At 47.4% G+C, this 72,089-nt stretch overlaps 1 protein-coding gene across 1 annotated transcript; it reads right to left on the bottom strand.

The window, feature by feature from the left end:
- Window positions 1-42,025: 42,025 nt before the first annotated feature.
- Window positions 42,026-48,008, bottom strand: SPATA19 (spermatogenesis associated 19). The gene is made up of 7 exons (XM_065882945.1): window positions 47,853-48,008; window positions 47,628-47,684; window positions 47,046-47,138; window positions 46,777-46,868; window positions 43,721-43,798; window positions 43,368-43,443; window positions 42,026-42,191 (listed from the first exon to the last, which is right to left on the bottom strand). Exons 1-6 carry the CDS (start codon window positions 47,928-47,930, stop codon window positions 43,377-43,379), a joined length of 465 nt encoding a protein of 154 aa, XP_065739017.1. The 5' UTR covers window positions 47,931-48,008; the 3' UTR covers window positions 42,026-42,191; window positions 43,368-43,376.
- Window positions 48,009-72,089: the final 24,081 nt, after the last annotated feature.

Below are 72,089 nucleotides of genomic sequence, written 5' to 3'. Positions count from 1 at the left end.
TCTATGACATAACTCACAGCAAGATCGTTTTTGACCCACCTCCTAGAGAATAGAAATAAAAACAAAAATAAACAAATGGGACCTAATGAAACTTCAAAAACTTTTGCACAGGAAAAGAAATGATAAACAAGATGAAAAGACAACCCTCAGAATGGGAGAAAATATTTGCCAATGAAGCAACTGACAAAGGATTAATCTCAAAAATTTACAAGCAGCTCATGCAGCTCAATATCAAAAAAACAAACAACCTAATCCAAAAATGGGCAGAAGACCTAAACAGACATTTCTCCAAAGAAGATATACAGATTGCCAACAAACACATGAAAGGATGCTCAATACCACTAATCATTAGAGAAATGCAAATCAAAACTACAATGAGGTATCATCTCACACCAGTCAATATGGCCATTATCAAAAAATCTACAAACAACAAATGCTGGAGAGGGTGTGGAGAAAAGGGAACCCTCTTGCACTGTTGGTGGGAATGTAAATTGATACAGCCACTATGGAGAACAGTACGGAGGTTCCTTAAAAAACTAAAAATAGAACTACCATATGACCCAGCAATCCCACTCCTGGGCATATACCCTGAGAAAACCATAATTCAAAAAGAGTCGTGGACCACAGTGTTCACTGCAGCTCTGTTTACAAGAGCCAGGACGTGGAAGCAACTTAAGTGTCCATCGACAGATGAATGGATAAAGAAGATGTGGCCCATATATACAATGGAATATTACTCAGCCATAAAAAGAAACGAAATTGAGTTATTTATAGTGAGGTGGATGGACCCGGAGTCTGTCATACAGAGTGAAGTAAGTCAGGAAGAGAAAAACAAATACCATATGCTAACACATATATATGGAATCTAAAAAAAAAAAAAAAAGGTTCTGACGACCCTAGGGGCAGGACAGGAATAAAGACGCAGACTTAAAGAATGGACTTGAGGACACAGGGAGGGGGAAGGGTAAACTGTGACAAAGTGAGAGAGTGGCATGGACGTATATACAGTACCAAATATAAAATAGATAGCTAGTGGGAAGCAGCCGCATAGCACAGGGAGATCAGCTTGGTGCTTTGTAACCACCTAGAGGGGTAGGATAGGGAGGGTGGGAGGGAGACGCAAGAGGGAGGGATATGGGGATATATGTATACATATAGCTGATTCACTTTGTTATACAGCAGCAACTAACACAACAATGTAAAGCAATTATACTCCAAAAAAGATGTTAAAAAAAGAAAAAGATGAAAAATTGACCAAAAACTTTTAAGAAGAGCAAAGTGGGCATAATCATTATATCAGATATTAATATAAAGCTAAAGTTAAAATAATGTGACACTGGTGCAGAAATGAAGAAAACAAAACAGAAGGCCCAGGACAGAACCTTGAATATAATGAAAGTTGGTATATAGGACAGAGTGATGAGTACTGGGTAAAGTACAGGGTAATAAATAAATGATGCCAAGACCACAAGGTACTCATTTGGAGAAAACCAAAATTATGTTTCGCACTTCAGACCAAAAATATATTCCACGTGGATCTAAAAACTAAATACAATATCAATCTTTAAAAACCTTCAGAAGAAAATTAAAGAATATCTTTATGACTTCAGGTACAAAAGGATTTCTTAAGACACAAAAAGCACCAGCCATAAAGAAGGCTTATAAATTTCACATTAAAACTTAAAACCTATGAAAAGTTACCATATACAAATTGGAAAGACAAACCACAAATAAGGAAAAGATTTATGCAAGACATATAGCCAACAAGGATTTATATCCAGAACATATAGAAACTAAATAAGCAAAAGCAAACAATCCTATGGAGGAAAATTGGCAACTGGAATAAACAGGCAAATCTTAGGGGAAAAAAAAGCTGAAATGGCCAACATTAGAAAGTATAGCCAACTCACTAGTAATCATAGAAATGTAAATTACAACAGTGATATATCTTTTCACACCCATCTACTGGCAAAGATTTAAAAGTCTAATGATACCAAATGTTGGTGAGAATACAGAGCAGGCAGAATTAGTAAACCACTTTAGAAAACAAGTTGGCTAAGTCTAGTTATGTTGAAGATGTGCACGGCCTTAAGATGTAGCACCTACAACTCTAAGTATCTTCCCTAGGAAAACCCTGTGTGTCTTCATTAGGAGGCTTGCGTGAGAATATTCATTGTAACGTGTTTGTAATTGGAAAAATAGAGGAAAACAATTTGAAAGATCATCAATAGAAGAATGGATAAATTGGAATATAGTCGTGCAACCCAGTAATCTACAGCAATGCAAATGAAAAAACTAGACCTGCAGCGAGTAACACGGACAAACCTAAAATATGTAACATTAAGTGAAAAAATTAGACCTGCAGTGAGTAACATGGACAAACCTAAAATACGTAACATTAAGTGAAAAAATTAGACCTGCAGTGAGTAACACGGACAAACCTAAAATACGTAACATTAAGTGAAAAAATTAGACCTGCAGTGAGTAACACGGACAAACCTAAACTACATAACATTGAGTGAAAAGAACAGTACAAAATTGTTTACAGAATAAAACCAATTATATAAAGTTTAATACCAAGCAAAACATCCCAATACTTTATAATGTCAATGAGTATATTGAATATGGAAAAATTATCTGATAAACAACAAATATAGAGCAGTGGGTACCTCTGAGGGAGAAAGGAGTAGGATGGAACAGGGGAGAAGTGTGGGGATGTCAACGAAATATAGCAAAGGAGAAAATGCTAAGATCTGGCCTATCTAGTTGGTGAGTACACAAACATTTGCTATTACTCTCTTTGACTGTACTTCCTAAATATTTCAGGTAAACAAGTAGGAACAAGTAGTAGAGACTTCATCCCCAGCTTGCTCCTGCAAGGAGAAAAGGCAAAATTCCCATTCTCTATGGGCTGCATTTGACATAGGAGAAAGGACGTAAGGTCCCTTCAATTCCACTGAAATAAGAACTGGAAATCGGTCTCTTCTCCCCCTCCCTCCAACTGGCCTTTCATCGCCACTTGTGTATCTATGTCCTTCTCTGTCTCTTCACTTCATTATATTCTCCTGGTCCCTCAGAGTACCCCAGTGCCAAGCCTACAGACATTTCTGCTCAAATACCTCCACTGACCAGATCCCTGAGAGAATCTGATTGACCACTGCTCGGGTAAGCTGGCCTTGGACCAAGTGTCTACTTCTAACTCAGCCAGCTTGGGCTGAGAGAAAAGAAGTAATACAATCAATAGGGATGTCTTTTCAGGGCTTGTGGGCTAGACAGGATCTCAAGGATGGTTTGGTAAAGCACACCAACTTCCCCGTCCAGCCTGTCAACCTGGTTTAAGTGGGGAGGGAAGTCCACGGAGTCAGAACAGAGCTGCCCAGAAGTGAAGACAGTGCACTGTGCTGAAGCATTCGTCCTGTCTTCCCCACACGACTTCTCAAGTGACCATGTGAAGAGCCGACAACAGAGAATTCCTCACTTCATACTATTTGCATGGACAACAGACTCGTGCACCACGAGAGCCCAATGGAAAAGCATCCATGTGCAGAGAACAGGGAGACAGGAAGTGGTCCATCTACAGGTAACGAGCAAGAGGCCAGACGTGCCACTGCGTGGGCCTCTGCAACTGGGCGTGTTATCTCCACCCCAGGCCACTCATTAAGCTCCTCTTCGAGAACTCACGTCAGTAAAGGCACCCTATCCATGCAGCTGCTCCAGCCAGAAACCTGGGCAGCCCGTCCCCCCTCTCTCCCAGCTAACCCACCACAACATCCTGGGTGCTTCTCACTGTCTGCCCACTTCTTTCTATCTGTCAATACCACCTCCCACCTGTTTCAACCTGCCCTTATCTCACCTGGTCTTCTGTAAGAGTTGCCCACAACGCGGGCAAAGGAATCCCTAAACACTCCCACCGGGCCGCATGTATTCAGGCAGTCATCATCTATGACATTTCCACAATGTGCCGGCCGCTGTAACGAGCACTGGATACAGACTGGTTAGAAAAGTCGTGACGACCCTTGCATTTTTAGTGGTACAGCGAGCATGACAGCCATTAAAAAACAAACATGAAAATCATTTTAATTATAAGTTGCATAAGAGCTCTGAAGGAAAAGATCTGTCCTTTGAGACTGTGTAACCAGGGAAGCCTCCTGTACTTTCAGGCACTCGGGAAAGGCTTCCCTTTTGACCTGAGGCTGACAGGGTCACAGTCTCCTTCTTTAGGATAAAGATAACATGTGGCAGAGCCAGACATAATTCAGCTCCTGCCTCCCTTCCTGTCTAACTTCATCTCCACTTCCTCCCAGCAGCCTGGACCCCTCCCAGCCCTGAAGATGTCACCTTCTCCCTCATGGCAGGACCTGCATGCACGCCACGCCCTCATCTGTCCCCCTTCCCTCGCCCTGTCATCCAGCCAATCACTGTCAGGTATCACTTAGTCACCCCTTTCTCTGAGAAGCCACGCCTGCCACCCCGAGGAGAGGGCCTGCCTAGGTCTGTGTGTCATACAAATCGTCCCTTCAACGTCTGTTAGACACCAGGCTCCATACGTGCAGGGGCGCTTCTGTCTTCCTTCTCACTGGACCCCAGGACGTGGGTTATCAAACGTGCTTCATACATAACTGCTGAAGAATCAAGTGAATGAATAATGTGTCTGACTTGGCTCCGTAGAAACTCAGCCCTCAAACTGAAAAGGACCTCAGAAGCCACCTAGTCTTCCTCCCACCACATATGTCACATATGTCACAGCCTCTTCCAAACGTTGCACCTGTCCCCCAGCTCAGCAGGGAGCTCCTCGAGGACCAGGGCAACGGCTCATTCATCCCAGTACGTCCTTCCACTATGTGATCACTGACCAGAGAGCTCCAAGAGAACCACTGTCTCCATCCACAGCCTAAAACCTATGTGGTACAGAGCAGCCAGTGACTTGCATAAAGGGATTCCACCAGAACCAGCTGCAAACAAGCTTGTCCTGGCTCCTCCTGTTTCACTGAGGGTCACTCCACACTCATCGTCAACCCTGCCCTGCACATCTCTCCAGAGTATCCAAGGCTCACGCTGCCACGTTCCATTTTCTCCCAGGAACCCCCTCTCCCCCTCACACGGTGTCACCGTGTGCTCGTCACTGGCCAGATGCCTAGCCAAGCCCTGGTCTTCTCCTCGGCACTGTGATCTCTACTACAGGGAGTTAGCAGGGAGCCAAGGACCGTCACGCTCACACACGCACACGCACGCACACACACAGCACAAGCTCCAGAAGCGGAGTTTGCCTCATTTCCCATCTTTAGGGCAGCCTCCAGCTTTAAGTCCTCCACTCTTGGCAGCAGCCTTTGCCTCTGGGAGAAAGACAAGCAACTTTAGAGTGATATGGAAATCACCCCCAAACATTAGCAAGCCCTGCGGGACTTGGAGCTGGTCCCAAACCAAATTCAATCAGCCCTTTTTTCCCCCCTACACGGCTGCCTCCAGCTGAGACCCATCTCATACAGTGGGGCCCAGTGAATGAGGTGCACCTGATAAGCCCCACGAGGGCCCAGCCCCACAGAAAGGCCCACGAGAAAGGAGGAGGGGGAGGGAAGGGAATGGAGCCAGGCCTGGGACAGCTGCCATGCTCAGCCTGCTTTTGACAGAGGCCTCTGCCTAAACTGAGAAGGACCTTCGGCCAAAACACAAATTTACATGGCAAGGAAGTGATCCTGCTGGACTGCTGGACCCAGATCCCGAGCTTTTAGAGACTGAAAATGTTCAGCCTCTCAGTGTCTGGCTCAGAAAGCCCTAAATCCCCCAGCTTGTCAGATTAATAATTAATATTTGCAAGTGGATGTTGTAATACTAGTACCTCTCACCGTCTCTTATCCATAGAAACCTAATTGTAAAGGATTCACTGGATTCGATCCTCTGATAAGACAATGAAATTTCAAAGGATCCATAAGGAAAGGCTGGGGACAGCCTTCAGCACACAGTCCTATGTGCTCTGAAAACAGAACAGTGCGTCTGTATAACTATCTCCCCAGCAACAGTGGAGTTTGGGGACCTGTGAACAGAGAGAGAATCAGAAGGACAGAAAAATGACCAAATGAGTGTCAAGGTAAATGCTGAACAGCAATTCCATGGAACAAAATATGAAATGTTTGCCCTAATCCTTCTCAAGATTGACAGTATTTTCTCCACCTGTCACACGTTACAAACTGACAGCCATCGACACATGCTACCCCAGGGTTTCCCTAGCAAAGCCCCCACCAAATCCCGATATATCAAAATAAGTATCAAATATCTGGAGGATCTGGATACCCTACGTGATGTCTCCCTCCTTGAAATGTCACAGTCTAACAGCCTAACAAGAGTAAATCCAAGGGGAACTGGAAAACTGAAGGATGTAAATGCCTCCCTCTGTGCAGGGGGGAGAGCTGTCTCCTGTCCTCCAAGCAACAGGGTCTTACGTTGGGTTGGGTTCGGTTGTGTTGTGTTGGGTGTACTGTCGCATTGGGTTGGGTTGTGAATTGGGTGGTGTTGTGTTGGGTCAGGTTGGGATGGGTTGGATTGCATTGGGTGGTATTGGCTTGGGTTGACTTGGTTTGAGTTAGGTTGTGTTGGGTCCAGTCATGTTGGGTTGGGTTGTATTGTGTTGCACTGCATTGGGTTGGGTTAGGTTGGGTGGGGTTGGGTTGGGTTGTTGTGCGTTTTGGTTCCATCACTGCCATGTTTAGAGAAATAAGACATGAGCCTTGGAGCCAGATGGCCTTGAGTTTTACTGCAGCCCCACAGTGCTGTGACCTTAGCTCAAACACGCAACTTCTCAGAGCCTTGGTTCCTGGGGTAGGAACAGGAGTAGAAATGGGAATAATATTGACTTCCCTGGTTTGTTTGGAAGCCAAGAATTTCTGTTATCAATGACATCTGTACCCTGTGAGTGCTGCCACGCTCATCACAAAGTCCCTGCAGTGGTACAAATGTGCCTGTCAGGTGAGGCCGTGCATGCCTAGGACCTGCAAAGTTACAAGAAGGTGAAAGTTATAGCTGCTGATCCTCCCTGGTAAATGATGCAAAATCCTCAAGAATCGTACAAGATGCCTCATGTGTAAACACAGATATCATTTAAAGCAGCAAAGTTATTTCTGAACTGTGCTTCAGCACTTTGAACTATGGATTCCTACGTACCTTCGACTTCTGATTTCCTAATAAATCCCCCTGTCTCCCAAAAAGAGGACTGAAAACACATCTCTGCCTCCCCTCAAGGACAATCGTGTCTGAGAGTGGATATCCCTGTGCCTGGAGTACTGGTCAGCTGTGCTGGCCCCCAGGGTCAATGCCCCCTCTCAGGGATGCCTGTTCTAATGACAGAGACACTTCCCAAATCCAGGGCAGATTTGGGAATCCCGCACACAGACTGCGGGTCAAACTCATTTCTTGCCTGCAGTCTGTTTCACTCCTTCCAGGTCCCTTCTCCCACATAACCCAAGGATGCAGCTGTGTTTGGGCTAACATTCCTGCAGGGGAAAGAGAACACTGTTTCAAGGCAATAAGAGGGTGATAATTAAACTAAACAATAAAATGAAAATGTCATCAGCATTTTCAAAACATGAGTTTCAACCAACAGCATTGTACATGGAGCTGGGGCAATTCCATTTTGGCAAACATCCCCAATCTTGGAAGCAGGGAGACCACCGTGTCCTTCCAGGAGAGAGTCTGGCTGGGTCCCCTGGGAGCTCCAGGAGAGGCCTGCGTTCTCTAGGCCTAGGTCTTCCCCGCACTGTTTGCTGCCTTTGCAGTGTGATTGCTAGAGTTCTGTAATACCAAGCCTCTGAGGGGCAAGCAGGAAGGAGAGGGGACGTGGGTGGGGCTGGAGTAGGACGATAATGTCTGCTCTGGGAAATGAGACAGATCAAGCCAACTGGCTCCTAGGAAGCAGATGTGGCCAGGCCAGATGGACAAGACTGGAGCAAAAGCGAAAGAATTCAACAGGCACCAAAGGGTAAAAGCCAGCCTTCAAGTCTGGCCAGCAAGCCTTCAGAAGAGCCAGTCAGGGGCTGAGAGTAGAACATCCAGGGTCCAGAGCTGGTGGTACAAAATTTAACTACCAAAAGCACAAGAACATTTAAAAATTACCTACACTGCCCCTTCTCCCAGAGATAACCACTGTTTATATGTTGCTGTACGTTCTACATTTCTTATACATGTATATACAATGACCAGCACAAGTTCCAGGTCATAACATACATACAATCTACTGTGTGCCCTGCTCCCTCCACCTGGAATTCCATGAACGCTCTTCCATGTTGCTTCTGTCTTAGTCAACGCTGGTTTATGACAAATGAAACCCACTAAAAGTAGACGCAAAGGGAGTTGATTATATAAACCAGGAATCTGTCCTAGAACCCAGGAAAGGACAGCTGGGACGGGAAGGCCCAGCACCAGTTCCTCACTCTCCACGGCACATGGCACCTGACTGTGCTCTCTCTGCACCGTCCTCTCCCGCTGCCCAGTCCCCTGTTTCTGTGCCCAGCAGCAACCAACGGCTGCCTTCCTGGGCCCCTCTCATCCACAACACACAACAGCAGCCCACTAAACTCCCAACCCAAATGCCCCAGCCTGGTGAGGTGGCCGACTCGGTTTAGGTCATCTGTACGCCCTCGAAGCAGTCAGCCATGGCTGGCGGGACCGGGGGAGGCAGGGAATTGACGTGCCGGTGCATTAAACAAATGGACTTACCTGCAAATGTCATTCACTGTCTCTTCAGAGGGTATGTCAGGAAAACAGTCTGCACTAGTCAGGGCAGACTAACTGCTATTTACAAAACCCCGAAGGCTTATTTCTTGCTCACATCCCGGTCGACTGTGGGTGGCAGGGATGTTGGGGGTGAGGCCAGGAGGGGCACTGCTGCTGGATCACTCGGAGTCTGCCCCGGCCCTTCTGAGCCCAGCTGGCAGGACAAAGGGAAGGTCAGAGGGGAACTGGAAGTGGGCATGTCTCGCCTGGCCATTTTGCCAGCCAGGCTCTCTGTTCTCCCGAGCCTGACACCCAGCCCACCGTGCGCGAGGGCCTCGCTCCCCTCCCTCTAAGCACGGGCGGCCTTAGTGACTTGGTGACAGTGCCAACAGGAGGAGGACGGGACGCTCATGCCTGGCGGCTGGCTTGTCTAGGCTGTAAGGATGCGCTCACTGCCTCATGCAGAGGCCCCCAGCCAGTCCCACGCCTCTGAGTGAGTGAGCATCCCAAGATCCCAGTTCCCCGCCCTCCAGCCTCCCAACTGAGACCCAAACACTGTGGAGCAGACATGAGACGCCCCTGCGATGTCCTGCCTGAATTCCAGAAGCCCAGAATCTCTGGGAGGAAAAGAAATCTTCGTGCTTCAGATGAACCGAGGGCTATGTGCTATATTTTGGAGTGATTTCTTACACAGCAGTAACAGCTAGAACACGTTTGATGTCCCGAATTTCCACATTTTCTCCACTCCCTTTTATTTTTCTTCAAAGTTAGTTAATTCTTTCCCAACACCCCTCCTGGATCTGACCCCTCAGGAGGCACAAGATCTCCTCCCTTCCAAGTCATCGCCGTGAAGCCCTACCAAGCGCTTTATCCCCACTCACAGGCTCTCCCACCTCCGAGCCCTCACCACCTGCCACCTGACTAGTAAGTCAACGTCCCATGGTTTAGACTTTTTGTTCTGGAAGCACCACTCCTGGGATCGCTTTCTGTGTCACTCAGGGTGACCTAACCCTATAACAGAGAGTCCAAAATTCAGCAGCTTAACTCTTCAAAGTCTGCTTTTCGGGACTTCCCTGGTGACCCAGTGGATAAGACTCCACACCCCCAATGCGGGGGGCCCGGGTTCGAGCCCTGGTCAGGGAACTAGATCCTACATGCATGCCACAACTAAGAGTCTGCATGCCGCAACTAAAAAAAAAATCCCGCATGCCACAACTAAGACCCGGCACAGATAGACAGATAGACAGATAGATTTTTTTATTTTTTTAAAGTCTGCTTTGCACTCACATCACAGCCTGATGCGTGTGGGCGGGGGAGGGGCCCCTGCTCCAACTCAGGCTCCTGCTGGGCCAGTAGACTCCCCTCCGGCAGTGCCCGGCAGCCCTCCTCCCAGGTCGTCTGCATCCCGCCGGCATGGAGAGCATGCACCAGGCCTGGGCACTGCCAGCTTCACTCCTCCCCACAGACCACTGTCCCCACATAACTATGAGGAAAGCGTAGCCTGGCTCGGCTATGCCCCCGGGAAGAAGAAACGAGCATCCCGCCAGTCCCCTCCCGTCTGCCCAGAGTCAGAGAGAAAGGTCAGCACTGGGCCCCGACGGACCCCTCCCCAGAGTCTCTGCTCTGAGGACCAGATCCTCCCAGCAGCTTGTCCTTAGGCACCTGCTTGAGGTTTGTCTAAGTACTGCCAGGTGGCGGCAGGATAATGGTCCGAAGATGTTTGTGTCCCATCCCCCTACTCAGTGAGTGTGTGACCTTACATGGCAACCGGGACTGTGTCCAGGTCAGTAAAGTTAAGGACCTTCATGAGGATCATCCAGCCGAATGCAACCTAATGACCCGAGTCCTTAAAAGCAGAGAAACCTTCCCCTGCCTTGGTCACAAGGGGTGGGGGTGGGGGGACGGTGTGTGACCACAGAAGAAGGTCAGAGAGATGCAACGTTGCTGGCCCTGGAGACAGAGGAGGGAGCTGTGAGCCATGGGACTCGAGAGGCTGGAAGAGGCAAGAGGCACAGGAGGCAAGTCCAGGAAGGAGCACGGCCCTGCCGGCGCTGTGACTTTAGCCGCTGAGACCCGTGCTGGACTTCTGACCCACAGAACTGTCCGATGTGTGTTTCAGGCCACTGCTGGTGGCCATTTGCATAGCAGCAGTAGAAAACTAATGCCGTCAGCTCCAAACTCTGAGTCTCCTATTCCAATATTGCATCATGTCCAGAGCTCCCAGAGAAATGCGCTCCATGGTCCTGAAACTCTGCCAGAACTTAGACGCGACTTGTCCACACCCCATGGCTCCACCCACATCCTCTTCAGTCCTCTGAGACTCAGGTGGCCTGCCCTAAACGCTGGTTCTGAACACCATTCTGTCCACACGCTGTGAGACGCGGCCCTGCCTCCTGGAATTCGGGATCTGCCAGGGTCTGTCCAGAGACACAGCTTCGAGGGGGACCCTCCGGAGTAGAACAGAGGGATACACCGGTGTGTACTACAAGTGACCGCTGGAGATGTAGCCCTGGCAGCTGTGGAGAAAGTATGACCATGTAGCATCCTGACCCCTGGTCTCACTATTCTTTCCCCATGTCTCTTGTAGAGACCCCACCCTCTCTTCAAGGCTCTCAATGTCCCTTCTCTCCACCACCTTTGATAACTCCCCTAAAGAGAGGACCTGAAGATTATCCCCTAATGGGTATGATGGATAAGAGCTTAAAGCACTGCACATTTACCCATGGGAGATGGGCCCCTTTAACACATATCTATGATTTAAGCCCCCCAAAATTTTAGGCAGCTGGTGAGGTGAGAGTACGATTATTGGGGTTTCTGAGTTTTCTCAAGATGACTTAAATAGGCAATATGCTACCTGCCCAGCCAAAAGTGAAGTCTAGCCCCATCATGAAAATACACCCACAACTGGAGGAAGAGATGGAGAAAGAGAGCTGGAAAGAGATACAAATTGAAGACACAGGCACAGAACGGGATAATGTTCTGGCCAAAGTATGAGCGATGAACCCTCTGGGGGTCAAGAGGTGCTTCACAGGTTGTGGGTGGAGGCAGGGGTGGCTGGACCAATGCTGGGGCCAGGCCCCTGGCCTGCAGCCACCGTGGTGAGGGTGCAGAGGTGCGAGCTCTGCCTCTCCTGGGGGACCACGAGCTCCAGGATGCTCTCCAGGATGGGCTCGGCCCGAATCCCAGGGCAACACCGCAGCCGCTGCCCTGGACAGGCAATGGGGACCACAGGAGCAGCTCCCACTCCACCCCGACAGCCTCTCCAGACACTCTGGGAATCCCTGACACGAACCCAACCAGGAGTCCCTGTGATAAGCCAAAGGAATCCATTAGCATAATCAGACCCGACACACCGTGATGTCATTACAGTCCAGTGCTGTCTGCTCCCTTCGTTAATGAGCGCACAGTCAGTCAGAGTACAGCTGTCCGGTCCTGTCCTCACTGGCCCTGATTTAGCTCCCATGTGCAGAAGGGACAGGGTGGGGGTTGCGGGCTGGGGTGTCAGTGCCTTGTCGTCCCTGACCTCCCATCTCCCTGCACCCTCTCTGCGCCTGCACATCCCAGCCCTCCTGGGCAGAGAGGAGCCTGCCGAGTGCCAGATCTCCTGCGCTCTGAAGCTGGAGAACCAAGGCTGATCCCATTGGTCCAGGACAGTTCATGGAAAGACGGTCCCGAGGCCAAAGGAGAATCTGCCCAGGTGGCACCAGGAGAGACACGGGAGTCTGGCAAGCATGACAGTCTATAGAACCTAGAGACTTTAGCGGCTGGACAGTAACAGGGGAGAAATAGTTCTGGCTAAACCATAGAGGGCAGTATCAGGAAAAGTCGAAACTGAAGGAACTTTACACACTTTGTTTAATGAAAACTAGTAATGGGCTGTTATTACTCAAGTCCCTTCCAGTTTCATCTCTATCACAACCCTTCGATGCCCCAAATGCCAGAACTCTCTTCAAATTACCTACCAAGAAAGAAACCCCTTTATTTCACAAATAAAGTAACGAGGCAAGGGGCGTGATGAGACTCCAGGACTGAGGTGTCCGGCCGGGTGGGGCTGGGGCAGGGCAACACCCGGGACCAGGCAGGCTGTTGGCAAGGCCAGTGGTCTCACAGCTGTGCACACAACTGGGTGACTGTCCATGGGGCCAGGAAGAAACCAAGTGGAATAACACTGAGTATCTTATAGCAAAAGCCACCTTCTGCCTTCTTACCTACAGGGGCATCATTTCGCATTCTCCAACATAAGGGGTCAAACAAAAAATACATCAACAGTGAAGCGACAGGAGAAAAGGCAGGGCGATTTTCCTTTGTGAGCATCAGTGTCACCAACACGGGATGAGTAAGACCCAACATTTGTCAGCACCACCAGCATGCCACACCCCTGCGCACGCTGTGTGTTCTGTTAGTTAATCCTCCAACAGTCCGGTAGGGGAAGGACGGTGATTGCCCCCATTTTCCAACGAGGCAACTAAAGGACAGAAAGATGAAGTAACTTCCCTCAACTCAGGTCCACACCTGGGAAACCACTGGGCTGGGACTCGCCCATCTGCTTACCTGTAACACTGGCTCAGCCCCTGGGAACTTGCCCTCGGCCCCAATCTCCCAGGTTCCACGAGACACCTTCAATCCATTCATTCAACGAGGTGCCCGGCACTGTTCCAGGCACTGAGAGTACTTCACTGAACAAAGTAGCAAAAATCTCTGCTGTCTTCAAGGAGTAAACACCTAGAGAGACAGACAATAAGCAAGATTAGAAAATGTCACACTTCATCAGAAGGTGATCAGGACAAGTGTTACAAGGAAAAAGAGCAAGAAAGGGTCTGAGATCAGAAATACTGGAGCAGCAAAATTCTAAATGGAGTGTTCAGGGAACGCTCCCCCAGGAGCTGACATCTGGACAAGAATTGAGGTTAGGGAGGGGACATGTTTTTCAGAGTTTGTTCATGGACTGTGACATCGTGGATGGACCTCGAGGGCGTTATGCTGAGAGAAATAAGTCAGACAGAGAAAGACAAGTACCGTATAATCTCACTTTTGTGTGGAATCTAAAATAAAAAACGAAGAGCAAAAACCAAGCTGGGTGAAATAGGTGAAGAGGGTCAAAAACATAAGTCCTGGGGGTGTGATGTGCAGCATGGTAACTACAGTTAAAATACTGCGCTGTGTCTTTGAAAGCTGCTAGGAGGGTACGTGATTCAAAGCCCTCATCACAAGAAAAAAAATCTGCAACTATGTATATAGTGATGGATATTACCTAGACTTACTGAGGTGATCCTTTCACAATATATACAAATATTGAATCATTATATCGTACGCCCGAAACTCATATCATGCACTTAGTAGGTCTTCAGTGTATGATAATCTCCTTTCCTCTGGATTAGTTTTCTTTCTAGGAAGAATGTTTGAAGAGAGTTCAGAAATTGGGGCAACAAACAGCTGGGACAGGGATGAAACTGAAAGGGCTTTTAGTAGCAGTCTCGTTAAGAATCCTCAGTGAACCAGAGGGACTCAGCCCTGTAACAGAGATCAGATTTAAGAGGCTGTCTGCCCTCTGCCGTAGGTTAACTGCGTCCCCTAAAAATTCAGACGCTGAAGTCCTAGCCTCAGGACCTCTTATTTGGAAATAGGGTCACTGCAGATGAGATCAGTGAAGATGAGGCCATAGGTGAGTAGGGGGGCCGATCCAGTATGACTGGCGTCCTTATGAAAAGGGAGAATTTGGACACAGAGATACCCTCGCAGGAAGAATGCCATGTGAAGATGAAAGAAGAGGCCAGGGTGATGTAGCAGAAGCCAAGGGACGTCAGAGACTGGCGGCAGACCGCCAGGAGCTGGGGTGTGGCAGGGAACAGGCTCTCACAGCCCTCGGGAGGAACAGCCCTGCTGACACCTTGATCTCGGACTTCCAGCCTCCAAAACCGTGAGACAATGAGTGCCTTTTTATAAGCCATTCAGCCTGCGGTACTTTGTGACGGCAGCCCTGGCAAACCAATCACCTTCCAAGCCTATTGTTTCCGACTGCTCACGGTGGATGCTATTAAATTGGGGAGGTGGGAGGAGCCCTAGGTGCGAGGTAGGGGTGACCTTTTTTTTTTTTCCTTCGGTACGCAGGCCTCTCACTGTTGTGGCCTCTCCCGTTGCGGAGCACAGGCTCCGGACGCGCAGGCTCAGCGGCCATGGCTCACGGGCCCAGTCGCTCCGCGGCACGTGGGACCCTCCCGGACCGGGGCACGAACCCGCGTCCCCTGCATCGGCAGGCGGACTCTCAACCACTGTGCCACCAGGGAAGCCCGCGAGGTAGGAGTAAAGAAGAAAAAATGAAACCCACTGAGAACTGTACCTCGGAAAGAACTTCGTGTGCTGTTACCCGCATTTGGCACTGACTGGAAGCAAATAGCTCAGAAACCCACCAAAGTTTTTAAAGCAACTGAATACCAAAGGAGCCTGAGAGTGGAAAACCCGCCCCAGACGGGAGCAGGCTGGGCAAGTGGTGCCGCTCCCAAGAGGTCAGTCTCCCCAGCGCCCGCCTCAGACATGACCACAGCAGGCGTGGACAAAGGGCAGAGCAGGCACTTTGAGAGCAGCAGACAAGGACTTTTCTCCCAGAGCAGAAGCAGGGTCCAACCAAGCGTAGAGCGTCTTCACTCTGCCCGCCCAGCAAGATGTCACCACTCCTGTGGATGCTGAGTGCCTGCCATTGGGCACCATCCGAATGGGCCGGGGGGACCCTGGTGGTACTGGGGGCAAGTGTGAGGGGTGGAGAGCTTGCCTTTTAGTTCACAGACCTTGAGAAACCACAGGGGATCCTGGCAGGGAAGACCGTGTGTCCTCAGAGGCTAGGGCGTGCGAGGGTCTCTGCGTGGGAAGGACAGCCCCAAAAGGTATTCGGGGACCAGAGGGCCACCTGTGGGAGAGCTGGCCGGCTATCCACCAACACTCAGGTTTCTGCTGTGCCCTCCTCTCTGGGCCCACGGCCAGACTCAACTTCCCAGCCTCTCTCGCCATTAAACGTGGCCACGTGCAAAGCTCTCACCAATGGAAGACGAGCGAACACAGGGTGCCTTTTCCTGGCCTCTAGGAAGAATCTGTGCCCCCCCCCCGGGGTTCTCCCCCCGCCCACCCCGCCCCCGCCTCTAGATAAAGAGGGAGCAAGGCCTTCTGAAATAGAACCACTGATGAAGGACCTTGAGTTCCTCCACCATCACGGGATGGAACGCCCCCTGCTGATCAGAAATTCTGTAGCGGACCGTCATGCGAGCAAGAAGCAAACTTCTACTGCACTGATGTCTCGGAGTAGCTAGTTCATCTTACCTAAAATATGCAGCAACCCAGTCAAGGAGGGAATAGCAAGAACCCCTCTGCCAAGAGACATCATGGTGTCTGGAGATAATCCCTGGATGAAGATTTAGTTCTAGAAGTGGCTCTGAATTAACCAGCTCTGTGCCCCAGAAGTCTCGGGACTCCCCCTGGGAAGGGAGGGCGGGTCTGCTCTGGGAGGGGCTCCATCACAGAACTGTCTCACCCTTACCTGGTGAGTGCCTGTGGGCTTCCAGGTAGGACTTTTGTCTGAAGAAACGAGATCCCAAGGGGTGTGCTGATAAGAATAAAGCCAGACGCCACCGGAGCATCTGAGGACCTTTATTTTTGCCCTGCTTGACCCTCTCCTGACCCCCTCCCACCAAGCTCCCCAACTGTCCGATCTCAGAGTCAGAACGCAAAGGTGGCTTCTCTGAAAATCTGACTGGAGCGTGTACCAACCTAGCCTCCTGAGCCCTGCCACAGGGGGCCCTGGATACTTGGGCAGGAGAGAACACGGATCAAGTGGAGGGGCCGGGCACACTCAGGACAGACGTCCGCCCAGGGTGCTCTGCACAGAATGTCCTCTATCCTCACAGCAACCCCATGAAGCAGGCGTTATTTCCCTTTGATGCCGCTGACAAAACTGATGCTCAGAGAGATTTACAACTGGCCAGCGGTCACACTGCTAGCGAGTGACACAGCCAGCATCCAGCCCATGACCACCAGACTCCAAAGCCTTCTCCTTCAGCCCAGCACCACGTCCACCATGCCCCCATCTGGTCAGCTGGTGAGGCCGGGGACGCATCTTCTCTCTGCCCCTCACGTGCCCTTCACCGCCCTCTCCGTGGCCAAGGCACGGAGGAGCTCTCCTTCCCCATAATTACCCAGGAGTTCCTCCGAGGATGCCAGGGATGCAGTGCCAGGTGGGGACCAGGATGACCCCTGATTGTGGGCAGGTCACCCTCCAGAGCTCCTTTCTCCCTCTGCAGTCCTCGGGGCGGCATGCAGACCCTCCCAGCCCCAGCCCTTCCTACCCTCTGTGGAATGCTCTGCAGCTCTCACACTTAAGTTTCTTAAATATTCACCATGATGTACATATATACAACGGAATATTACTCAGCCATAAAAAGGAACAAAACTGTGTCCTTTGTAGAGACGTGGATGGACCTAGAGACTGTCATACAGAGTGAAGTAAGTCAGAAAGAGAAAAGCAAATATTGTATAATATCACTTATATGTGGAATCTAGAAAAATGGTACAGATGAACCTGTCTGCAAGGGAGAAATAGAGACACAGATGTAGAGAACAAACGTATGTATACCAAGGGGGGAAAGGGGGTGGGGTGGGATGAATTGGGAGATTGGGACTGACATATATACATTAATATGTATAAAATAGATAACTAATGAGAATCTGCTGTATAGCACAGGGAACTCCACTTCGCTGTACAGTAGAAACTAACACAGCACTGTAAAACAACTATACCCCACTAAAAATAAATAAATATTCACCACGATGTAAAGTAAATGTGCATATTTTCACATCTTGGTATAACGCCACTTCAAACATACCCAAGGAAGTCAGGTAAACCACCCTCTCTGCTGTTTGCTTGCTTGTCTTCTTCCTTTTTTCTCTTTTTCATTCTTCCTCTTTCTTCCTTCCTTCCTTCCTTCTTCCCCTCCTTCCTTTTTTTTTTTTTCTGACAGCCTAAATTCCTCCTGACATCAGTCTAAGTGCTCAGGCAAGGAAAGCTAATTATCAAATTTCCCTGCTAAAGAAAATAAAAATCATTTCAAAGCCAAGTAAAAAATATCCTGTGATCTATTTTACATCACCCATGCCCTGTTCTCTTCCAACAGCAAGTACAAATCAAGACTTAGCCAAGAAGGGGAATGTCTGTTCTTGTGGAGGGCATCACAGCTCATGAGACACATTCACATGCGCAATTTTACCTGAGTGTGACAGCTGTGAGACGCACACAGGGCAGCTGCCATTATCCACATTTAACTGACGAGGAGCCTGACTCTCAAACATATTGAATTAATTTCTCAAGAGTGACCGGGGTGGGGCTCGGGGGTGAGCTCTGCTGGGTCCCAGGCTCCATGGTCTAGGGGTCTAGGGTCACAGGCTGCCAGGGACCCTGGCTGTCCAGCTCCTGCCAGCAGGACTTTCTTTGGCACCGGAAGCTGGCCCAGGAGCAACTCCTTGCTGTGTTCACTACATCTCTTCTTCTTTTTTTACTCAAGTGTAGATGATTTACAAAATTATATTAGTTTCAGGTATACAACATAGTGATTTGAAACTTTATAGATTATACTCTATAGTTATTATGAAATATTGGCTGTACAATGTACCATTGTAGCTTATTTATTTTATACATAACGGTTTATACCTTTTAATCCCTCACCGCTATATTCCCCCCTCCCCCACCAACTGGTTACCACTAGTTTGTTCTCTGTATCTGTGAGTCTGTTTCTTTTCTGTTATATTCATTAGTCTGTTTTAATTTTTAGATTCCACATATAAGTGATAACATGCAGTATTTGTCTTTATCTGACTTATCACCAATTTACATTCCCACCAACAGTGTACTAGGGTTCCCTTTTCTCCACATCTTCACCATTTGTTATTTGTGTTCTTTTTGATAATAGCCATTCTTACACGTGTGAGGTGATATTCACTGTGGTTTTGATTTGCATTTCCCTAATGATTAGTGATGTTGAGCATTTTTTCATGTGCCCGTTGGCTATCTGTATGTCTTCTTTGGAAAAAATGTCTATTGAGGTCTTCTGCCCATTTTTTAATCAGGTTGTTTGGGGGTTTTCTTTTTAATATTGAGTTATATTAGATGTTTATATATTTTGGATATTAAGCCCTTATTGGTCATATCATTTGCAAATATTTTCTCCCATTCAGTAGGTCTTTTTGTTTTGTCAAAGGTTTCTTTTGCTGTGCAAAAAAAAAAAAATTAAGTTTAATTAGGTCCCATTTGTTTATTTTTGGTTTTGCTTCCTTTGACTTAAGAGACATATCCAAAAAAAAAAAAAAATTCTACTACTTCTGTCAAAGTGTTCTGCCTATGTTTTCCCCAGTCTTACATTTAGGTCTTTAATACATTTTGATTTTATTTTTTATGTGGTGTGAGAAAATGTTCTAATTTCATTCTTTTACGTGCAGCTGTCCACTTTTCCCAGCAACACTTATTGAAGAGGCTGTCTTTTCTCTGCTGCATATTCTTGCCTCCTTTGTCATAGATTTGACCATAAGTGTATGGGTTTATATCTGGGCTCTCTATGCTGTTTCATTGATCTATATGACTCTTTCTGTGCCAATACCATACAGTTTTTATTACTGTAGATTTATAGTATAGTCTGAAGTCAGGGAGCCTGATTTCTCCAGCTCTGTTCTTCATTTGGGGTCTTTTGTGTTTCCATACAAATTTCAAAAATTTTTGTTCTAGTTCTGTGAAAAATGCCATTGGTATTTTGATAAGGACTGCACTGAATCTGTAGATTGCACTGGGTATTATGGTCATTTTAATAATATTGATTCTTCCAATCCATAAGCATGGTATAGCTTTCCATCTGTTTGTGTTGTCTTCAATTTCTTTCATCAGCGTCTTATAGTTTTTCAAGTACAGGTCTTTTACCTCCTTAGGCAGGTTTATTCCCAGGTATCTTAATCTTTTTGATGTGATAATAAATGGGATTGTTTCCTTAATTTCTCTTTCTGCTATTTCATTGTCAGTGAATAGAAATGCAACAGATTTTTGTATATTAATTTTGTATCCTGCAACTTTACTGGATTCATTGATGGGCTCTCGTAGTAGTTAGTAGCAGCCATTCTGTCTTTTGGTTGGAGGATTTTGTCTATTTACACTTAAAGTAATTATTGATATGGATGTTCTTATTGCCATTTTGTTAATTGTCTGGGGGCTGTTTTGGTAGGTTTTTTTTTTCCCCTTTCTTCTTTTGTTCTCTTCTTTTGCAATCTGATGACTGCCTTTAGTGCTATGTTTGGAGTCCTCTGTCTTTTTTGCATGTCTATTACAGACTTTTGGTTTCTAGTTACCATGAGTTTTATATATAGCAATATATATATATGTGTGTGTGTAATTATTTTAAGTCGCTCATCTCTTAAGTTCAAACTTATTTTAACAACCCTGCATTTTTACTTTCCTTGTCTCACAATTACTGTTTTTGACATCATATTTTACATCGAATTGTTTTGTGTATCCCTTAACTGCTTATTCTGGATATAGCTGATTTTGCTGCTTTTTGTCTTTTAACCTTCCTACTAGCTTTGTACATGATTGATTTACTACCTTTACTGTATATTTGCCTTTACCAATGAGCTTTATCCTTTCACAATTTTCATGTTTCTAGTTGTGGACTTTTCTCTTCCACCTAGAAAAGTCCCTTTAATATTTCTTATAAAGCTGTTTTGGTGGTCCTGAACTCTTTTGGCTTTTGCTTGTCTGTAAACTTTTGATCTCTCCATCAAATCTAATTGAAAGACTTGCTGGGTGGAACCAAGATGGCAGAGTAGAAGGACATGCTCTCACTCCCTCCTGTGAGAACACCAGAATCACAAGTAGCTGCTGGACAATCATCGACAGGAAGACACTGGAACTCACCAAAAAAGATACCCCACATCCAAAGCCAAAGGAGAAGCCGCAATGAGACAGTACGAGGGGCACAATCACAGTAAAATCAAATCCCATAACTGCTGGGTGGGTGACTCACAGACTGGAGAACATTTATACCACAGAAGTTCATCCACTGGAGTGAAGGTTCTGAGCCCCACGTCAGGCTTCCCAACCTGGGGTCCAGCAACAGGAGGGGGAATTCATAGAGAATCAGACTTTGAAGGCTAGTGGGATTTGATTGCAGGACTTTGACAGGACTGGGGGAAACAGAGACTCCACTCTTGGAGGGCACACACAAAGTAGTGTGTGCATCAGGACCCAGGGGAATGAGCAGTGACCCCAGGGGAGACTGAACCAGACTTACCTCCTAGTGTTGGAGGTACTCCTGCAGAGGCGGGGGGTGTCTGTGGCTCACCATGGGGACAAGGACACTGGCAGCAGAAGTTCTGGGAAGTACCTTTTGGCTTGAGCCCTCCCAGAGTCTGCCATTAGCCCCACCAAAGAGCCCAGGTAGGCTCCAGTGTTTGGCTGCCTCAGGCCAAACAACCAACCCGGAGAGAACCCAGCCCAACCCATCAGCAGACAAGTGGATTAAAGTTTTACTGAACTCTGCCCACCAGAGCAACAGCCAGCTCTACCCACCACCAGCCTCTCCCATCAGGAAACTTGCACAAACCTCTTAGATAGCCTCATCCACCAGAGGGCAGAGGGCAGACAGCAGAAGCAACCTTTGTAGAAGAACTACAATCCTGCAGCCTGTGGAACAAAACCACATTCACAGAAAGAGAGACAAGATGAAAAGGCAGAGGGCTACGTACCTGATGAAGGAACAAGATAAAACCCCAGAAAAACAACTAAATGAAGTGGAGATTGGCAACCTTCCAGAAAAAGAATTCAGAATAATGATAGTGAAGATGATCCTGGACCTCCGAAAAAGAATGGAGGCAAAGATCGAGAGATGCAAGAAATGTTTAACAAAGACCTAGAAGAATTAAAGAACAAATAAACAGAGATGAACAATACAATAACTGAAATGAAAACTACACTAGAAGGAATCAATAGCAGAATAACTGATGCAAAAGAACGGATAAGTGACCTGGAAGACAGAATGGTGGAATTCACTGCTACGGAGCAGAATAAAGAAAAAAGAATGAAAAGAAAGGAAGACAGCCTAAGAGACTTCTGGGACAACATTAAACACAACAATATTCGCATTATAGTGGTCCCAGAAGGAGAAGAGAGAGAGAAAGGACCAGAGAAAATATTTGAAGAGATTATAGTCGAAAACTTCCCTAACATGGGAAAGGAAATAGCCACCCAAGTCCAGGAAGCGCAGTGAGTCCCATGCAGGATAAACCCAATGAGAAACATGCCAAGACGCATAGTAATCAAACTGGCAAAAATTAAAGGCAAAGAAAAATTATTGAAAGCAGCAAGGGAAAAATGACAAATAACATACAAGGGAACTCCCATAAGGTTAACAGCTGATTTCTCAGCAGAAACTCTACAAGCCAGAAGGGAGTGGCATGATATACTTAAAGTGATGAAAGGGAAGAACCTACAACCAAGATTACTCTACCCAGCAAGGATCTCATTCAGATTTGATAGAGAAAACAAAAGCTTTACAGACAAGCAAAAGGTAAGAGAATTCAGCACCACCAAACCAGCTGTATGACAAATGCTAAAGGAACTTCTCTGACTGGGAAACACAAGAGAAGAAAAGGACCTACAAAACCAAACCCAAAACAATTAAGAAAATGGTAATAGGAACATACATGTCCATAATTACCTTAAATGTGAATGGACTAAATGCTCCAACCAAAAGACACAGGCTTGCTGAATCGATACAAAAACAAGACCCATATATATGCTGTCTACAAGAGACCCACTTCAGACCTAGGGACACATACAGACTGAAAGTGAGGGGATGGAAAAAGATATTCCATGCAAATGGAAATCAAAAGAAAGCTGGAGTAGCAATACTCATATCAGATAAAATAGATTTTAAAATAAAGAATGTCACAAGAGACAAGGAAGGACACTACATAATGATCAAGGGATCAATCCAAGAAGAAGATATAACAATAATAAATATTTATGCACCCAACATAGGAGCACCTCAATACATAGGCAACTGCTAACAGCTATAAAACAGGAAATCAACAGTAACACAATAATAGCGGGGGACTTTAACACCTCACTTACACCAATGGACAGATCATCCAAAATGAAAATAAATAAGGAAACAGAAGCTTCAAATGACACAATAGACCAGATAGATTTAATTAATGTTTATAGGACATTCCATCCCAGAACAGCAGATTACACTTTCTTCTCAAGTGTGCACGGAACATTCTCCAGGATAGATCACATCTTGGGTCACAAATCAAGCCTCAGTAAATTTAAGAAAATTGAAATCATATTAAGCATCTTTTCTGACCACAATGCTATGAGATTAGAAATGAATTACAGGGGAAGAAACGTAAAAAACACAAACACATGGAGGCTAAACAATACATTACTAAATAACCAAGAGATCACTGAAGAAATCAAAGAGGAAATCAAAAAATACCTAGAGACAAATGACAATGAAAACACTATGCTCCAAAACCTATGGGACGCAGCAAAAGCAGTTCCAAGAGGGAAGTTTATAGCTATACAAGCCTACCTCAAGAAACAAGAAAAATCTCAAATAAACAATCTAAACTTACACCTAAAGGAACTAGAGAAAGAAGAACAAACAAAACCCAAACTTAGCAGAAGGAAAGAAATCATTAAGATCAGAGCAGAAATAAATGAAATAGAAACAAAACAATAGCAAAGATCAATAAAACTAAAAGCTGGTTCTTTGAGAAGTTAAAGAAAATTGATAAACTATTAGCCAGACTCATCAAGAAAAAGAGGGAGAGGACTCAAATCAATAAAATTAGAAATGAAAAAGGAAAAGTTACAACAGACACCGCAGAAATACAAAGCATCCTAAGAGACTACTACAAGCAACTCTATGCCAATAAAATGGACAAACTGGAAGAAATGGACAAATTCTTAGAAAGGTATAAACTTCCAAGACTGAACCAGGAAGGAACAGAACATATGAACAGACCAATCACAAGCAATGAAATTAAAGCTGTGATTAAAACTTTTCCAACAAACAAAAGTCCAGGACCAGATGGCTTCACAGGTGAATTCTATCAAACAGTTAGAGGAGAGCTAACATCCATGCTTCTCAAATCCTTCCAAAAACTTGCAGAGGAAGGAACACTCCCAAACTCATTCTATGAGGCCACCATCACCCTGATACCAAAACCAGACAAAGATACTACAAAAAAAGAATATTACAGACCAATATCACTGATGAATATAGATGCAAAAATCCTCAACAAAATACTAGCAAACAGAATCCAACAACACATTAAAAGGATCATGCACCATGATCAAGTGGGATTTATCCCAGGGATGAAAGGATTCTTCAATATATGCAAATCAATGTGATACACCATATTAACAAATTGAAGAATAAACACCATATGATCATCTCAATAGATGCAGAAAAAGCTTTTGACAAAATTCAACAACCAGTTATATTAAAAACTCTCCAGAAAGTGGACATAGAGAGAACCCACCTCAACATAATAAAGGCCATATATGACAAACCCACAGCAAACATCATTCTCAATGGTGAAAAACTGAAAGCATTTCCTCTAAGATCAGGAACAAGACAAGGATGTCCACGCTCACCACTATTATTCAACATAGTTTTGGAAGTCCTAGCCACAGCAATCAGAGAAGAAAAAGAAATAAAATACATATCAGAAAAGAAGAAGTAAAACTGTCACTGTTTGCAGATGACATGATACTATACATAGAGAATCCTAAAGATGCCACCAGAAAACTACTAGAGCTAATCAATGAATTTGGTAACGTTGCAGGATACAAAATTAATGCACAGAAATCTCTTGCATTCCTATACACTAATGATGAAAAATCTGAAAGAGAAACTAAGGAAACACTCCCATTTACCACTGAAAGAAAAAGAATAAAATAACTAGGAATAAACCTACCTAGGGAGATAAAAGACCTGTATGCAGAAAACTGTAAGACACTGATGAAAGAAATTAAAGATGATAACCAACAGATGGAGAGATATACCATGTTCTTGGACTGGAAGAATCAATATTGTGAAAATGACTATACTACCCAAAGCAATCGACAGATTCAATGCAACCCCTATCAAATTACCAATGGCAATTTTACGGAACTAGAACAAAAAATCTTAAAATTTGTATGGGGACACAAAAGACCCCAAGTAGCCAAAGCAGTCTTGAGGGGAAAAAAAGGAGCTGGAGGAATCAGCCTCCCTGACTTCAGACTGTACTACAAAGCTACAGTAATCAAGACAATATGGTACTGGCACAAAAACAGAAACACAGATCAATGGAACAAGATACAAAGCCCAGAGATAAACCCACACACCTATGGTCAACTAATCTATGACAAAGGAGGCAAAGATATACAATGGAGAAAAGACAGTCTCTTCAATAAGTGGTGCTGGGAAAATTGGACAGTTACACGTAAAAGAGTGAAATTAGAACATTTCCTAACACCATACGCAAAAATAAACTCAAAATGGATTAGAGACCTAAATGTAAGCCCGGACACTATAAAACTCTTAGAGTAAAACATAGGAAGAACACTCTTTGACATAAATCACAGCAAGATCTCTTTTGATCCACCTCGTAGAGTAATGGAAATAAAAACAAAAATAAACAAATGGGACCTAATGAAACTTAAAAGTTTTTGCACAGCAAAGGAAACCATAAACAAGACGAAAAGACAACCCTCAGAATGGGAGAAAATATTTGCAAACGGATCAATGGACAAAGGATTAATCTCCAAAATATATAAACAGCTCATGCAGCTCAATATTAAAAAAACAAACAACCCAATCCAAAAATGGGCAGAAGACCTAAACAGACATTTCTCCAAAGAAGATATACAGATTGCCAACAAACACACGAAAAGAGCTCAACATCACTAATCATTAAAGAAATGCAAATCAAAACTACAGTGAGGTATCACCTCACACCAGTTAGAATGGGCATCATCAGAAAATCTACAAACAACAAATGCTGGAGAGGGTGTGGAGAAAAGGGAACCCTCTTGCACTGTTGGTGGGAATGCAAATTGATATAGCCACTATGGAGAACAGTATGGAGGTCCCTTAAAAAACTAAAAATAGAATTACCATATGATCCATCAATCCCACTACTGGGCATATACCCAGAGAAAACCACAATTCAAAAAGACACATGCACCCCAATGTTCACTGCAGCACTATTTACGATAGCCAGGCCACGGAAGCAACCTAAATGCCCATCAACAGATGAATGGATAAAGAAGACGTGGTACGTATATACAATGGAATATTACTCAGTCATAAAAAGGAACGAAATTGGGTCATTTGTTGAGCCGTGGATGGATCTAAAGACTGTCATACAGAGTGAAGTAAGTCAGAAAGAGAGAAACAAATATCGTATATTAACGCATATATGTGGAACCTAGAAAAATGGTACAGATGAACTGGTTTGCAGGGCAGAAATAGAGACACAGATGTAGAGGACAAACGTACGGACACCAAGGGGGAAAAGCGGCAGGCGGTGGTGGTGGTGGTGTGATGAATTGGGAGATTGGGATTGACATGTATACACTGATGTGTATAAAATTGATGAGTAATAAGAACCTGCTGTATAAAAAAATAAATTAAATTAAAAAAATTTTTTTTAATTAGAAAAAAAAGACTTGCTGGGTACAGAATACCTGGTTGTAGGTTTTTCCCTTTCATCACTTTAAATCTATCTTGTCACTGCCTTCTGGCCTGTAGAGTTTCTGATGAAAAGTTAGCTGATAGCCTTATGGGAGTTCCCTCATATATAACTTGTTGCTTTTCCCTTGACTCTTTTAATAGTCTCTCTTTACCTTTAACTTTTGTCACTTTGATTACAATGTGTCCTGGCATTGTGTTGATCTTGTATGGGACTCTGCACTTCCTGGACTTGGGTGACTGTTTCCTTTCCCAGGTTAGGGAAGTTTTCAGTTATTATCTCTTCAAATATGTTATCAGCCCCTTTCTCTCCCTCTTCTCCTTCTGGGACCCCTATAATGTGAATATTAGTACACTTGATGTTGTCCTGGAAGTCTTCCATACTGTCTTCATTTCTTTTTATTCTTTTTTTTTCTGTTCAGCGCCAGTGATTTCTATTACTCGGTCTTCCAGTTCACTGATCCGTTCCTCTGTATCATTTAGTTTACTGTTGATTCCTTCTAGTGCATTTTGCATTTCAGTTATTGTATTCTTCATCTCTGGTTGTTCTTTATATTTTCTAACTCTTTGTTAAAGACTTCTAACTTCTCACTCTGTTCATCCATTCTGTTCCCAAAGCTCTTTGATCATCTTTATAATCATTACCTTGAACTCTTTCTCAGGGAGACTGCCTTGCTCCACATCACTTAGTTCTTCTTTTGAGGTTTTATCTTGTTCCTCCTTGTGAAACATGTTCCTTTGTTGTCTCACTTTGCCTAACTTGCTGTTTTTATTTCTATGTATCTGTAGGTTGGTTCTGTTTCCTGACTTTGGAGAAGTGGCCTTCTGTAGGAGACATCCTATGGGTCCCAGCGGCCCACTCCCCTCTGGTCTCCAAAGCCATATGCTCTAAGGCTGCCCCTGTGTGAGCTGCATGGACCCTTCTGTTGGGGCAAGCTGACTGCTGTGGGGTCCTGAAACTTCTGTTGGCTTGCTTTTGGATGGAGCCAGGGCTAAGCTGTTCCCAGAGCTGGTGCTGGCCTGCTGGTGGCTGTGGGGCTGCAGTTTTCCTGGGGTTGGTGTCAGCCTGCTGGTGGGTGAGGCTGGTCCTGAGACTAGAGCAGGCTCATTGGTGGGCAGGACCCCAGGATCATATTCTGGGGCTGGTTCCTGCCCTCTGGTGGGCAGGGCTGTGTCCAGGGGAAGCTATGGGCTCAGAGTACCTTAAGGCAGCCTGTCTGCTGGTGGGTGGGGCTGTGCCCATGCTCAGTTAGCTGCTTGGCCTGACGCGTCCCAGCACTGGCAGCTGTTGGGCTGTTGGATGGAGATGGGGCTGGGTCCGGGGCTAATAATCGAGAGGGAGGATTCCACAATGACAGTCGCCAGCACCAGTGTCCATGTGGTAGGAGGAGCGCTCATAAATGGCTGCTGTCAGTGTCTGTGTCCCAGGGGAGCTGCAGTGGCCTCCTGCCTCTCTGGGAGCCTCTCCGAGATCAGCGTTGGGTCTGACCCAGGCTCCTTTCAAATTACTGCTTCTGCCCTGGGTCCCGGAGTACGTGGGATTTTGTGTGTGCCCTTTAAGAGTGGGGTCTCTATTTCCCACTGCCCTCTGGGTCTCCCAAAAGAAGCCCTGCTGCCCTTCAAAGCCAAACATTCTAGGGGCTCATCTTCCCTGAGCAGGACCCCTGGGCTGGGGAGCCTGATGTTGGGCTTGGACCCCTCATTCCTCAGGAAGAACCTCTGCAATATTCTCCTGTTTATGGGTCACCCACCTGGGGGTGTGGGACTTGACTACATGGCTCCTCCCAACCCACCCATCTCATTGTGGTTCCTTCTTTATACCTTTAGTTGTAGACGATCTTTTCTGGTAGGTTCCCATTTTTATCATCTCTGCTTGTTGTTTTGGCGAGTCTGTGAGAGGAGGTGAGCTCAGGTCTTCCTACTCGGTCATCTTGGGAGCTCTCCTCTCTACATCTCTTCTGAACCCCTCTCCGTCCCCTCACATTTTGTTGACAGAAAGTGAGATCAGATATCTTCATTCGTCATAACTTCAATAAAGCCCAATTCTTGTTGTGTTCTCCATTTTCCAGATGGAAAAGTTGTAACACAGTAAAGTGACTTTTCCCTAAGACTTTTCTAAGGGTGGAGTCATCTTGAAAGGATATCTCACATGTCTCCTCGATTTCAGGCAGAACCACCCGTCAGCTTGGCATCCAGAGCGAGATAGCTCTCCGCCCCTCCGTCTCTTCCACTCTCTGCCCACCCGTCAGCTCTCAGGTTTGCCCAAAGTCTGGAGGGAGATCAAACAGAGCAGCAAAGCCTCAGCACATGGGTCATTTTTTAATGGCAGGGGGTGATGTGAGGATGAATTTCAGAGTTTGGGCCAAAGAATGAACCTAGAAATGGGCTTGTGTTGGAATATGAGTGTCAGAGGAGGACTGGAGGGGATGAGGTGGAGGAAGCCAGGGAGGGAAAGAGAGCTGTCTGCTTCTGTCAGGCCCGGGCTCCAGAGCAATAGAGATATACTGGGAGTTCAATTTCTGTTTGCCTGAGCCAAGGAGAAAATCTAATTAAATATGGTGTCTGAGTTTGGAGAAGCCGGGATGGGGCTGGAATATAAAGCATGGCAGCTACCCATAGATCATAGGGCAATATTAATAAACCCACAGAAAGGGACAGCAGGGTCCGCTGGAGGTATTGATAAAGTGCAAAGCAAAGACAAAGCCGGCGGGGGATACTGCATGGTAATGCTGATAAAGGTGTACCAGGGACGCCCCCACATCTGTGGCCCTGAACTGCAGTGAGCGCGGCCCTGCGCTCGTCCCCGCTCCCTTCCCTTCTGCTCTTCACCCCGACTCCGGCGCACTCTGTTCCCCACGAGCATGCAAACTCAGCATCCATATGCTCTCCTGAGAAGGACTAGAGGCAGGACAGTAGACGAAGAATGAACAAGAGGAATAAGTGAGTCTCTGTGTCAGCAGGAAACATCAAGGCTACAGAAGGCCCTTCTCTGCAATCTCTGAGAGTGGCCAGATGCACACTGCCTCAAGTGGAGGAAAGTCTTGCCCGGAGGCAAGGGCTGCCTTAAGTGACGTCTGTGGAGATGTTCTTTGCTAGGTTGCCCATCATGGGCCGGACACTCACAGAATTCCCCAGCCCTCTGACACTTCCAGAAGCAAAGCAAAAGCCCCAGGGACTTCAGTGTTCAAAGAACACCAGGAACTCCTTAAGAGTGTAGACCAGTGGGGCTTGGGGTGAGATTCCTGGAGACACTTGTGGCTCCTTCCTGGCTCCTCTGGCTTAGGGGGCTGGGGGGAGTCTCTTGGTGGGTGGAAGCACCACCCCTGCACCCCTCCCCACTGTGCATGCTTTTCTTTCTCAGTGGCCACTGTCACAGAGCTAGGCTCTCAGATCTTAGCTGAACTAGATTGTTCTTTTGTCTTCTGCATTTAATTGCCATCAGCTGGTATGTTAGGACTGCACCTTATTTTGCTAAGCTTTCTGTGCTATAGCTAGCATCTGCTTGGACTATTTTCAGCAATTTCTATTGTGTATTAATCTGTGCTGTCTACGATGCTGCGTTCTTTCCCAGGGACTGTGTGTGTGACCGTAACAGCAGTTGTCACTCCAAGTAGATCCAGTCTGCGCACATAGAACCAAATTTTAAGTCTAACCCTTGACCTCCCACCCACCTCTCCACAGCCCACCTCCACAGCACCTAGCAGCCTCTTCTCGGAAACTGAATCTAGAATCAGGCAGTGCTGGGTGAAAACCCACCCCAGCACTTAGTAGCTGTGTATTAACCTCTCGGACTTCTCCGAGCCTCAGTTTCCTTTTCTGTTAAATGGGAAGGACAATCGTTTCAACCGCTCTGGACAAGGTATAAACAGTAAGTGAAACAATCCATGGGAAAAGCGCTCTTCGAGTTCTGAGACTGAGACTCTTATCTGGCCACTGGTCTGGAGAAAGGGAAGCCTTGCGGCAATGAGCAGCGAGCCCAACTCCTGCAGCAGCAGCGGGCACCTGCGCCGCGCGTCACAGCTCCACGCGGCCCTTCTCCACCATTTCATCTGATCGTGACAAAATCTCATAAAGTTTGGCAGCACAGCTGTCACTGTCTTCACTTAGTAGATGAGAAACTGGATCACAGAAGCACCAAGAGATCTTCTAAGATGCAAAGCTGATCGAGTCATTCTGCCGCTACCTTAAGCTTTTACCTTAGGAGGGAGGAGCAGAATCGCAGTCAGGGCTAAGGCCCACCTCACCTGACCCGGGACATCCTCACGGCCTCCTCCTGCGCCATCTGTCCCCACTCTCCAAACTAGCTGCGTGGCCTTGTCCATCTCCCAGTGGATGCTGCCATCTCCCACGTCCTCTGCCGTTCTGCTCACCCCGCTCCAGCCATACAGCGGTTCCGTGGACAGGCCAAGCCCACTTGTGCCTTGGGGCCTCTGCCTGGAACCTTCTTCCCCAGACATCCAGGGCTCACTTCCTCACATCACGCAGTCCGTCCTCAACATTCACCTCTGCAGCAAGGCCACCCAGGCCTGTGTCACATAAAAGAGCAATTTCCAGTCACTCCCTCTCTCCTCTTTCTTCTTTTCTTCCCTACAAGGCATAGAGCGTCACCAGACCAGTTATCTACTACTCACCTATCTATCCACTTAACTACCTATCTATCTACCTACCTGCCTATCTATTTACCTACCTATCTAACAATCTACCTATCTATCCATCCATCTATCTGTCCATCTACCTATCATCTATCTATCAGTTTGCTTACTGTCCACCCCCTGCCCTCACTAGAAGGAAGAGCTAGGACCTCCTTTTACCCACCACTCTTAAGTCAGATCCTGTAAGAGTGCCTGGCAAACAAAATGTGCTCAACAGACAACAGGAGTCATCACTGCTGCTCTCATGCTTCATCCTCATAGTAATCTCACGCACTGAGAGGCGGTGTTTAATGGTTAAGTGAGCAGGCTGGGAGCCACACAGTATAGGCTACAGTCCCGGCCCCTCCGTGTACGACCTTTACCATCTCGCGCCAGTGTCTTCACCTCCCCGGGTCTGGCTCGTCGTCTGTGAAGCGTGGGTGCTGGCAGCACAAGAGCGTACGGCTGTCGAGAGAAGTGAACGATGTGACCGAGCTTACAGCAAAGGCTGAGTAGGTGTTACCTACTGCTGCTGTGATGATCGTTACCCGTTACCGCCACATCAGCATTAACCCCGGGAGTCAGCACAACAAAGGATGCTTTAAAAATAAAATTTATAAAGACTCCAAGACGTTAACAGCACCAAGTCACAAACGAGCCTCCAGCGGGACAGGAACCAGAGCCCCGCCGGCTAACAGCCAGGGTTGCTGCCGCCATCCCCTGCTGCCCCCTTCACCACAGTTGGACACGCGGGCAGACGCCTGCCCCGGCGCCACCCCACCCTGCAGAGAGCGGCCGTAGCCACAGACACATACGCTCTCTTCTCCCCGTCCTGAAACAGACGCTGCATGCCGCCCATCCAGCCACCACCTCCACTCTTCTTTCCCGTAACAGAACCTCATTTGGGGGGACAGCCATGCAGCCAGGCCCAGGGATGAGCCACCCACTGCCCTGACACAATCACAGAACCTGAATTCCCCTGTGCCATTCCTGGCCAGTGAGACGTAAGGGGATGCAGCTGAAGCCTTGGGGGAATTTACGGGACCCCACCCACTGTCCGCTCCAGACACGCTGTGCCTCAGCCAGCTGTCCTCACATCTCCTGAAAAATGGACTCCAAGCTGCCACCCTCTCTGTCGTCACCCACCACGTTCACAGCCTCGCATCCAGCTTGGACCCTTCTCCGGGGCCTTCGTTTGTTCATTCATCAACACCTGCCCGTGCCCAGCACCCGGCTGCTGCTGGAGAGGCAGCTGTGACAGGGCGGCCATCCCTGTCCTCGGGAAGGTGCCTACACTGCTCTCAACAGCTCAGAGCCCTGCTTCAGTCTTCAAACTGCCTCCCAACCACCCTACGGGACAGGCAGAGCAGAAATCAATGTGTGTGTGTGTGTGTGTGTGTGTGTGTCTGTGTCTGTGTATTCTTTAAATGTTTTAAATGAGTCTCAGAGAAATTAAGCCACTTGCCCTTGATTAGACACATTTAGAAAGTAACAGAGCTGGGACTTCAAGTTTGGTGTTCTTTCTACCACAGGAAAACTTAAATTCTAAGAAATACAATTCAAAGAGGACTCCTAGGGTCAGAGACGTCCCGCAGTGATGGAGGAGGCCACTCACACAGCCATGCGCTCACGTCCAGCAGCACCTGCGGTGACCGAGGGTGGGGGGATAGGAGGGAACCGGGCCCGTACTCAGGGGATCATGTCCAGGTAACCAAAACTCGCAAGACCCCACACCGAGGGTCCTTCTCTGGGGAACTCTTCTGCCTCTTTGCCTGTATTTGTTGTCATTGTATCCAGTCCATGAAGAGCCAGGAGAGGGCTTACTCCTGGCAATAGAGCAGGAGCCCTGATGGGGCCTGTGATGCTGAAGGTGACAGGAAGAGAGAACGAGAGAGGCCCCTGAGAGGAGGAAGTCTGCGAGAGCTGTTCATGCCCGTCTGCTCTGTCAGTCTCTGTGTTCCTTAGACGGCCTTTCGTGTTCAGTGACAAATGTAAACTGCAGTCCCAGAGGACGGCCCCCAAGCTTGTTCATCGCTACAGGGACCCTCACCCCAGTGACCTTGGGGAGATGCTTCCTCCACTGGGGTTCATTCGGGCCTCACACACCCATGAGAGATTCCATTCGGAGAGGAGGCCCACGGTCTGTACGTCAGACCTTCCACGCCCGGGGGCGGTGGTGGGTAGGGGCACTGTGGAGAGACGCAGGGGTCAGTACCGCAGACAGGGTGTGGGCCAGCCAGGGTCTGCATCTCCAGGGGGTCAGCTAGGCTGCACTGCATCAGCTCAGCCCCTACTGGGCACCTACCGAAGATGAACAAAACATCAATCTTGCCCTAAAGAATCTTACCATCTAGCAAGTCTGACAGGACCACAAATGAAAAAAAAAAAAAAATTTAAATACAGTATGAAAAGAAATTATGCTAAAGAGAGAGACAGTGAGATATGGAACTAAACATGATCCTATTAGCAAGTTAGGAGCAAGGAGAAAGAGGAAACATTTCCAGGGGATGTGGCATTTGAGCTGGGCCTCCAAGGGCAAGTGGAATGTCCAGGACAGGGACTGGGGTGGGGGGCATTCCAGCCTGAAGACCCAAGGTCCACACCGAGTCGTAGGAGAGGATGAAGCCTGCAGGACAGCCCACTGGCGTGTGGACAAGCAGGGCCCTCACCACCTGGGAGGGTTGGGTCTGACCTAATGGGCATGGGGTGTGGATTAGGAGAAACTGGAGGCCCCATCTCATCATTCACAATAGCTCTGGGAAGTAAAGAAATGCACGAACCGAAGACGGGAATGACATACGTACAATCCTGCCCACCACCTGCTCACTGAGGAACGTCTGTCCAAACTGAACCTCCCGATGCAAAACCTGGAGGGTCCTGGGGTTGAAGCTGGGAGGGTCTCAGATCTGGGGGTCTGGCAGGGAGGCCGCCTCGACCCACAGTGCAGCTTCCTCCTCTCCCCTCGTGGGCCTTTCTGCCTGTCGCGAAATTACGCTTGGTCACTGACAACATCCCCCAGGCTTCTCCCCACTCCTTCAAAGCCCAGGGTGCTGGATGCCTAGATGGAAACACAGCTTTTCTGATGAAAAAGACCCCTGAGAGTTGGAGGCAAGGGAAAGCTACCATTCTTTCTGTGCCCACATCCCTGGGACCTCAGCGGCGTGCAGGACACCATCAGAAGCGGCAGGTGCCTTGCTCTGGCCCTGCTCACAGTTACTTTGACTCCCATTTTACCCATGAGCCCAAGGCCACAGTCAGCCCAGTCTTCGAGTCCCTCAACACACCTTGTTGAGGGACTCCTACGTGGCTCCCAAGGCCAGGCGACCGGACCCAGGCCTCAGAGCCAAGACCCAAGACCAGCTGGACCCCAGAGTCCTGGCCAGGCACAGAGAGCAGGAAGGAGAGAAAGTACCAATCAAATCACAGTTGCTTTCCCCGCTCCAACAACACGACCACCATCGGTTCTGGGCAGGGCTTCGACAGTCCCACCCCCAGGGCAGTGCAGGGAAGGGGGTGTAGACACCTGGGCTGATTTGCCCGAGGACTCCTGCACATGCTGGAGCAGCGGAGGGCAGGGAGGGGCGGGAGGGCACACAGCACAGACTGCGTGCTGGCTCTGCCACCTCTGATACCGCCACCCTGAGAGGGACACTCGCACCTGACAGAGGGGACAGCCCACCGCTGGAGGAGCTAAGGGACTCAGCCATGACCACACAGCCAGCAAAGGCAGAGCAGGGACTCAGTGCTGTTGCCCGCCCCCCTCCCCAAGAGCTGGCAATGGCCCCATAAAAGGCAGCCAAAACAGTGCCAGCCCCAAGGAAAGCACCTGGGTGCACCCTTTGCTTCCCAAGGCCTCACTGGTCCTGATGGCAGGAGACCCACGTAGAGAAACGCACACACCCCAGGCTGACACTTAAGTGTCCCCCCTGCAGGAAGTAGAGACAACCCCCTCCAGGAAGTACTCAGAAAGCGCTAGAAACCTAAGGGGCCCTGGATGGAGGCGGGGGATGAAAGGTGAGAGAGGCAGGAAAGTGAGGGTGTGGAAGGGACTAGAGCTGGAGAGGTCCCGAGGGAACCACGCTCTGCATGACTTGTCTCTGTTTCTCTCCCTTTTGTTAATCCTGGGACCAAAGCAGAGCAGGATGCCCCTGGGTGGTCACCAGCTAATTGGCCAAAGATGCTAATTGGCCAAAGACCGTGTAGAGGAGGCAGCAACAAGAGCAGCACGTTCCCTCCCAGGCTGACCCAGGAGTCCCCAGATTCTCTCCTGCCAACAAAGGGCCTGAGGACAGCTGTCTCAGAACCACCTGCATGGGCCTCATAGAAATGCAGGTTCCTGGGCTCCCTCCCCAGGCCACCCAGTAAAATGAGTCGGGTGGTGCTCAGCAATGCCCACTGTTAACAAGTGCCCTGGCACTCTGGTGGGATTCTGACGCCCACCAGCTTCGCACAAAGTGGACACAGGACTTAGGTCCTGAAAAGGGACTCCAAAGGCCCAGCACTGTTCACAGTGACGCTCCTTCCTTGGCTGCTATGCCCTGCGTAGCCCCCATCCCTCCCCTCGTGAAGGGGGCCCTGGAAGCCCCGAGTGGCGTGCAGGCAGGGACTGGGCTTTGTGGACTAGGAAGGTGACCGCCCTCCTCCAGCCTCTGCCTGTGCAGCCAAACAGAGCAAGGGGCCTCCTCCCCCATAAAACTAAGGCCTGAGGTCCTCTGCCTGCTCCCCAGACAAGGGGCCCTGAGTGGGCAGAGGAGCTGAGTGCAGGTGCTGATGGACGTGTTGGAAGCTGCTGTGCCCTACGTGGTGGACAGTGTGATCAGAGGCACCGGCAGCTGGCAATACCAGAGCAACAGCACCCTCTGCTGGACACAGGACACCACATCACCCTCCCGCCTGGAGCAGGCCAAGCCTGGCGCCTCTCTCCCCAGACCCCAAGGGAGCTCAAGGCCAGAGGAAGTACCTTTCCTCAGTTGGCACACGGGCCCAGAGAAGGTCCCTCCCCAGGGTGTGGGGCGTCCCCGGGTCCAGCTGGTCCCCAAGGCAGGTCTCCAGAGCCCGCGGAGGTAGCAAACCTCACCCACCTGAGGGGCCAACCTGACTCGACCATGCGTGGGTCTGAAAACACACCCCTCACACACCGGCTCCCAGAAGCGCTCCCAACAGCTTTATTTTCACCAGACGTTGTCTGGCGCCCCAGCAACTTTAGATGCACCCAGGGCCTGCCACTGTCCAGCACCAACTCCTGGGGGCAGTGGCTGAGAGTCCCTCTGGGAGTGACAGGTTGCCATCTCCCCCCCTCGGAAGGCGGGAGCTCCTGGCTCAGGGGCCCCCGCACACCACACAGCTCCTCCTGGGACCAAGCCCTTCATTCGCGGGCCTCCAGGCCCACCCACAGAGAGCTGCCTTAGGAGGGCGCCCCAAGTGACAGCCCCGCAAGGGTGGAGGCTCCGAGGGGAGCACTAGGAAATGGCACTGCAAACCTGGAGGCCCACACTCTCGCCTGAGGCCCAGCAGGGCATCCCTTCCACAGGCGGGGGGAGCACCTGAGCCGGCCGCCCTCCCAGTGCTACCGCGAAGCAGAGGGAGGGCGGCTCAGCCGCACAGACAGCCTTTGCCATCTTCCCCTCGAACCCCCCAGGCTTCCCCACCCCAGCAAAGCCCACTGACTGGGGCCCCTGCACCTGCAGGCCTGGGGCCCGCCCTCCTTGACAGAACCGAGCCCAGCTCCCGCTTTGCCCTCCAGCCACAGGCGCCCGCACCCTGCACCCTGGAGTGGTCTAGGAGCTTGCAGAACTCGCCTGCACAGGCGGGAGCCCATCCCCTCCCTGTCTGGCGCCCCACATTCAGGTCCTGGTTTGGCTGGGCGTCCAACACCTTCCTCTGGGCATGGACCAGAGCCACCCCAGTTCTTGGTGGACATCCAGGGCACAGGCTAGGCCTCCGTCCTGGGGGTCCCCATGACGCTGGGCCCCTCGCACCTCACTCTGGGCGACAGACTCAGGAGGTGCTGCTCCCACGTCCGTGTCCCAAGGCTCCACTTTGCCGAGACCCAGTCTGTCTTCTGAGACACCAGAGGCCAAGGCTGGATCTTGGTCCTGTCTCTTCCTAGAATTAAGTTCCCCGTTAGAAAACAACATACATCCCACCGCCAGCGGCACCTCCGCCAAGTCCCAGGGAAGGCCGCTATGTGCAGCATGGGGACCAACTCCCCGCCCACCTGCCCCCCCTCGCCCCACCCTCCCCTCCCGGAAGGATCCATGACCCACAAAGCCTTTATTAGCTCTTTCAGCTTCATTTAACTACACTAATGGCTTGGTCACAGCTGACTGGTCCCAAATTTGCCAGTGATTTTCTTTTAATTTACCGTGGCTCAGTCCCCCTGTAATACAGGTAGAGGAGGCATATTTGTTCCCAAACTCCCCTCCTGGGGTTAATCATGCACAGAACAAAACTCCATCTGAGCCACTTAACGATTTCATTTCCACCCAGGGTCTGGAGGAGCTGCGGCTACAACACCAATGCAGGTCCCTCGCTCCGCACACTCCACGTGCTTGAGCGAGAGGGCGGGCCAGCCGGGCCCAGGACTGCGGTCTCCCTTGCTTCCCGAGGGCTACAGCGCCCCTGCTCCTCCAGGTGCCTGAAGCTGGAGCCGAGGGCACACCGCCCGCCCCCCGCCCCCGGCCAGCACGCACGTCTGGCTCCTTTCCTCGGGTACCGTGGCAGGTTCCACGGGGTTCTCTTGCACACACCTGTAGGCTACCCGCCTCCTCTCCTGCTGTGATCTCCACCACAACCTGCCTTCCAAACATTCAGGGCCAGGCCCACGTCCCTAACTGTCCTCCACACCTTCCCGCAGGGGTGTCCCCTGCCTAGAAGACCCCTCCTCGCTGCCGAAGCCTGCAGAAGCCTCTGCTAAATGTCCCCTCTCAGGAAAGTCCACACTTTCTCTCAAGCAGAGACCACTCCCTCCTCTGCTCTCCCGTCTATGCTCACACAACCCTGAGTTATGTCTGTGCCTGTCGGCCTTCCGCCACCCTGAGCCCCTGAGGACGCCACAGAATGTCCGCCTGGGGAGCCGCTCACGGCTGCACGTAAACGCTCAGGACGCTTCATTTGAGTCAGCAGCCCCAGCACAGCTCATGGATGTGGACGTGCACTGTCGCCATCATTGAACTAAGATGCTCGAAGGCCTCCCGTCTGCTCACGCCTCCCAAGTGGCAATAAAATCTACACCCGTAGTCGCACACAGGCTTCACCTTCAGGAAACCTGTTTTTGCATGGAAATGGCACCATCTGGTGGTTTCCGGCAAAACTGGCGCTCAGTTTGGACTGTGGAACAGGCGTTGTCCCTTCACTGAACTGTGACCCAGGAGCCTGAGGCTGAGAGGCCCGGCCAGCTGAGCGTCTCTTGGCGCCTCCCCAGGAGCGTGAGGACAGGTCGGGAAGGCAGAGCTTCTGGGACTGCAGAGAGTGGCCCGTGGACCTCTTCCCTCCCTCCATCCTCCTGCCGAGGTCTGGACTGCAGCTCTGCCCGCAAAGGTCAGCCTGGTTCTGCCCCAGGCACTCTCAGGGGCCACCCCTCCAGCCCAGCCCTGTCTGTCCATCCACCTCCTGGACATCACATGCAAGGCCACATCAGGACCCAAACTGAGCCTACCTCATGAGACCCCTTCCTGGACAGTGCACCCCTGTCGCCAGCTGTCCCCACATCCCTCCTTCCCTACTCTGCAGGTGCCACCATCACCAGGTCACCTCCGTCCTGTCTCAAGCCCATCCCCTCGCTCCCTGGGGACCCCTCCTGGGCTCCTCGCCCCCAACCTGCACCTCAGCCCGGTTCCACAGGTAACACTCCTGCGCTTCCCACCTCTGCTGGGGCCCCAGCCGCGTGGCCTGGTCCGGGCCCCTCTCAGCTCCCTCCTCTGTGCCCCTCTCCCTCTGCTCCTGTCCAGCCAGAGCAGCCTTGCTGCTTTTCCTCCTGTCCTGGAGCCCCTGCCTGGCCAGTCCTACTGCCGCTCTTCTCACTCCCCTCCTCTGCTACATGAACAGGCAGAGGGAAGCTGGGAGGGGACAGTGATGGGAAGGAAGTGCAGGCATTCCTGACCTCTAGATATAGTGGGGCAGGGACTAAGGACCCATCCTACCTCTACCCCCTCCCCTCCACAGTGTCGGGCTGGCCAAGGTCACCACCACCACCACTACTGTCCACCAGAACGACCCCTCACCCCAGCGTACTGCACAGTGGTATGGCCTGAGACGGCCTGCATTCCAATCCTGGCCATGCATCTAATGGTTGTGTGGCATCAGGAAAGCCACTTAACCTCTCTGAACTTCCAGTTCTTCACCTGCAAAATGAGGTGATGATTTTAAAATAAGCGAAAGTCAATCTCAGTTCTCTTCTCTGATCAGGGCAAGTTCCCATTATACATAGTACTCCTTTATGGTAGTTGAGAAAATTGTGACTAATGTAGTCTAAAACTTGTCTCCCCTGTCAACCCAAAAGTTCCACCAGGACAGGGATGGGGGTCTTGTTCACTGCATGGTCCCCAGCCCAGCCCAGCCCAGGGCCCACACACAAAGTGGCTGGGAAGGGGGGCCTGGAGCCAGAAGGCCGGGCTGGGCTCCATCACTCCTCTATCGCAAAGTGACTCTGGTCAAGGTAACCACCTCGTGGTCTTACGTGGTCTCCTCGCTAATAATAAAAGTACCTACACCAGAGGGCTGCTTGGGTTAAGTGCTTATAGTCTCTGGTACGTGCTAAGAGGTCACCAAACACTGGTTGTTATTCTACTAGACACTCAGTAAATGTGAGACGGTACCTCCAGTCTCTGGTCTGTGTGTAAAGAGCTTGGAAGTCCTCACCCGTCCTCGCAATAAGAGAAAAAGCTGAATAAACCGAAGAGCAACAACTCTTCCCAGATCCATCAGAGAACTAAGGTCACGGGGCAAACCGCTGACCTGAAACTAGGAGAGACAGACAGGTGGATACAGAGACTCACAATGTACCAGAGCAGAACCTCCAGGAACCAGGGCCAGGGAGCAAGGCTTAAACTATAGCTGATGGACTACTGGTAACTCAGTGTGGACAGGCTTGAGAGTTAACAAGTCCAGGAGGCCAGTCTTAGGAAGGACCTAAGGAACCCCACCAGGTTCTCACAGTGAAGGTCAGAGAAACCTCCCCCACCCCCATCTCCCAGCAAGAGGAGGGGGAAATAGCCATTTTGAAATATGTCTTAAGCATTCTGTTTTCCTTAACAAAGGCCTGCTCTCAAGGAAAACTATTTTGCCAGAGCCTACCTGGCCAAGGGAAGGAAAATATTCAACTGTAGCCCCCTCCCACTTTCCTGTCCGTCCTGAGGTAGGAGTTGGGGGAGAAACATATGTGAAGGTCACAGGCCAGGCGCACAGGTTAACTGAGACCAAGACCAAGTTAGAGGATTACAGGATGCTCCCCTCCCTGCCCCTCACACCTCACCCCATCAATAAGGCTCCTGTAAAGTAAGAGGGGATTACACCTCAAAGAACTGCAAGCTTCAGGCCCTATTTAAGGAAGAATCTCTAGGGAAACCCAAAGACAAAAAGCAAGGACATGAAAGGAAATTTTAGCCTCTGACACCACAGCTGCTGGAAGGAGTAAACACAGCCTGACCCCTAACCAGACAAGTATAAAACCTCACACTGAAGACCTGTCTACCTCAGTTCCTCTATCTCATTCATCTTACCTGGCTTTCAGCAAAAAACTACAAGGTATGGTGAAAGGTGAAATATACATTCTGAAGAGACAGAGCAAGCATCAGAACAGACTCAGACGTGGCAGAGAGGCTGGAATTACCAGACTGGGAATTTAAAACAACCTTGATAAACAGGTTAAGGGCTCTAGTGGAAAAGGTGGACACCATGCAAGAACACATGGGTAACATAAGTAGAGAGATGGGAACCCCAAGAAAGAATCAGAAGGAAATGCCAGAAATAAGAAACACTAAAATAGAAATGAAGAACGCTCTGATGGGCTCATCTGCAGACTAGACATGGACAAGGAAAGAGTCAGTGAGGTTTAAGAAACGCCAGTAGTAATTTTCCAAATGGAAAAGCAAAGAGAAAAAAAAGGAATGAAAAGAAGTGGAAGAGAATATGCAAGAACTGGCGGACAATTACAGAAGGTGTAACGTTTGAGTAATGGGAACACCAGGAAAGAAACAAAAAGAACAGAAAAAATACATGAGGTAATAATAGTTGAGAATTTCCCAAAATTAATGACAGACCCCAAACAACAAATCCAGGAAGCTCAGAACACCAAGCAGGATAAACACCAAAACATCTACACCTGAACGTATATTCAAACTGTAGAAAATCAAACACACACACAAAAAATCTTGAAAGCTGGGGTGGGGGGACCTTACCCAGAGAGGAGCAGGATAAAAACACATCCAACTTCCCTTCAGAAACCATGCCAGCAAGAAGAGAGTGGAGCAAAATATTCAAAGTGTTGGGGGGGAAAAAACCCCTAGACTTCTGTATTCTTCAAAGCTGGCCTTCAGAATGAAATGGAAATACTTTCTCAGACAACGGAAACTGTTGCCAGCAGACCTGCCTTGCAAGAAATGTTAACAGTTCTTCAGGAGGAACAAGGATGTAGGTCAGAAACATGGGTCTACATAAGGAAAGGAAGTGCTCTAGAGGAGGAGTAAATGAACAAAAAATACTTGAGTGAAATAGACATGCCACACCTTCCCCAGGAAGTCCTCCTGCCCCAGCACAGCCCTGCCCCTAACACCCCAGGAGCCCCAGCTATCCTGCTTCACACAATGGTAGGGGCCTGTCAGCTGTCTCCCCGCAAGGCTGAGAGCCTGTGTCCCCAGAGGCAAGCCCATGATGTGCTCAGGGTCCAATGAATGAATGATGGCAAAGCACTCACACCAGAGGCTGGGATGGTGGTTAAATAGTGCATCTCTTTATCAGCAGTTCAGCAAGAAGACTCCAGTGCTGCCACTGTCACAAGGAAGCGCTCACCCACTGGATTCTCTCTGCCCAGGTGTGGTCGCTCCTCAGGTCAAGGGGGGTTGGACATCCTTCCGACACAGGCAGCTCCTTGACCCTGAAGGGCATCAACCTGGGAGGCAGGGAAATGCCCAGGGGCGCATCACGGAAATGTGCGAAGGCTGACAGGCAGGGCTGGCAATGCCTCCTTAAGCCCGCTGCTCTCGACATTCAGAGCAGGATGCAGGAGTGGGAAGACCCACGAGGAGGAGGGGTGGTGTCAGGCAGAGCTGGTGCAGGAGCCTGGCTCTGCACCTTCAAACACAGAGGTGCCAGCAGGCACCCCCGACTCCTCGTCCCTGCTGACGTTAGCAAACCACTGACATGGCGCTTGCCACGTGCTGGACCCCATGGTCCACAAGGCAACGTCCTGAAGTCAGGAAACAGGCACCAGGGCATGAAGCAATCGCCCACGCTGGAGCTGGAAGAAAGCCATCACCTGCTCCCCAGGGTGGCCTAACCTCTACTGTGAGTACAGCTGCACCACCACACCCTCCTCTTATAGTCATTTGGGTCAGATGAGAAACCTAGGCAAAGTGTCTTGTGCAGAGCTGGCATACAGTAAGCGCTCAATAACTGCTAGCATACACCTCCACGGCCCTCCTCTAAGCATGCTGGTGGCCCCCCATCAGCCGCCACGAGGATCAGCATGGTCTCTACTGCGTGGCAGGGGTGCAGCAACCCTTCCCGGACAGGTACCTCCTGGAGAGGCAACTCCTGGCCTTGGCACACCACCTTCCAGAGCAGCACCAACAGCCGCTGCCATGACCGCTGGTGCCGTGTGCAGGCCGAGAGGCCACACGGCCCAAGGTCACGGCCCTGATCGGGGGCCGGGCCAAAACCTGTGCACCCTCCCTCCCACCCCAGTGCTGTGTGACCCTGTGACTCAGAGAGGGGTCAGCAGACCAGCAGCAGCTACACCCAGACCAGAGCTGCAGGTCCCACCACAGCCTCGACCGCCCGGCCCCTGAGACCCCGGGGCCCATGGACAACTGAGAAGCACTGGTCTGCGACCCCACAGTGAAGACTCAGAGACGCAAACCTGACCTTGACTCCAAGTCCTTCTGGAAATCTAAGAGGCGTGGCAGGAGCCTCAGGCAGCTGCCTGCTCCCCGACCCCCAGTGGCCCAGGTGCAGGCCCCTCACTGGTATTCTCAAGCGCCACCCAGTGCGCCGGCTCCCTGCCCAGGGAGGCCATCCTCTGGCCCGGCCCCTCACCTGTCAGCCCTCTCACCTGCTGCTCTCAGCAGTCTGAGTAGGAATTTCTCTTGTGAAGCTCCTGAGATGCCTCATTCGTAAGATGGCATATGCTGCAGGGGACAGAGGAGAGGAGAGGCAGTGGGGAGACCACAGGGCGGCAGAGCCCCCCCCGAGAGCACAGACCCAGACCGTCGCACAGGGCCGGGTGGGCCGGCAGCCCGAGCCTAGGCCCAGGAGCTGAGTCCTGGGAAGAGGCGCTCAGCCCAGAAGGGCCCCTGGCTTGGCCGGGCCCAGGGCTGGAGCTAAGGGAGACCCACGGAGAGGCCAGCAGCACTCCACCCACCTGCCCCCAGTTAGGACACGAATCAACTCCTCTCAAACGCTTACCTTCGTCTCACCTGCTCTATCCGTTCTCGCATGGCATCATTTCTCACCTCGCTTGGCACTTGGAAGATACGGGTATGGCTGCAAAACACCATCAGACGTTGGGGTTCCCGGGTTCCTTGTCTTCTAACCAGTCACCGTGGAACCTCCAGGGTTGGAATCACAGGGGACCATAGCTCTGACCCTGTCACCGTGAGCTTTTGAGCTGCACCGTCACCCTCCTTGTATCAGTAACACAAAGCATTCTTTTTACTAACCAAGTACCCCTGAGCCCCCCAATGACCCTGGGCAGGTAGCAAATGGTCCTAAGGAGAGTCAAGGAGATGGAGAGGTTATGCGCCTTTGCTAGAGTTACAGAGGGAGTCTGAATTCCTCTCCAGCTTCATCACCAGCTCTCTATCATCAGCACTGTGCCACAGTCACTATGGTTTAGAGATCCTTCTAGAACATTCTGTCACAAAGAAGCTGCAGGCTCCTCTTTGCTGCTGTTTTTGTTTTATTTCACTGTTCTGGACTTGCCTTCCTCACCACAGTCCACTTCATGCCCTTCCCAACTCCACACCCCAACAAACCCTCACAAACCCTCCACTCCAGGAAAAGCAGCCTGCCCACCGGACCACCATTCTTGTGCACACCGGACCACCCCATGCTTGACAGTGCCTTCTGGGTAAGGCCTTGCTCTAGGTGCTTTGGGGTTTTCCCTGTGAATTCAGCTTTGATACCGCCTATGAGGACCCGCACCCCAAACGTGCTCCGGAATATGGCTCATATAAAATGGAGCTGGTCAGTGCCCAAAGAGAGAGAGAAGAAAGGACAGAGGGCCTGAAGGGACAGGGGGATGCCTCCGAGAAGAAGGGGACACAGAGGCTGGATGGGGTTGGCCAAGGTGCCAGGCTCCTGCCCGTGTGGAAGGCCTTACCTGGCTCGGGCTCCTGTGTGTCCAGTCCCTGCCCAGACACGGGTCAGCCCAGGTGAACGTCCTGCTAGGAACCCTTCTGAAGCCTAGGCAGCAAAGCCGAGAACCTGTGCAGCCCGGCCCCCTACTGTGCCCTCCTACTGGTGTCCCCAACATGTCCTTCAGTGCTCACATGCTTCTCCACCCAGGTCACTTGTATCCTTTCAAATGGGGAACTTGGTTTATGTTGTTCTCTCTTCCAGAGGCCCTAGCAAACATCAGGTGGCCAGTACACATCTACCATATAAATGAGCATTCAGTGGTGCTTAATAAAGGGATATGCAACCCTGACTACGTACTTAATGAAACTAATAGGAGGATACCAAAATCAGTGGATCGGAGGGAGAAGCAGGCTGAGTTTATTGGTCTAAAATCTCCACAGAATATCCAGAGTGGAGAACTTGTATGTAGAAAATTGACTGATTTCTGTCCCGTGTCTTCAAAGCTGTAACCTACTTAACGCTACACAGCCAAGCTCTAAAAAATACCAGAGGATGATGTTCAGATTGTCCAAACCAAGAAACTGCAACAGCTAGAGCTGGTAGCGTGGCCAGGTCAGGGGAGGACAAGCCTCCCACATGCAGGGCGGTGGACGGGGGACAGTCACCGATGTTCATGATTTGGGCGACCTTGGCCGGCTTCCATCCAAAAAAACCCTTTCCCAGGGAGGCCTCAAATTAGACCATTCCTCTTATGCAATTCTTGAGCATTTGAATCCTCTTTTAAAATGCTAATGCCACTGGAAGGGGTAAACACAGGAAAACTGTACATCTTGAAGCAAAAACAAATTTCTTGAGAAACATATCTTCCTTGATAGGAGACAGCAAAGCTGGCGATGGGGGCACAGAAAGGAAGTCAAGTCCAGAGATGAGAGAGGGCTCCTTCACAGCGGGGGGAAGCCCAGTGGAACCCCACAATGACTCTACTGGGAAAAGAGACCATCCCAGAATGAGGCAGGGAAGCGTGTGCCGAGGCAGTGAGCCAGGTTCCAGGCCCAGCTCCCCTGCCTGGAGTCTTGCTCTTCAGAGCCAGGAGAGGTGGTGGCAGTGTAGATGGTCTGTGCAGGCTGGGGCTGACAAAACAGCTACTGTGGAGCACAGAATTCTAGCCTCAGGGCTGAGAAACCTCCTCTCACCTCCGCCCAAGACGAGGGCTTTGGCTTTTGCACTTTATGAGCCTATTTTCTTTTTTTTTTTTTAACATCTTTATTGGAGTATAATTGCTTTACAATGGTGTGTTAGTTTCTGCTTTATAACAAAGTGAATCAGTTATACACATACATATATCCCCATATCTCTTCCCTCCTGCGTCTCCCTCCCACCCTCCCTATCCCACCCCTCTAGGTGGTCACAAAGCACCGAGCCGATCTCCCTGCGCTATGCGGCTGCTTCCCACTAGCTAGCTATTCTACATTTGGTAGTGTATAGATGTCCATGCCTCTCTCTCACTTTGTCACAGCCTACCCTTCCCCCTCCCCACGTCCTCAAGTCCATTCTGTAGTAGGTCTCTTTAAAGTGCAGCCACTTCTGGACAAATCAAGTGCAAAAACAACAGAAATCTGAAATTTATTCAGAAGCATTTAAGAAATGGTAAGCAAGCCCAGTTTTCCAACCCCTCTAGTCATTTTAAAATTTAGCAATGAGCTGGGCTTTCAAAATAGCAAAAATATTCCCTTAAGACCCCAAAGCAAGGGCTTCCCTGGCAGCGCGGGTTCGAGCCCTGGTCTGGGAAGATCCCACATGCCGCAGAGCAACTGAACCCATGTGCCACAACTACTGAGCCTGCGCTCTAGAGCCCGCGAGCCGTAACTACTGAGCCTGGGTGCCACAACAACTGAAGCCTCCATGCCTAGAGCCCGTGCTCCGCAACAAGAGAAGCCACCGCAATGAGAAATGAGAAGCCCGCGCATCGCAATGAAGATTCAACGCAGACAAAAAAAAAAAGAGACCCCAAAGTAAGGCTGAAAAACTCAAAGGAGTCAACGTCTCTAGAGGAGGAGGGCCGAGGGTTTGTGTTGGCCAGTAATCCCAAAGGGGGGGCTTGTGCTTTCTCTGCTTCCCCCTCCCCACAGCATGCCTAGCTTGGGGCAGATGAGATGCTTTACCTCCATCTTATGAACTGGATTCTTGTTCTTTCCTCCAGGACCTCCTGACTCTGGTTTGTTAACAAACCAGACTTTGAGAGATGGTGTTTCACCTAGGAAATCCAGGTGGAGTCCAGTGGTTACTGCCCAGCAAGGACCCCACGGCCAGGGTGGAGCCCAGCCTGGACAAGCTCTGCCCACTTGCCCAGGACCCTTTGCAGTAGGACCCACCTCCCCCTTTCCCTCCCCTTGTCCCCTCCCCAGGATGGGCGGCTCAAAGGTTCCATTACCTCATCTCTGGTCACATGTACATCTTGGCCATGCGTGGGAGGGCAGTTGGTGGACATCTTCTCCTTTATGTCCCGGGAAGCCTCTTCTTCAGTCTGAAAGACAAGCAATTTCCCTCAGAAAGTGTCACTCTATCTGGCCCCTATTCTCCCTCCTCTTCCTTTTCCCATTTCTTCTTCCCCATCACAACACACACACGCATGTCCACACAAACACGCTGTATCGCTGTATTGCAATTAGCTCGTCTACTGCTACCTTCCTGTGGAATTCCAGGGACTCAGTAAGTCATGGGCCCAAGGTCCTCCTGAGACACCCTGCAGTGGGGCCACGCATCTGAAACCCCCTCCCCTCCCGTGTGCCTGAGAAGCAGGGCGGGACTGGTGGTGACGCCAGCCCGTCTCTGGCGAGGGGACAGCCCGGGTCCTTCCGGACATGTGGTGGATCAGACACGGCTCTAGGCAGGCTGGTGGGCAATGAGCTTGGGTTTCCTGGTTGTAGGGGGAGGGACGTCCAGCTCCCTGCACCCACTGAGGCCAGCTCTCTACAATCTGTGGTACCCTGAGTCCCAGAGGAATCTCACTCACCTTTTTCAACCAGTGCTGTACTACAGACACAGCCTCGCTCTCCACAACTTCCACGTCCTGCAACAAAGTGGTAAGTCGATGTCCTCAGAATACAGAGAGACCCAGCCCCTCCTCCATTATCCACAGTTAGCACTGTGAGATCTTCTCTCCAGAAGTGCAACAGGGGCTCAGAGGGGAAACGATACCTGACACACTTTCCACGTGGCTACCACCAGCCCCACTTACCGAACTGACTTTCGGTGGGAAGGGGAACCCGGCACCTTTCCGGGCGAGAATGTACACAATCCATGTTGTAATTATCATCTTTGGACTTACACCAGGCCTCCTTCGTGGCTCCCTCCTTCCACTGAAGCAGGCTGAGAACTCCTCTGGCACAAGGAGGTCCTTGGAGGGAGGTGCCCATCTGATTGGCTGGCCAATGATGATGTGACAATGACCTCCTTTAACCCCCAGGGTCAGAATGTAGAAAAGAAAGGTGAGGAAGTGTCCACATTAGTGATGGCCACAGCTCAGAAACGGAGGTGGGAGGTGGGCAGTCAGGATATGAGCCTGAGAAAGATACAAGAGGGAAGTTACTGAATCAAAGATAGAAATTATGGAGGGTAAGGGAGGCTTATGGCTGGTCACCCACTCTTGAGCACTGCTGAAGCAGAAAGAGATTTTATAGTCAAAAGAATACATTTGTAACAAAATAACCTGGGCCCTCTAGACATTCGTTCAAACCATGCCACAGCATTTCTTATTCTTCCTCTTACAAATGGGGAGAAAGGGCCTGTCCACCCAGAAAACATCGAAGATGGAGGAGCAAAACTCTCAACAAGGACGTTTTACTTTTGTGTCTACTTTGTTTACACAAGTGATTCAAATCACAAAAAATAATCCAAACAATAAGAGGTAAAGGGTAAAAAGTGCAAGTGCCATTTCTTGTGAAGCATATTTCCTGATTTTCCCAAGTCACCCATAGTGGACTGCCTAGGTGGAAGGGCAGTTAAGTGGAAATGAAAGGGGGGCTCTGTTGTGACTTCATAGTTGGGGGCAAACAATTGACAGGGGCTCAGATAACTGCTATTCCCATCTAGAACCTTCACCAGGGAAGTGAAGTTCACGATATCCTAAAGCAAATGTTTAGCTGCTCTCTAAAGTAGTTGTAGCCTAACCCTGAGACTATTCTCAAGGTCTCAGAAATGAGGGTTGTAATCCTGTCTCCACCACTAACCTGTTATGTGATGTTGACAAAATCATTAGTCCCTCTGGTCCTAGTTTCTTTGTCTTTAAAATGAAAAGAAAAGGATAATGTCTCTAGTTTCCTTCCAGCTCTAACCGTCCATAAATGTTCTATTCTGATTCTTCTGAAGAGTATAGAAAACCTTTATCTCACTCTCCCCAACGTCCCTAAAATAGCCACTATATCTCCTCACTCTCAACAAATCATCTCAATTTTACATCTTCTCTAGGCTATGCCAAGGCAACAAACAAGTCCCCAAATGAAAGCCGAGACTCACTCTCACTCTCGAAACACAAGTTCAGGGTAGCTGTGCTCCACTTGGTGACTTAGAGATACAGGGATGAATCCGTCCTCTGGCTCCATGCTGTCAGCATGTGACCTCTATGACTGCCAAACAAAGGAAGAGAACACATGGAGGAATAAAATCACCTCTTCTGTTCCAGCCCAAAGGCTTCTTCTTAAAGCTTTTTGGCCAGTATTAGTCATATGACCCCAAACCAATGCCAAGGGAGACTGGAAGCTGCAAACCGGAAGATGAAATTACTCATCAACACCTCTGTTTCTGCTACTATCTCCTAAAAACTGTTTCCATCCTTACTGATGTAATTTTATTGTTTGAATACTTAAAACATCAATGTTATTCAAAAATTAAAACTACATGAAAAGACAAACTCAGGGAAGTTCCATCTCCTTCCCTGTCTCTTCAACTTTGTTCTTCAGAAGGATTTTCATAAGTTTCTAGGCTGTGCATCTGTGTTTATGTTTCCAAAATGAAACACATACATAAATCTATTCTCACATTTTATTACTATGTTATGAAATGCATACAGTAAAATATATAAATACATTCACAGCTCAGAAAAAAATTTTAAGCATGTGTGCACACACACGCACACACACATACGTGTGTTTATATACACACACGCACATACATACACATGTTTAACCACCACCCAGATCAAGATATAGAACATTTCCAGCACCCCAAAAGGCCCCCAGACCCACAAGGGGACCAACATTTTGACATCTATCACCATAAGTGTTTTGCCTAGTATCCCACTGTATTACCATAACACAAATTATCTATCAAGTTTACAACTCATGGACATTTGTGTTATATCTAGAAGTTTGACACTTTTTAAAGTACTGCTGCTACGAACATTCTTTTACCTATCTTTTCCCTGACATAATCACTAAATCTTCTGTACATATACATAACAAAAGAGCAGAGTTGCTAGGTCACAGGCTTTACATATATTTAGTACCAGTATATAACAGAGTACTGGGGACTTCCCTGCTGGCGCAATGGATAAGACTCTGCACTCCCAATACAGAGGGTCCAGGTTCGATCCCTGGTCAGGGAACTAGATCCCACATGCATGCCGCAACTAAGAGTTCACATGCCACAACTAAGGAGCCCATCTGCCGCAACTAAGGAGCCAGTGAGCTGCAACTAATGAGCCGACCTGCTGCAACTAAGACCTGCTGCAACCAAATAAGTAAATAAACAAAATATTTAAAGAATAAATATAGGGGCTTCCCTGGTGGTCCACCTGCCGATGTAGGGGACATGGGTTTGTGCCCCAGTCCAGGAGGATCCCACATGCCATGGAGCGGCTGGGTCCGTGAGCCATGGCCGCTGAGCCTGTGCGTCCAGAGCCTGTGCTCCGCAACGGGACAGGCCGCAACAGTGAGAGGCCCGCGTACCGCAAAAAAAAAAAAAGAATAAAAATAAAAACAAATTCTCACAAAATGTTAAAAAAAACAAGAGTACTGCAAGTCGGTTGTACCAACTACTGCCTGTAATAGTTACTTCATGTTTCTGCCAACACTTGTTATTGTCACTATTTTAAAGTCTAGACAGATGATTGGAGTTATAATGCTAATCAGGAATAGTTTACTTTTCACTTAAGTGATTAATGGCATTATGCATCGGAGCTACATGGTAACTCTATTTTTGAGGAACTGTCAAAATCTTTCCTAAATGGCAGCATCATTTCACATTCCCTCCATTAATACATGAGAGTTCCAATTTCTCCACATCTTTGCCAACATTGTTAGCATCTGTCACTCTGATATGAGACATTCTAGTGACTATGAAGTAGTATCCCATTGTGGTCTTGATTTGTATTTCCCTAATGATTAATGATGCCACGCATCTTTTCATGGGCTTATTGGCCATTTGTATATCTTCTTTGGAGAAATGTATATTCAAATCCTTTGCCATTTTACAATTGACTTATTTGTCTTTTATTGTTGAGTTGTAAGAGTTCCTTATGTATTCTGTGTACAAGTGTCTTATCAGATACATGCTTAGCAAATATTTTCTCCTATTCTATGGGCTGTCTTTTCACTTTCTTGATGATATCATTTGAAGAACAAAGTGATCAATAAAGTCATCATTTATCACACAAAATGATGAAGTCCAATTTATCTATTTTTACTTTTGTTGCTTGTGCTTTTGGTGCCATATCTAAGGAACTGTTGCCTAGCCCATGGTCATGAAGATTTATTCCTTTGTTTCTTCTAATAGTTTAACAGCTGTAGCTTTTACATTTATGTCTATGGTCTATTTTCAGTTATATACGGTGTGAGGTGGGGGGGTCCAACCTCATTCTTTTGCATGTGGAATCCAGTTGTCCTAGCACCATTCGTTAAAAAAAGAAGTACTTTCTCCATTGAACTGTGTTGGTATCCTTGTCAAAAATTAACTATAAATGTAAGGGTTTGTTTCTGGATGGTCAACTCCTTTCCATTGATATATGTATCTATCCTTATGCCAATGCCACACTGTCTTGATTACTATAGCTTTCTAGTATGTTATGACATTGAGAAGTGTGAGTCTCCAACTTTGTTCTCTTTTTTAAGATTATTTTGGCTATTGTGAGTTCCTTGCATTTCCACATGAATTTTAGGATCAGAATTGTCAAGTTTTGCAAAAAGAAAAAAAAAAGCCTGTGGTATCTTGATAGGGATTGCATTGAATCTGTGGATTGATTGGAGAGTACTGTCATCTTCACAACAATCTTCCATTCCAAGAACATGGAGTGTTTTTCTATTTATATATTCTTTAATTTCTTTCATTGAAGTTTTGTAATTTTCAATGTACAAGACTTGTATTTCATTTATTAGGCTTATCCCTAAGCATTTTATTCTTTTTGATGCTATTGTAAATGGAATTTTCTTAATTTCATTTTTGAATTTGGCATTTCTTCTATATAGAAATATAGTGGATTTTTAAGTATTAACCTTGTACTTTATAACTTTGCTGAAATCATTGTTTGTAACAGTCTTTAGTGGTTTTCTTAGAATTTTCTACATACAAGATCACGTCTTCTATGAATAGAGATAATTTTCCTTCCTTTCCAATCTGGATGCCTTTTCTTTTTCTTGCACAACTGCCCCAGCTATGCATTGTTAAGTAAAACTGGAGAGAGCAGATATTCTTTTCTCGCTCCTCATTTTAAGAGAAAAGCATTGTCTTTTATCATTAAGTATGGCATTAAATGAGGGGTCTTTGTAGATGCCTTTTATCAAGTTGAAGACTTTTCCTTCCTATTCCTAGATTTTGAGTGTTTTTCTCACCAAAAAGCATTGGATCTTGCCAAATGCTTTTTCTGCATTTGAGACGATCATGTGGTTTTTGTCTTTCACTCTATTAATATCATATATTAATTTTTGATTTTCAGACGTTAAATGAGTCTTGTACTCTTGGGATAATTCCACTTGTATATAATTCTTTTTATATGTTGCAGGATTCAGTTTGCTAGTATTTTGTTGAGGATTTTAGATCTAGATTTATAAGAGCTATTGGCCTACAGTTTTATTTTCTTGTAATGGTCTTGTCTAGTTTGGTATCAAGGTAATACTGGCCTCATAGAATGAATTGGAATATGTTCCCTTCTCTTATATTTTTGGAAAGAGATTGCAAAAGATGGATAATATTAAACATCTAAATATTTGGTATATATTTAACTTTTTAAGAAACATCAAGCTTTCTTCAAAAGAGGCTGTGACATTTTACATTCCCACCAGCAATGTATGAAGGTTTGCGTTTCTCTGTATCTTTATAACACTCATATTGTCTTTTTATTTTATAAATTTATTTATTTATTCTTTGGCTGCATTGGGTCTTTGTAGCTGCGTGCGGGCTTTCTCTAGTTGCAGCGAGTGGAGGCTACTCTTCATTGCAGTGCATGGGCTTCTCATTGCAGTGGCTTCTCTTGTTGCGGAGCACGGGCTCTAGGCACGTGGGCTTCAGTAGTTGTGGCACTTGGGCTCAGTAGCTGTAGTGCACAGGCTTCGTTGCTCTGCGGCATGTGGGATCTTCCCAGACCAGGGCTCAAACCCGTGACCCCTACATTGGCAGGCAGATTCTTAACCCACTGCACCACCAGGGAAATCCCTGTCTTTTTAAGTCATAGCCATTCTAGTTGTTGTGGAAAGAGGTATATCATTTGGTTTTAATTTGTATTTTCCTAATCATTTATAATGTCAATAATCTTTTCATGTGTTTATTATTTGAATACTTTTTTTTTTTTTTAATCTGTTGGCCGCACCACATGGCGTGTGGGATATTAGTTCCCTGACCAGGGATTGAACCTGTGTCCCCCGCACTGGGGGTGCAGAGTCTTAACCCCTGGATGACCAGGGAAGTCCCTACATATACTTTAGTTGGTGTAATATCTATTCCATTTTTTATATTAGGTTTGTCTTCTTTTTGTTGAGTTTTAAGTTCTTTATATATTCTGAATGCAAGGCTTTTATCAAATATATGATTTACAAATGTTTTCTCCCAATCTGTAGCTAGTCTTTTCATTTGCTTAATAGTTTCTCTTTTTTTTTTTGAAAGGAAAAAGCTTTTACTTTTGATAACATCAAGTTCTACGTTTTTGACGGAGTATGCTTCTGGTCTCATATCTAAGAACTACAAGGTCATGAGGACTTTTTCCCTATGTTTTCTTCCAGAAGTTTTATAATTTTAACTCTTATATTTAGGCCTATGATCCACTTTGAGCTATTTTTTGTGTGTATAGCATGAGGAAGGATCTGAATATATCATTTTGCATAGAAGTATATAATTATACCAGCATCATTTGTTGAAAAGACTATCCTTTCCTCCCACTAAACTGCCTTGGCAGCTTTGCTGGAAATTCAATTGACCATAAGAGTTTATTTCTGTATCTCAATTTTGTTCCATTGACCTACATGCCTAGCCTTACACCAGTACCACACTGACTAGATAATTATAGCTTTATAGTAAATTTTCAGACAAAGTAGTATAAGTTCTCTTTCTTTTTTTCTGGCTATCCTAGGTCCTTTGAATTTCCATGTAGAATTTAAAATTAGCTTGTCAATTACTTCTTTTTAAAATACTGTTGGAATTTCAATAGGCATTGTTTTGAAGCTATAAATCCATTTTTTCTAAGCTGTCTAGTTTGTTGGCACAAAGCTGTTCATAGTATTCCCACAGAACCTCTTTAATACCGTGGGGTCAATGGCGATGTTCCCTCTTTCAATTCTGATTTTGGCAATTTGTGTCTTCTCTCTTTTTTTCCTGCTCATCTTAGGTAAATATTTGTGTTTACTATTGTTGTTAATCTTCTTGAAGACCACCTTTTGCTTACATTGTCTTTCCCTATTTTTTTTCCTCTGTTATTTTTTGGTTTTCTACTTCCCTGATGTCTAATGCAATCTTCATTATTTCCCCCTTGTGCTTGCTTTGGGAATAAATTCTGCTTCAAGAATGCAATGGAGAAATTCTGCCTGAGTTTCCAATCTGTGGGCCTGTCCTGCAGATCGTGGACCTGCCAGCCTCCACAATCACATGAGTCAATTCCTTAAAATAAGTCCCGTAGGTAGAGAGACAGGTAAATAGATGATATAGGTACAAATATGACATAGCTAGCCTGTTGACTGTTTCTCTACAGAAGCCAGAATAATACGGACTTTAGTATCAAGAAGAGATCTGGAAGAACAGAATTCTAAGGATGTTTTCTGAATTGGCTCTGGGGTTTCTGGAATTGGTTCTCCAGAGAGCATTTTCCATGACAAGATGTGGTAAAAGAGATATTCATAATATAACTATTGGATCCTCCTAATCAATACTTATAAGAGGTAAGGTTCTAGGTGACTGAATTCGATACTTTAGAACATTTCTGTGTAACAAGTATAAGGAGTTTGACTGGCTGCTCCTAATTACAGTAGACAACGTGGGGAAAGAAAAGGATGAGCTTAGGGATTCAGATTCCCAGTTTAAGCACTGCATAAACGACCTGAAAGTTTCAATAGCTTCCCTGAAAGAAGCCTTTATCTCCTGTCACAGTGCTGAGATTACCTTAAACCAAACCCGCAGTCTCACCCTGCAGGTGGCTAAATTACAACCCAAGTTGAGTTTCCAGCCTTACAAGGTGCCTGCTGGTACCGTGAAGGTGTTGACTGAGAAGTAATGGGATCCTGAAGACTGGAATGGGGACATATGGGCAGATCCTGAGGAAGCTGGGGATACCGAACCCTGACATTCTGCTGAGTCTTCTTTTCCAGCAGAAGCAGTCCTTTCACCAAGTTTGAAGAGATGAATCCTGCTTTGCCTCAGGAAACTGCAATGGCCTAACCCAAGATACTTGCCTTGCAAGACACTGTTGATTCTCCACAGGACCCATCCCCACTCCCCCTATTGGCTTTTACATTTGTAATTGCACTCAGCAGTCCTTAACAGGTGAGGGACAAAGTGTGTCCCACGAGGAGCTACACTACACTCCAAAGGAACAATGTGGGGCTTCCCTGGTGGCGCAGTGGTTGAGAGTCCGCCTGCCGATGCAGGGTACGCGGGTTCGCGCCCCAGTCCGGGAAGATCCCACATACTGCGGAGCGGCTGGCCCCGTGAGCCATGGCCGCTGAGCCTGCGTGTCCGGAGCCTGTGCTCTGCAACGGGAGAGGCCACAACAGTGAGAGGCCCGCGTACCGGGAAAAAGAACAATGTGATTTTTCCAACTTCTACATACATAAATCTGGGGAAAGTGTGTGGGTGAATATTAAGGGTCTAAGATAATGGTGGAAGGAACCTAAAGTCAGATCTGGACCAATTTATTGATGCGGGCCCACTGAGCAGATTCTCATTTAATATTACAGCTTGAGGAGTTAGAAAGCGTTCTAACAGTTTGTTTGGTTGAAACATGGACCAGCAGGTGACCTACACTCAATGAATTTGAAATGCCAGAATTGCTTTGGTGTGCTTTAGAGAAAGGTATCCAAAGGTTTAGGGAGGCTGGAATGCTCGAGTGTACTTATCACGTAAGGCATGCTCACCCACCCTCGGGGATCCAGAGGACACACCTTTCACCATGACTGTGAGGAATAAATCTGAGGGGAGCTCCAGCATCTTCGAAGAGCTCAGAGGTCACACTTCTCTGTAGGTCAGAAATTACAGTGGCAACTGCCACCACCGAGCTGGGGGGATCTAAATGCAATGGGGCACTTGGGTCCTGAGTAGCAGGGGCCAGGTGGTAACACTTAATCATCAGAGGCAAGGTGGGCGTGATTACTGTAATGGACAGCTGAGTGAAAGCAGTAATTAAAAAGTCTGACTTACAGAGACCTATGGTATTGGCTAGTTGCTCACGGTATCCTCAGATGTAAAATAGATGGGCGGTCCACTAAATCCTTGCTTGATCTATTTAAGTGGGAGAATTTTAGGTCAAGTGAACAGAAGTCAACTTGAATCATAAAAACAGAGCCATGGTCCCTTGACCAATTCTGATTTGAGCCAGTGTACAGACCCAGAACTCCTTGAATAAGGGAGAGGCCAGATCCCCTTAAGGAAGGACCCTGCTACACTACGAAACACGCCTACTATTAACCTTTCTCCTGCCCCCACCTCAAAGGGACTTACAGCCTTTTACCAGGGTGACTGTGCCTGGATGGAAAGAAGTTAAACTTTTCAGGGATTACTGGACACTGACTCAGAACTAATACTAATTCTAGGAGACCCAAAAAGTTACTGTGGTCCCTGAGTCAGAGTCAGGGCTTATGCAGGTCAGGTGGTCAGTGGAGTTTTAGCTCATGTCGATTTCACAGTGGGTCCAGTGAGTCTCTGAACCCATTCTGTGGTTATTTCTCTACTTCCACAATGCAAAATTACAACAGACATAATGAGCAACTGGAACAATCCCCACACTGCTTCCCTAACCTGCAGAGTGAACACTATTATGGTAGGAAAGGTCAAGCGGAAGCCATTAGAACTGCCTCTGCCTAGGAAAACAGTAAACCAAAAGCAATGTCACATTCCTGGAGGAACTGCAGAGATCAATGCCACCCCGAAAGACCTGAAAGGTGCAGGAGCAGTGATTCTCACCACATCCCCATTCAACTTGCCTATTCGGTCTGTGCAGAAGACAGATGGACCTTGGAGATTGGCAGTGGGTTACTGTAAACTTAACCAGGTGGGGACTCCAACTCAGTTGCTGTTCCAGATGTAGTTTCACTGCTTGAGCAAATTAACACATTCCCCTCTACCAGATATGTAGACATTGACCTGGCAAGCACTTTTTTCCCAATGCCTGTTAGTGAGAACCCCCAGAAGTAGCTCTGCCACTAGGCCTGTGACCCAGTAGTTCAATGGTGCTTGAACTACCAGTGGCACATAGGGAGGCTATCTGGACCCTTTGGCAGCCCCTACAGGTGAGTCACAGTGGGAACCATTAGGATTTGGCAGCAAAGCTCTGCCATCATCTATGGACAGCTACTCTCCTTTTGATATACAGCTTTTGATTTGCTATTGGGCCCCAGTAGAGACTGAATGCTTAACCACGGACCACCAAGTTACCATGTGACCTGAGCTCCTCAGGAATTGGGTGTTGTCTGACCCACCGGGCCATAAGGCTGGGCATACACAGCAGCACCCCGTCAGTAAATGGAGGTGATATCACTGAACTCAGGCCCAGGCAGGCCCTGAAGGCACAAAAGAGTACGTGGCCCAAATGTCCGTGGTCCCCACTCCTGCCACGTTGCCTTCTCTCCCAGTCTGCACCCATGGCCTCCTGGGGAGCTCCCTACGATCGGTCGACAGAGGGAGAGAAGACGGGTCTGATTCACAGATGATTCTGCGGGATATGCAGGCACCACCTGAAAGTGGGCAGCTGCAGCACTGCAGCCCTCTCCAGGAGAACACGCTAAAGGGAGATCCTCCCAGCAGGAGAACTTGGAGCAGTGCACCTGGTCGTGCACTTTGCTTGGAAGGACAAGTGGCCAGACCTGCAGCTGTATACTAATTCATGGGCTGGGGGCAATGGTTTGGCTGGTCAGGGACCTGGAAGGAACATAATTGGAAAACTGGTGACAAGGAGGTCTGGGGAAGAGGTATACGGATAGACCTCTCGGAATGGGCAAAACACACGAAGACATTTGTGTCCTATGTGACTGCTCACCAAAGGGTGACCTCAGTGGAGGAGGATTTTATTAATCAAGAGGACAAGATGACCCGTCCTGTGGCTCCCAAGCAGCCTCTTTTCTCAGCCACCCCTGTCATCGCCCAATGGACTCATGAACAAAGGGGCTGTGGTGGCAGGGATGGAGGTGATACCTGGGCTCAGCAACATGGACTTAACTCGTCAAGGCCAACCTGGCTACAGCCACTGCTGAGTGCCCAGTCTACCAGCAGCAGAAACCAATACTGAGTCCCTGCCATTGTGCCATTTCCTGGGGTGACCAGCCAGCTACCAGACAGCAGGTAGATTACACTGACCTACATCCATTATGTAAGGAACAATATTTCATTCTTACTGGAATAGACACTCACTCTGGTCGTGGATTTGCCTTCCCTCCACACAACGCTTCTGCCAAAGTACCATCAGTGAGCTTACAGGATGCCTTATCTACTCTCACGGTGCTCTACACAGCACTGCTTCTGACCGAGGGGCCTTACGGCAGTTGCAGTGCAGCCATGGCCTATTCTAGCACTCATCTCACCACACTCCCTTCCACCCTGTAGCAGCTGACTTGCTAGAACAGCGGAACGGCCTTTTGGAGACTCAACTACAGCACCATCAATGTGGCAACGCCTTGCAGAGCTGGGACAATGTTCTCCAAGAAACGGTACACGTCCTACACCAATATCCAGTGTATTGTTACTCCTCCCATAATCAGGGTTCAGGGCTCTAGGAATCAAGGGGTGGAAATGGCAGTGGCACCATTCACTATTACCCCTAGTGACCCACCAGCAAAGTTTTTTCTTCCTGTCCCCATGATCTTATGCCCTTCTGGTCCAGAGACCTTAGTTCCAAAGAGAGGGCAGCTTTCACCAGGAAACAGAAGGGCTCCATGGAAATGGTACCTATTTCTATTGCCCGGCCACCTTGGGCTCCTCACATGCATCTGAATCAAGAGACCAAGCAAGGAGTTATCCTACTGCCTAGGGTGAGGGAGACACCAGACACCAGAGTGTCTCTGAGCACCATCATGGCCTGTGGCTAAGGTCACGGAAAACTGCAACAGCCCAGTTCAGGCAGAAACTGTTAATGGCCCAGACACTGTTATTAATTTACCAACGTTGTCCTTCATATTACACTTCTGTTTCACGCTTAAGAAAATAAACCCTACCCCAAGGTCGTGAAGACAGCCTCCTGTCTTTTCCTAGAAGCTTTCATACTGATACCTATGTTCCATGTCAAAATCGTCTTGTGTGACGTGTGATGACTTAGAATCACGCAGTGCTACCACAGAACGTGTCTAACGAAAACCCGTGACATTAGTGGACCCGTACACTTTGCACCCAAGCCGCTCAGGGTTAATTGCATGTACACACAGCAGTGCCAAGGAGCCGGGCAGGGGGCAAGCATGGTGCCCGCCCGCCCAGGGCCCCGCAAAGGGTTACCTTCAGCTTCCGGTTCCCTCGCCCTCAGGGACAGCTGTGACCAGATGCAGGGAGCCCTCTCAGCCAGGAAGACCAGGCTCCTGCACCCTAGAGCTGGTGGTCGCTGAAAGACTCTTTCTCCACTGGGTACCTTCCTGGGCGTAAGAGTGGGGCCACCAGACCCAGGTGGTAGAGAGGTGGCCGCTGGTAGCAGTCATGAAACCGGGGGCAGACTAAACGGCCCAGTCATAACACCACCGATGTTGTAAACCTGGGGTCCACACGTAAACACCCTCAGTCGTAAACCAGGCCCAGACATGAACCCACCAAGTCATGAACCAGGCCCAGACATAAACCTGGGGCCCAAATGCACCAACCCCCCAGTCGTAAACCTGGGGCCCAGACGTAAACCGCCCCCAGTCATAAGCCGGGTCCAGACATAAACCTGGGGCCCAGATGACCACCCCCCCAGTCGTAAACCTGGGGCCCTGCCGTAAACCTGGGGCCCAGAAGTAAACCACCCCCAGTCGTAAGCCAGGCCCAGACATAAACCTGGGGCCCAAATGCACCAACCCCCCAGTCGTAAACCTGGGGCCCTGCCATAAACCTGGGGCCCACACGTAAACCGCCCCAAGTCATAAGCCGGGCCCAGACATAAACCTGGGGCCCAGATGCACCCCACCCCTCAGTCAGAAACCTGTCCCAGCAGTAAACCTGGGGCCCTGCCCTAAACCTGGGGCCCAGACATAAACCGTCCCCAGTCGCAAGCCGGGCCCAGACGTAAACCTGGGGTCCAGAGGCAACACACCAGAATCGTAAATCTGGCCCAGCAGTAACCCTAGGGCCCTGCCGTAAACCTGGGGCCCAAACATAAATCGCCCCCAGTCATAAGCTGGGCCAAGACGTAAAACTGGAGCCCAGAGACAACCCCCCTGAGTTGTAAACCCGGCCCAGCAGCAAACCTGGGGCCCTGCCCTACACCTGGGGCCCAGACGTACACCACCCCCAGTCGTAAGCCGAGCCTAGATGTAAACCTGGGGCCCTAAGGCAAACCCCTGAGTCGTAAACCCAGCCCAGCGGCAAACCTGGGTCCCTGCCCTAAACCTGAGGCCCAGACGTAAACTGTCCCCAGTCGCAAGCCAGGCCCAGACGTAAACCTGGGGCCCAGAGGCAACCTCCCCCTGAGTCGTAAACCCGGTCCTGTCGTAAACCTGGCGCCCAGACGTAAACCGCCCCTAGTCGTAAGCTGGGCCCAGACATAAACCTGGGGCGCAGAGGCAAACCCCTGAGTCATACACCCGGCCCTGCGGTAAACCTGGGGCCCAGCCGTAAACCTGGTGCCCAGACATAAACCTTCCCCAGTCGCAAGCCGGGACCAGACGTAAACCTGGGGCCCAGAAGCAACCCACCTGAGTCGTAAACCCAGCCCAGCAGTAAACCGGGGGTCCTGCCGTAAACCTGGGGCCCAGACGTAAACCGCCCCCAGTCGTAAGCCAGGCCCAGATGCAATGCCCCTTGAGTTGTAAACCCGACCCTGCTGTTAACCTGGGGGTCAGACGTAAACCACCTCAGTCGTAAGCCGAGCCCAGACGTAAACCTGGGGCGCAGAGGCAACCCACCTGAGTCGTAAACCCGGCCCAGAGGCAAATCTGGGGCCCTGCCTTAAACCTGGGGCCCAGACGTAAACCGCCCCCAGTCGTAAGATGGGCCCAGACGTAAACCTGGGGCGCAGAGGCAAACCCCTGAGTCGTAAACCCGGCCCAGCGGCAAACCTGGGTCCCTGCCCTAAACCTGAGGCCCAGATGTAAACTGTCCCCAGTCGCAAGCCGGGCCCAGACATAAACCTGGGGCCCAGAGGCAACCCACCTGAGTCGTAAACCCGGCCCTGCCGTAAACCTGGGGTCCAGACGTAAACCGACCCAGTCGTAAGCCGGGCCCAGACGTAAACCTGGGGCCCAGAGGCAACTCACCTGAGTCGTAAACCCGGCCCTGCCGTAAACCTGGGGCCCAGACGTAAACCGCCCCCAGTCGTAATTGGGGCCCAGACGTAAACCTGGGGCCCAGGCGTAACCTCCCCACCCCCACTTAACTCAGAAGCCGGACACCAGCCAAACCCCCCACCCCGCTCCTGGAGCTGCGCTCCTCTCTCGTGAGGGGACCGCGCCGTCAGATCCTGAGCGCCTAGCGACCCTTGGGTCAGACCCATTGCCGGCCGCTCAGGCTACTCCATTACCCTGAGGAGCCTCTGACAGGACGCCCAGCCATCATGCGACTCCGTGATAGGACGACTCCGTGACAGGACGGCCGCCTGATGGGGAGTGTGCACCGCCCTCAGGTAGGGTCTGCGGTTGGAGCCCTCGCTCCTCGGGTGCGGTCCCTCCCGACTGGGGCGGGGCGGGGGGTGTTGATGGCGAGACCGCCGCCCTCCCTCCCGACCCGGGCCCCTCGGCCAGGTGCCTGGGAGACCTCGCAGGGTCCGGGCAGCTCCGGGGGCTGGTCTGCTGCACCGGAAGCCCTGTGACCATTTCATGGTGTCTCTGGTTTCGGGGGTTTGGTTTTTTTGGTGCTGAAGATTTTCTGTGTGTGTGTCATTTAGCTTTTCTCTTACGCTGAATTATGAAATATGTTTTTTATCTGAGATTACAGCACACTTTCTGCTAGTTCTTTTATGATTTGATTTACCTCTTAGGTTGTTCCTAGACTCAGAATTATTTAGGTTAAACATATGAATTATCCAAATTTAGGTTTTTCTAGGTGGCTGTACAACCCTAGTTCCTGAAGTATCAATCGTTTCCCGCTAATTCGTCCGTCTGTTTGCGTCTCTGCTGACAATTATTTGGGGTGTACACAGAGCAGTGAACTGCTAGGTCGTTTTCTGATTCTGCATTATACGTTTGGAGTGGCTGCTTTCTGCTGTGGCTGCACTGTTTTATATTCCCCCACGCAGTGCATGAAGGGTCCAGTTTCTCCACATCCTCACGGACACCTTATTCTATACTTATTTCCTTAGATTTTTATTTATTTTTGTTGTTATAGCTGTCTTACTGACGTGGTATATCATTGTGGCTTTGAATTGCATTTCTCCAATGACTAACCATATTGAGCATCTTTTCATATATTTGTTGGCCATGTGTATATCTTTGGGTAAGTGCTTATTATAGTTAAAGTTTTAATTGGGTCACCTCTCTTTGTTGTTGAAGTGTAAGAGTTCTTTATAATATTCAGAGTACAAACCCCTTTTACATACGCTATTTGCAAAAAATATTCTCACATTCTGTGATTGTCTTTTCACTTTTTTGATCATGTCCTTTAAAGCACAGAGGTTTTCAATTTTAAAGTCCAAATTCCTATTTTTTTTTTCTTTTGTTACTCATGCTTTGGGTGTCATATCTAGGAATTCATTGCCAAACCTAAAGTCTTGATGATTTACTCCTAAGTTTCTTCCAAAAGTTCAGTAGTTTTAGCTTTTATATTTAGGTTATTGATCCATTTTAAGATGATTTTTGTATGTGGTTGATGTAGGGGGCCCACTGTCATTGTTTTGCATGTGGATATCCAGTTATCCCAACACTGTCTCTCAAAGAGACTGTTCATACCCGTTGACTGGTATTGCCATACTTGTCAAGAATCAATTGGCCATGGATGTATGGGTTTATTTTTGAAATCTCAATTCCATTTCATTGGACTAGAGTATCTATTCTTATGGCAATACCATATCATTTTTTATTACTGTAGCCAGCCTTTGATTAATTACCAGAGTTCTGAAAGTGTTGATTATGAAAATTTTTGCCATTTTTTGTTGCTTTTTTGAAGTTGCAAATTTTCAGAGGTCTTTATACTCCCATCCTCATGGATGACCAGTTTGTGTTCGTTTTTGCAAATATGTGCAAAATTGTTCAATAGTCATTGTGTATTTCAAACTTCATCAGTGTAAGAGTATTCATTTCTGTCTCTCTCATTTTCTTTTTCTGTCCCTAAATAAAACTTTGTCTGATATTCAAGTAGCAACTCTGGCTTTTTTTTTTTTTCTGGTTGCAATGACTTGTGATGTCTTTTAACATCATTGTATTTTATTTTAATTTTGAACTTGGAAACTAACTGCAATTGGAGACATCCCATCCTATTTGTAACACATTTTATTTTGCAGTATAATATACATAGAAGAGCAAATATCCTAAAAGTATGCCTTTCAAAGAACTTTCACAGTCTTGACACATCTGTGTAAATAGCATCCAGCTCAAGGAAAATAACGTTACCCAAACCTCAAAAATCTGCTCACATTTCCCTTCCGTTGTTTCTACCCTTTAAGGGTAACCTTTATCTTGACTTCTAATAGTATAGGTTAGTTTTGCGGGTTTTTTTCTTTTTTTGTGTACTGTATGTAAATTATGTATTTACTCTGCGTTTTCTTTTGTGTGACTTATTTTGCTAAACTTTATGTTTGGATGTTTCTCTCATTGCTGTGTGATGTTGTAGACCATTCATTCACATTCTGAATATTATTCTGTGATGTTAACTATACCATGATTATCCAGTCTTCTGTTGAAGGGCACTTGAGTAGTTGACATTTTATGGATATGAGGAACAGTGCTGCTAGAAGCATGCTGATCTGTTTCATGGTGCATGTATGTTTGGGTAGGTGTAATCTAAGAGTGAGATTACTGTATACGAGTATGGGTATGTTCAATTTTAGTAGGCGCGGGCAAAGAGTTTTCCAGCAGTATTTCCAGTTCATTCATATGAACTCTATAATACTTAGCATTTTAATCTTTTTATAAATTTTAGCCACTCTGGTGGTGTTATGGTTCATTGTGTTTTTCATTTGCATTCCTCTAATCAAGTTGAGCTCCTTTCATGTGCATATTTTCCGTTTGCATACATTTTTTCAATTGCCTTTTCAAGTCTTCTGCCCAGTATACTACTGAATTTTCTGTTTCCCGTAGTGATTTCTAGGAATTCTTTATGTATTGCGGATGTGTGTCTTTTCTTGGTTGTATGTATACATTACAAATGTCTTCTCACACTTTGGGTGTTTGTTATGTTCTAATAAACAAAAGTTCTTAACTTTGAAAAAAAAGGTTCATTTATCTTTCCCATTCATATAATCCTTATCCACTGAATTGGAGTAATGCCTTTGTCATAAACAGATGGCAGTGCATTGTAGAGCTATTTCTGTGTTCTCTTTTCTGTTCTTTTAATCTGTCTCTTTTTTTTTTTTTGGCATCAATAGCACTATTCCTTAATTTTTATATTATCTTTGGTCTTGGTATCTAGTTATGTAAATCCTCCTGCTTTTTTTTTTTTTTTTTTTTTTTTTGCGTTACGCGGGCCTCTCACTGTTGTGGCCTCTCCCATTGCGGAGCACAGGCTCCAGACGCGCAGGCCCAGCGGCCATGGCTCACGGGCCCAGCCGCTCCGCAGCATGTGGGATCCTCCCGGACCGGGGTACGAACCCGTGTCCCCTGCATCGGGAGGCGGACTCTCAACCACTGCACCACCAGAGAAGCCCTCCTCCTGCATTTTTATTTTTTTTCATGATCGTCGTGGCTATTCTAGGTCTTTTGCATTTCCATGTATATATTTAGAATGAAATTGGCAATTACCATAAAAAAAAAACTTCTGGAATTCTGATGAGTATTTTATTGATTCTGTAGCTCAACTTGGAGAAAAAAAAATGATATATTTTTAAAGAGATTCCTATTCTTGAGCATGCTATATCTTTCCATTTTTTTCATTCTACCAATGTTTTATAGTTTTCAGTGTACAGAGTTGGCATATCTCACTAGATTTATCCCTAGATAGTTGATATTTTAGTGCTACTTTCAACTTATTTTCTTATTTCAGTTCCATTCTATTTCAACTGCTTAGTCAATAATAAACAGATTTTTTATAATTGTCCATGTATCCAGTAACCTTGTGAAATTCACTTATTAATAATGGTTATTTATAGATTCTTTTGGATTTTCTACATATGCAATCATAGGTGAATCATGGGTGAATTCACCTATGATTCACCTATGAATGGGTCATAGGTGAATAATGATCACTTTTCTTCCTTTCCAATTATTATAGTGTTTCTTTTTCTTGCCCTTGTGCCGTAGATAGTATCTTCAGTGAAATGTTGAATAGAAATGGTATAAACAATCTTTGCCTTGTTTCTGAACTTAGAGGGAGGGTGTTCACTATTTCACCACTGAATGGGTACTAGGTTTTGAGCAGATTCCCTTAAGTATAGTTTCTTCTATTCCTAGTTTGCTGAGAGTTTTTGTCCAGAAATGGTATTGAATTTTACCACTTTTCTTCTGCATCTGTTGAGATGATTGTAAGGGCTTTCTTTTATTCTGTTATTATGGTGAATTACATTGACTGATTTTCAGATGTTAAACCAACTTTGAAATTCTGTGATACTTGTTTAGTGCTTATATAAATATATACACATACATATTTTATATATATGTATCTGTAGTCTCATTAGATCTTTTGCATCTATGATAATAAAAGATAATTAGCCTGTGATTTTTTTTGTATTTCCTTGTCAGTTATTGGTATCAGTATTATGCTGAACTCATAAAATAAATTTAGAAGTGTTCACTATTTCTCTTCTCTGAAAGAATAAATGTATGATTTATATTATTTCTTCCTCATGTGTGTGGAGGAATTCATCTGTGAATCCATCTATCTGAACCTGGAGTTTTCTTTATCGGATAGTTTTAAATTACAGAATTAACTTCTTTAATATATATATATAGGAGTATTCAGATCTGCTTTTCTGCTGTGTAAGTTTTAATATTGTGTTTACCAAGGAATGTATCCATTTTATCGAAGTAGTTGAAATTATTGGCATAAAGTTGTTCACAATACCCTTTTGATATCTTTCTAATATTTGTAGAATTTGATGTGATTCTACTTGTTTATTCCTAAGAATGCTAATTTATGATTTCTGTGTTTTTATCTTCATTAGTTTTGCTAGAGGTTTGTCAATGTTATTAATCTTTTCAAATAACTATCCTTTGTTGATTGTCGTGTGTGTGTGTGTGTTCAATCTCAATAATGTCTACCCTTATTACTTGTTTCCTTCTATGTTCTTTGGAGTTAGTTTATTGTTATTGTTTTAGTTTTTTGAGATGGTATTATCACTGATTGTCAGCTATTTTTGTTTTCTCATATATGCATTTAGAACTAAAAATTGTCCTCAGAACATTGCTTTAGTTGACAATAATGATGTTTTCAATAACAACCAATCCAAAATATTTTCTGACTTACATTGAGGTTTCTTATTTGACCTTTACGTTATGTAGAATTGTGTTCCTTAACTGAAAAGCTTTTGGTGATATTCTAGTTATTAATTTATAATTTAATTCCACTGTATTCAGAAAACTACTCTGACTTTGGTCTTTTGAATTGAACTGAGGTTGGTGTTCTGGCCCAATGTATAGTCTATTTTGGTAGCACATAAAAGAACAAGTACATTGAAGATGTTGAAGGTCTACATATGTCAGTCACTTCAAGTTAATTGATCATGTTGTTCCCTTCTATATCTTTAGTAATTTTTTCTTGTTTTATGTTACTGAGAAAAATATGCTAAAATCTTGAACTGTGATTGTGCATTTGTCTATTTTTTCTTTTAATTCTGTCAATTTCAATTTCATAAATTTTGAAAGTATGCTATTAAGAACATACGAATTTAGCATTGATGTGGCTTGCTGTTAAACTGCTACTTTATCATCATTAAATAGCCCTATTGATCAAAAATAATATTTCTTACCTTAAAGTTGACTTTAATGTAGCTATAGCAGCTCTCTTTTTGTTAGGACTCTTTATATTTTTAAATTTTATTATTTCCCATCTTTTTGTTTACTTATATAATATGCTTCTACAAAGGGTATACAGTTCTGGGTTTTTATCCAGTCTGACAGTGTTTCTCCATTAATTGGATCATTTAGTTCTTTTTAAGTCAATGTAATTACTAATACATTTTAGATAGTTTTAAGATTAATATCTTATGTTTTTCTATTTATATAATCTTTTCTTTCCTGTCCTTTTCCTTATTTTATTTTAGATCACATATTTAAATTATTTCATTGTTTACTTAGAGGTTGGCTGTTCCTTTCAGCACTTTAAAGATATCTCCACTGTCTTCTGTCTTCCATTGTCTATGTTGAAAAGGTTGTCATAAATCTTATTGTTGCTTCTTTGAATTTAATGATTTTTTTTTTCTGAACATTTTAAGATTTTTCTCTTTATCTTTGGTTTTCAACAGGCTATGATGTGCCTGGTGTGTTTTGCTTTGTATTTATCTTCCTTGTGATTCATTGAGCATCTCGAATCTGTGGGATAGCTTTCACCAGTTTAGGAAATTTCTCAGACAAGATCTCTTCCATGCTTCTGCCCACTTTTCCTTTCTTCTCTGTCAGGGACTCCACTTACATGTATATTAGACATTCTAGTTTGTGTCCCACGTGTCTCTTTTGCTCCATTCCTTTTTTTTTTTTCTTTTCTTTTCTTCTTAGTCTCTGCACTTTGGTTTGGATATTTATTATTATCCTAGCTTCCAGTCCCCCAACCCTGTCTTCTGCCATGTGTACTCTGCTCTTAAATATATTTTTCTGCTAAACATTTAGTTGTTCCCTTTTAAGATTTTAAGTTTAGCTTTTTAGGCTACCTCCCCATGCTGTTTCAAAATCAGGCAAATATCTTGAGGAAAAGGCAGGTTGAGTATTTGAAGACGCTCCTCTCTCTAGCAGGACTTGGTCTCCTTAGTGCCACGATATTACAGGATAGTTTATTCTGTCTTTTCCAAGTCCGTGGCCTAGCTCTCCAGCTATGCACAGCCCCAATCTCAGGAAAACATCCATTGGGAAGAATTTACCATACATTTGGAGTCCCTTGAGTTTCCAATCTGTCACACCAGCTCTGTGTGATCCCTAAAGCTTCCTGATTTCTGTTCTCCCAGTAAAATTCCTCTGATGGGGCCAAGACTAAATGTAAGGCTGGGCCTGGAATCAGTAAATGCCTCCAGAGAAGAAAATCACTGGCAATGGTCAGCTTTCCTCAGAAGGGCTCCATTCTCTCCGGAATTTCAATTCTCTCCTTCATTTTTGCTTACATGATCTCCACAGTCTTTTAAAATACACTTTTGTAATATATCTGACTTTTTAAAGTTGGGCTGCTGTCATCCAACCCAGAAGAAAACCTACTCTTATTTTCTCTGCCTCCTTACTAAGAAAAGCGCACGCACACACACCAACCTTGAAAATATGCCCCCCCCCAATCATTGTCTCCTGGTATTCATGCCCTCGTCCAGTCGCCTCCCACTTTGAACATGGCTGGACTCTGTGTACACAAGGTGAGTTTAAAAGACATTGCAGCCTCTGCTTTGGTCTTTCCAACTGCTTGATTTGGGGGACGTTGGAGGACTTCACGTGGAGAGTCAGTGGCCTCCACCAGCAGCCAGAATCAACTTACCAGTCACGTTGAAAGCAGATATTCCAGCTCCAGGAAAGTCTTCATGCCTGTAGCCCCAGGCTACAGTGGAGCTTGGCAGCCACTCCATGAGAGACCCTAACCCAGAACCACCCGGGGAAGCTGCTCCCAAATTCCCAATCCACATAGGCGCAGAGAACAGAACAGTGGTCACCAGGGCAGGGGAAGGGAAGTTGTTGTTCGGTTGGCGTGGAGTTTCAGTTCTGCAAGATGAGATCTGCTGGATGGCAGAGTTGCAGTGCTGTGTTGTGTGCCCAACAGTGTGTTATAGGGTAGATTTCATGTTAAGTGTTCTTACCACCCAAAAAAGGGACACAAGGAAACTTTTGGAGGTGATGGAGTCACAGGTGTATACATATGTCCAAACTCTCAAATTGTATACATTAAGTATATTACTGAACACAAGTCCATGTGCCTGACACACAGTGAGGCCAAACAATACCAAACCGTCAGAGTTTGGAGCAGAAAGATGTTTATTACAGGGCCATGCAAGGAGATGGATGGCTCATGCCTCAAAAACCCTGAACTCCCAGAAAGCTTTCAGCAAAGCCCTTTTATACGAAAGGTGAGGGACGGGCGTGGTTTGTTGTTGCAAGCTTCTTGGTGTGAGATCCTTTGTTCCTGAGGTCAGGTCATGGTCAGGTAATGATGTTCCTGTAAATCTCCACCAAAACAAATGTTATTCCCGGTTCTGACAAGCAAGGGCAAGGCCCCAAGTCACAGCTTTCACCCTCCGAGGTCCAGGTCCTGGCTAAGAGACGGGTGTCCCTGCTCGAGCCAGTTACCCTGTCCGGGAGCATTCGTCCAGCACTCAGTCTGGGTCCTCCCACCAGTGCCCAGGCCCGGCTGAAGAGGCAGATCCTAGCTGATGGTGCACTCAGGGCCAGGTCCCCAGGCCCTGCCCAGACGTCATCACTGAGGGAGCCAGGCACCCAGGACCCAACTGGCCCTCAGGTTCTGCAGGCCGTCCAAACGGGGGTTGGGGGTGGGGGGCAGGTCCTGCGGACTGCAACCCATGCAGACTTCCACTGCCACTAGGTCGCGGAGGCGGGGATGGGGGAGAGGTTTGCCGCTGCCTCAAGGCCTGGGCCCAGCCGGTGGGTGGTCGTGGCAAGGGCTCCGGAGCTCTGCGGGGCACAGGCCCCAGCCTTCTCCCCTGGCTCCAGCTCACACGCCGGCCCCAGGGAGAAGGCCACGACCCGCCTCTTACCACACTCTCGCAGCCAGGACCACAACCCCGCCAGCCACTGGCCCAGGGGGCCTCTAAACCCAGCACTGTGGTCTCTCCTAATGGTTGCCTGGTAACGGCTGTGCGCCGCCCCGCTGCTATTACAAGTATGTGCACTTTTTTGTACATCAATTATACCTCAGTAAGGTTATTAAAAAAAAGAACTGAGATAATAAATATTTACTGTTGCTTAAAACCATTAAGTTTAGGAGTAATTTGTTATAAAGCAACAGATAAATAATACTAAATGTATATATATGCATTTTTTGCACCTTTTTTCAATTTAATAATATAGCCTAGAAATTATTCCATGTGATTTCATAAAGATCTTTCTCATTCCTTTTGTAGTTTATAATACTACATTGTGTGCCTGATTGAATCTGCCTCTTGTGAACGTGCCTTCCAATATTTTGCTAGTGAGATAACGCATTAATAACCCCGTGTACATTTGTTGTCGTCATTGTTGTTGGAGGTGGGGCTTCGGGGTAAATCTGTAGAGATAGGCTTGCTGCTTCCATGTGTGATGTACGTGTAGTTTTGTCAGAGGTTGCTAGATTTCCCTCCATGGGGTTGTACCGTTTTTACTCCCACTGGCAGGATGTGAGCATACCTACTTCACCAGGGCCTCACCAACAGAGTGCTTTACCAAGTTTTTGAACTTTTGCCAACCTGATAGATGAGAAATGGCATCTCTGTGTAGTCTGATTTGCCTTTCTGTAATTATGAGGAAAATTGAGCGTGTATTCATTTGTTCAAGAGCCATTTACATTCTTTGTGAAGTCTTCACGTGTTTTACCCATTTATCTATTGAACACTTAGTTTTTACTTTTATTCTTAAAAGTTCTTTATACATTAGGTATATTAGTCCTCCGTTTATGCTATATGTTGCGAATATTTCCTCCCAGTTTATCATTTTCATTTTGGCCATGCTTTGCATGGCCTTTTTGCCATGTAAAAATTTTCCTAGCTTTCACATGGTCAGATTTATTAATTTTTTAATTGCATCTGGCTTTTGAGTCATAGTGAATTATATAGGAATTCATCCATGTTTTCATCTAGTGCTCGTGAGAGTACATGTTTTTACATTTATGTCTCCAATTTGGGGGGAGTTTATTAAGAATATCAGTTTTCTCTGTGCATCAGTTATTGATTGCTCAATAATGCTACATTAAAAAATCCACTATAAAATGTTGTGGCATATAACAGTAAGTGTTTATTCCCTATCCTTCTGGAATCAGTTAGGTGTCAGCTAGGTATCTCTCCTGACCTTGGCTAGGCTCACCCACACATCTGGGGATCAGCTGGTCTACCCTGGCTTCCTATATCGGCTGCCTCACACTGGAGCAGTTAGAGCAACGTGGCCCTGCTCCGTGTCCCAGTAGTCTTCCAGCAGCTACCACGGACGTGTTCTCGAAGCAATGGCAGAAGCACAGTAGAGCAAGCCTTAAAGCACAGGCTCACTCAGACTTTTGCCTGTGTAACAGCTGCTGAAATCCCAGTGGCCAAAGTAAGATACCTGGGCTTCCCTGGTGGCGCAGTGGTTGAGAGTCTGCCTGCTGATGCAGGGGACACGGGTTCGTGCCCCGGTCTGGGAAGATCCCACATGCCGCAGAGCGGCTGGGCCCGTGAGCCGTGGCCGCTGAACCTGCGTGTCTGGAGCCTGTGCTCCACAACGGG

The sequence above is a fragment of the Phocoena phocoena genome, chromosome 8 (genome assembly GCF_963924675.1).
Source record: "Phocoena phocoena chromosome 8, mPhoPho1.1, whole genome shotgun sequence".
Lineage (NCBI taxonomy): Eukaryota > Metazoa > Chordata > Mammalia > Artiodactyla > Phocoenidae > Phocoena > Phocoena phocoena.
The sequence above is the reverse complement of the archived record's forward strand: the minus strand, read 5'-3'. Positions and strand labels throughout refer to the sequence as shown.

What these genes read in the sequence shown, in the direction of transcription:
- SPATA19 (XM_065882945.1), bottom strand. Translation starts at nt 47,930, where the DNA reads ATGATAATTACAACATGGATTGTGTACATTCTCGCCCGGAAAGGTGCC. An exon ending in TACAGCACTGGTTGAAAAAG is followed by an intron (nt 47,139 to 47,627) that starts GTGAGTGAGATT and finishes CTTGTCTTTCAG; the next exon opens with ACTGAAGAAGAGGCTTCCCG. An exon ending in ATAGAGCAGGTGAGACGAAG is followed by an intron (nt 43,444 to 43,720) that starts GTAAGCGTTTGA and finishes TGTCCCCTGCAG; the next exon opens with CATATGCCATCTTACGAATG.